This window comes from Gallinula chloropus, assembly GCF_964237585.1.
Source record: "Gallinula chloropus genome assembly, chromosome: 1".
NCBI classification, from domain to species: Eukaryota; Metazoa; Chordata; class Aves; order Gruiformes; family Rallidae; genus Gallinula; species Gallinula chloropus.
Window position 1 is genome coordinate 43882174 of NC_140085.1, and position 72089 is coordinate 43954262.

At 41.3% G+C, this 72089-nt stretch overlaps 2 protein-coding genes across 2 annotated transcripts; both read left to right on the forward strand.

Annotated features, from left to right (window-relative positions):
- Positions 1–3298: 3298 nt before the first annotated feature.
- LOC311192880 (hyaluronidase PH-20-like) lies at positions 3299–8368 on the forward strand (the record flags this gene model as incomplete). Its single annotated transcript, XM_084265545.1, has 3 exons — positions 3299–4267; positions 5793–5882; positions 7709–8368. The coding sequence occupies 3 exons, from the start codon at positions 3299–3301 to the stop codon at positions 8366–8368; spliced, it is 1719 nt and encodes a 572-aa protein (XP_084121671.1).
- An 8789-nt stretch (positions 8369–17157) lies between these two features.
- Positions 17158–44972, forward strand: LOC311194090 (ADP-ribosylation factor-like protein 8B; the record flags this gene model as incomplete). Its single annotated transcript, XM_084267111.1, has 7 exons — positions 17158–17346; positions 22971–23051; positions 37732–37805; positions 38129–38222; positions 40330–40397; positions 42726–42796; positions 44923–44972. 7 exons carry the CDS (start codon positions 17158–17160, stop codon positions 44970–44972), a joined length of 627 nt encoding a protein of 208 aa, XP_084123237.1.
- Between the last annotated feature and the right edge of the window lie 27117 nt (positions 44973–72089).

Genomic DNA, 72089 nt, shown 5'->3' on the forward strand with positions numbered 1-72089 from the left:
AAGAAAGAAATGTATGCACTGGAGCAAGTCCAGCAAATTGCCACGAAGATGACTAAGGGATTTGTCATATGAGGAGAGGTTGAGAGAGTTTTTTTCCTGCTGTCATCTCCAGGCATAAAGCCCTGTTTTCTGCAAGTCTTATCAAGCAGATGCCATGTAAATGAAGCATTGCTCTTGGAGTCACACCTTCTTTCCTGGTGATCAGATCTGTGTCTAGCTTATGAAACTGCTTCTTGGTAGGGTTTCTTTAGTTATCACATCAGAAGCTGTGGAACGGTCAAGTATTTAGACGAATGTTTAGACCTCAGGCCACCTGCTGCTTTTTACAAGAGCTTGGGAAAGCTAAACCAAAGTGCAGAATTACAATTGACCAAAACTCACCTATTTGTAAAAGGCCACAGAAAACTCTTTGCAGATATGTGCATGACACTGGAGATACTCCAGTGTACTGCAAAAGCAGTGTGTATTAAAATGTTTGGGGAATGAGGATGACAGGGCCAAAATCCTAGCTGAAGGTTTGATCTGGTCTGGGGAATAGAAGTGCTCTCTCCTGGCAGAGAACAGTACCTCTCCTTTGGCAGAGCATGTTCCTTGACGTATGGTCAGAAATTGGGCCCTAAAGGCCTAGAGGCAGTGTAGCTGAGGAGACAGAGATGCTGCCATGGCAGTTGTGATGAAGCTGTTGCAGTTCTAGCTCTGCTGTACATTGCACCTCACCACCTACGCTACATTACACCTCCTTACCTGTCCTTCATATACCTGCAGATGAGTTCTGAAGGAATGCCTGATAATGCATGGTTATATTTTTTGCTCCTTGTACTTGCACTTCCTGCTCCAGGACTATAAGCTGCTGTTTCAGAAATAATAAATAAATAAATAAATACATTCCTCCTCAGCTGCCAAATCCTTTTCCAAGAATCCTTGCTATTGGTGCTTGCCTGACAGTCTTTCAGCTGTGCATGCTTGTGTCTTTGAGTAGCTGCTTTCATTCTCACAGGCTGGCACCTCTAAGCCAAGAAAATTGAATTGGCTGTTGTTCCCTCCTCAGTTAGGTTGAGGACCCAGCACAAGGAATGGCTAACAGCTCTGTGCTTCTCCACTGACATTATGACCAAGAGCTGGCAGCATGCCCAGAAAGGAAAAGAATAAAAGGCAAAACAACCCTACTGCCTGTTGGCATGTAAAGTGATGGATGAGGAAGAAGGAAAGTGGGGTCTGCTAAATAGACTTGCTAATGTGGGAAGCTAAGTGTCTGGGTTCTGGCATTTCTTGAAGAGCCCTGTAATGCAAAACCCCTCCTTGGGAAACCTGGTTCCTAGACCTCTCCTTCAGTACAACTTTTCCATTTGGCCTTGATTAACTCTTATCCTGCAGAAGAGGCAAACTCCTTTTGAATGAAGAATCCCAGAATCATCTCTAGACAGTGTTCTGCCCAGAGGCAGGAACTAGCCTTTTTGTTGACAAAGGTTCTTTCATTGTTTTGCTCCCCAAAAGGACTAGATTTTCCCATTCTGGCAGACACTATACTGCTATGCTATCAGCCATACTGCTCTGCCCTCTTTTATAATTTTGTTTTTTTCCCCATGATAGCTCCTTTCACTCATGCTTCTCCCCCACAATCAAAGCAAAGAGGGACTTTTCAGTAGGTAAAGATGCAATTAAACGCAGTGAACACACAGGGATTCTCACTGTACTGCTACTACTACAACAATCTCTGCTGTGAACCTGGCTTGAGGCTGGATTTAGCAAGGTTCCATTCTCCATCAAACTCTCATTATAGTGTTGAGAATTTTTGGGTATGCAGCAATTTGATGGGTGGAGGCATTCTGCCATTTTATTGAAACAAATTAAGGAAAAATCATGCAGCCAGATGGGTGATGAAAAAACTGCAAATGGATAATAACTGCAACCTGTTGTCTGTATGCACGGGGTGGGGGGGGGGGAAGACAGATCTATGATTCTGTGCCCATACTGGTCATAAATGTTACACAGTAGTGACAGAAAAGACAGAAACAATTCAAGGTGTAGGGACCAGACATTTGTGGTTTCCACTCCTAACTGAATCCAGTAGCTCTAAACCAAAGTCTTACTTGCTTTCTTTATTCTGTCCTCCAAGATTTTACATTTCCAGTCACCCTGTGGCCCACTTCATGGTGACTCTTGTATTTTTGTACACAGCCTTATATACTCCTAAGGTACTTACTCTATGGCCACATCATGAGGTCTCTATGGAAAGTGGCAGACCCAGATTTGAACCATTTCTAAATCAGGAAGAAAGTGGATTCGGGTGAGTTACTACACAGATGAATGCTTTGGCTACCAGGCTACTATGTAAAAGTTGCTGACTGCACCATGACTAACCCCATTACTGCTATGTTCCTGAATAAAATTGTAACAGCTTGCTGTGGGTGTATGGACAACTTCAGCTTTCCTAATGAATTACACTCCTGGCACACTTGGACTTGGGGTCACCTAATCTCTACAGATGGCCTCAAACAACATATAAATGGCTATATACCAAGATGACACACAAGGCTTTTGAGCCTTTTTAAAAGACCTTTGGACAGAAGATGTCTGTCTGTAATATTTCATACTTCACTGAGCTAAATGAATATACAAGGACTGTTTATTTGCATGTGTACAACAGTCCAGGTTCCAGCTTTCTGTTATCTTGTATCTTCCCTTAAGCACTCACTATAAACAGTGACTCAAGACCTAGAACTCTGAGATAGGTGACAAATAGTTCACGTAGATTACTGCTGATTAAGACGTTACGAGACTGCTAAAGTTTACAGACATCAGTCACTGGCACAGTCAGGACTACTACTGAGCAGACTCATTCTGATCCATGACTCACCAGATGCCATCCCACTGACAGTTTTACATCTACCTTATATATATACACACACAATTTTATATAGAGAGTTTATTTCCTCTATGATTGTATGCTGCGCTTTTCCTTTCAGGGGGAACTATATTCAAATATTACAATTATTCCAAATCACAAATGGTATTTGTTTTATGGTTGGAAATGAAATATTTATAATCACTTTATTATTTTTGTTCTATTTTTCTGCATTAGGTCTCAGAAGTTGCTGAAATGTTTCTTGAAGTCTGAAACAACAAAGAGCCGTGTATAAATGACACCCCTATTTTACACCTAAGGAATGTTGCTTAATAGATATTAATTGAAAGAAATATATTGTATGGAACATTTTTTGACAGACTACCAACCTACTGAACACACAGTTCAATTTTTGTCTGCGCAGAAGGACCTAATGCCACTGCCCATGCTACAATGGATACTTTAAGACAAATACAAAGTTTCGGTGTCTGTGTTACCTGTACATATCCTATAGCATCTGGCATGGTGTTTGCCACTCTTCTAGTCTCTTGCTGCTCATCTGTGAACATAAGAGCTCGTCCGCTTGTTTCTAATTCACCTTTCCTTTCTATCTGGAATGCTCCTACAGAACTCTGTACTGAAAGGACTGGAGTGCAGCTGGACATGACATTTTTTTCTCTCATTGGAAGCACACTGAAGACATCCATTGGGCAAAACATCACTCTCTTTTATCCAGACAGGCTTGGCTACTATCCTTACAAAAATGAAGTCACAGGAGAGGCATTCAATGGAGGACTCCCCCAACTCTTGCTGCTGGAGAATCATTTAAAAAAAGCCAAAGAGGACATCCAGTTCTATATTCCTTCAGATGAACAGTTTGGATTGGCTGTCATCGACTGGGAAAACTGGAGGCCCGTGTGGATACGGAACTGGGGATCGAAAGACATTTATAGGCAAGAATCCATTGAACTGGTTCAGCAGAGAGACCTCAGTCTGTCAGAAGCCGAAGCCAGGAGTAGAGCTAAAATGGAATTTGAAGCCGCGGCAAAGTCAATTATGTTGGAATCTTTAAAGCTGGGCATAGAAATGAAGCCAAATCGTTTGTGGGGATATTACCTTTATCCAGACTGTTATAACTATGATTACAAACAAAACCCACATAATTATACGGGAACCTGTTTAGATATTGAAATAGAAAGAAATAATGAGCTTAACTGGTTGTGGGAGGAAAGCACAGCACTTTACCCATCTGTATATCTAGAGACAGCCTTAAGATCTTCCAGAAATGCCCAGCTCTTTGTTCGCAACAGAGTTCAAGAAGCCATTAGAATTTCCCATGTCTCTAATTCTACTCACCCCCTTCCAGTTTTTGTATACACGCGTCCAGTATTCACAGATGTCTATGATGAGTATCTCTCTCAGGTGAGTGGAGACCTTAAACATTTCAAGTTTAAATGGAAAGAAATTAACAGGTGATATTTAATTAGCAAATATGCTAACTTGTATCAGGAAAAAATGTGTGCAAATTTTGTATTAAAAAAAAATAAATTAATCCATCACAGAAATTCAATCAAACGGATCGCTAGGAGGTCTGTTTTCAAAACTTCCTCATGGTATTTATCAAATAGTGTGAGTAGTTCTCACATGTAGCAAAATATTACAAAACTTGAAAATGTATTTAGTATAGTAAGTCAGAGGAAAGAAATTTGAGTAACCTCTTCCAAAGAAAACAAGTAAAACTGGGCTAGCCAAATGTCTGGTTTTTAGGATATAATAAAAACCCTAAAAACAATGTAAAGGAGTCTTTTTGCTTAAAAAAGAGCTTAAAACCTGGTGAAAAAAATTCTGTTCTTAGTTGTACTTGAGTAGCTTTCCAAATGGTATTTCAGCACCTCATGGGTTAATCAAGGTTAGGCTCTGATGAAGGTCTAATCATCTTATTGCAGTTCTGGCTGCACTCGTGCCTTCATATTTTTATATACACCCACCCTATTGGACATACTACCAGTCTGGGGAATCTCTTACAGACCATGAGAAAGGAGAATTTTGAAGTTTTGCTCCTGATGACTGCATTGTGTCTGGTGTCCTCTAACATCCTGGGACAAAGCATCACCATGCATTGCCCCCAGCTCTGTGGATACCTTCAGGGAGCAAGGGATGCTGTTAGCGTCCCTGCTGGGCTCCTCGTGAATAATTTAAATCCTGTCATCCTTACATTATTCCTTTACGTGTGTTGTGCCCCACAGTAAGGTGCTTTTTCCCTAGCTCTTTTTCTACCCATAGTTCTCTCCCATCCCACATGGGCTTTAAGATTTTTGTTAGGGCTGGGCTAATAATAGCTGACCCTAAAATGAGAACAGAACAGAAACAAATTTCCTCAATCAAGCTCAGGAAAAGCTCAGAGTGATTTTCTGAAGAGATTTCTAATCGTGAAAGCTCTTTCACTACTTTTCTGGTTTAGTACTCTCTATTAACTGAAAATAAGTTCCACCCCCCCCCCCCCCAAAAAAAAAAAAAGCCAACAAACAAAACCACCCCAAAAAAGGATGCTGTGCTTTCCTGTCTCTACTTCAGGCATCATTATTGAAAACAGTTACTACCATCTCTGAGCAGCCAGGAGGCAGTGCAGCAAAACATAAACCAAAATGGCTGGAGAAGTGTCTGTCAGTCATATGCCTAACCACTGGCTCGGTTTTACAGCCTTGTTTTTCTAACCAGATGACATACATAAATCCGATACAGTTGGCAACATTTTCTGGCATCACCTGTGCAACCCAATCCCAGAATAAAATAGGGTAATTGAGAGCAGAATATTTGCATCATGTATAATTGCCTGCTGTCTTCAAAGTGCTTATTTTGGATATGTAATTTACTATATGCTTTATACCTTTGGCCTTATGTTATAGCTTACTTACATTACTATGACTCCTTCCACATTTACCCTCAGGATGACCTGGTAAATACCATCGGAGAATCTGCTGCACTGGGTGCTTCTGGAATTGTGATCTGGGGTGATATGAATTTAACACAAAATAAGGTATGCCAGATTAATTACTATATGACATTTTAAAAGAGCAATAAAATGAAAAGGATATAAAGTATTATGATCACTTACACCACATCTTCTACTTTTAAAACGATGACTCCATGTTGCCAGCAGTCTTCCCTAGTGAAAAAAAAAAGCACATTTGAGGCTTATGAAGACTGTCATTGACCACTCAGAGTAAGGGTTCAGTCTTCAAAGTAGCAGTCTTGGCTCTGAGGACAAGCTACCATGGTAACTGTAGGCAAGTTAGCACCTGTTTGTTTAATTTAAGGGAAGAATTCCTGTATCTCCATTACAATCCAGTTATGAGGTACAGAAAAAATTACTTGTACTTGTCCAAGACAATTTTAAAAGGATCCTTCTGCTTTTTAAAGTGGTGTACTTAATAATATTTAAAACATTAGCAGGAGTCAGTGTATGAAATTTCGGCTCTAGCCTGTTCTGTGTGTTGTAAGTAGTACAATGATTAATTTAATTGTAAGAAAAATCTGTGTCAGAAGAGGGAAAAAGAATGCAATTTGTTTTAGGAAAGTCAAATACATAGTTCAAGAAACATTGTTACAGGGATGTTCAAATAAATCTTTTGAACTAGCTCATTCATACCCAGGCAAGCTAGATGGGATTCCCAACTACTACATGGGAAGCCTCTACTGAAGTCTTCTAAGAGCAAAGAACTGAAACTCTACAGCAGTGCTTGACCTCCTGTCATTGAAAGCATGGTGAAACAAACATCCACAGTTCTGGAAGGGTCAAATTCCCAACTGCATCCCACTTTGACTCCTTTATGTATGTGCCTGTCTTTGAGAAAGGGTATTGCTTGCACCTGCTTTTTTTCCCATTACCCCAATATGAGACCATACAGATGAGCAAAACCTATTATTGCTTAAATTTGGGGATTTGAGTGAACAAATAGAACTTCCCACAGCTGAGTCAGAATTTGTGCACTAATTGCAGGGTTTTTTGCTCACAGCTATCAGCCAGTAGCCTTTTGGCAATGAAATATTACTGTGAGCCTCATTTCTGCAATAATTGCATCAATTAAAATTTCTAGGCAGGGTTTTTTTTTTATATCTACCTAAAAGAAAAACAAAAAAATCCCATGTATACCTCAGTTTTACTGAAGTGGTCTCCATGGGTGTATCTATATGTGGTATGAGGCCAATGCCTGAAGGAGAAATAGTGCCAGAAACAAAGAAAGAGTTCCCAAAGCCATTAAATTGTGCCAAGCATACAGAGAGTATATGCCAACTTCATGATCAACTAGAAGGATCAATTCTCTTAGCATACTTTCAATTTGACCATCCTCCCAAAATACTTTCCATTCAAAAATACCATGAAAGCTCCTTACTCCTGCAGCCTAGCTATTCAAGTTGGGCAAAAATTGAAGAGTCTCACAGAAATTGTTTGACAAAAGAAGCATTTTTTCAGGCTGAAGAAGTGAGGCTTTTCTCCCAAGATCCCTTCAAACCACTCATGACATAAAAAAGAACTTTGATTCAAGAAACGTCTTTAAATGCATCTGATTCAAAATGCTACATGAAATATACAGATAAAATGAAAGGTTAAAGTTGTCTGCTTTTTGATACAAGTGCTTTTTGTAACATCTCCAGCAATCACCCAACAGAGATTTGCTGTGATCCCTGAACTATATAGCAGCTTCTCAGATAAACTCGCTTCCATGCTTCCAACAACCAGCTATAGCTATTATCAAAACCTCAGGAGAAACATTCATAGATATCCACTATGGTAGTTATTAGAATGACAGTGTTTTAATGGTTTCTGTCCTAAACTATACAGATACGATGCTCTTTTCACAGAACACATGTAGAACTCTGGACAACTACCTTAGGAGGACTTTGACCCCATACCTCATCAATGTCACGATGGCAGCCAGAATCTGCAGCCAAGTCTTATGCCAAGACTCCGGTGCTTGCGCAAGGAAAAAATGGAATTCCAGTGACTATCTTCACCTGAACCCTGAGAATATTGTCATTCAAATGACAAAGGATGGAAAATACACCCTAGAAGGGCAACCAGCCTTTCAGGATCTGCAAACATTCATAGAAAAATTTGATTGCCACTGCTATGCAGGGCAGAGGTGTGAACCTAGAGCTGATATAAATGACATCCATTACCTCCACGCTTGCATTTCAGAAGATCTTTGCATTCAGCTGTCCTCAAATTCACTTGCTAATATAGAAGCTTCTGAGGAAAAGATCCCATCTAACAGAACTGTGCTTTCATATACCTCTCAGAATAAGGTGACATTATCTACCCACCCTGAAATAGAAGATTTCCAATCTACCTTTGGAAATAATATACTCAATGTAACAGCTGCGGAACATAACGTTGTCACAACTGCCACTAGATACGATTCAGAAGCAAATGACACTCGTACTTTCAGTAGTTCTTCATCCTGTAAAATAAGGATGTTTCATCTGTTTTGTTTAATACAAATTTTGAGACATTTAATATAAATAACACATGTAAGTGAGGATATTCTTTTCCCTGGCTGTGTTTTAGAAATATCATTTGTGAAAGGCATATGGTCTTATCTGTTTCAGGTAACTTTTTCTATTCCATAGGCGACACTTCAGCTTGAAAGCATTTCTTCAGTTTAGTTGTATAAACTACTATTTGTGCCAAAGAGATAACAGTTTGTATATACGGATTATACTATATAAAAGGACAATCCAGAACAAGGAACATTTTTTGGTTTTACTGTTTTGATTTTTAACAGTTATATTTGGGGGGGGAAGTTTATAATACCTTTTTGAATACTTAAGCCAGTTAAATACATCCCAACCTGGATTTCACAGAGTCTTTGCAGTCAACAGGTTTGATGTTATGCAGGAACTAATTTCATTCCATATGAAAATTAGGTCTTTAAAAATATTTGGTTTAACTTTAGATCTGTGGGACTTTGCAGCATAAAATGTACCTGATTAATGTAAAATTCCTCCACTTTGTACAATATCTAGGGGCACTGTATTTTTTTTGATTAATTATATTCATAACTCTTCAAAAGGTTTAAACTTTAATGTAAATATTGCTTTCAAATATTACAACTTCATTATTTAAAATTGAGGATGTACTGGTCTGGTTTACCCTTCTTTCTTTCTTCTCCTCTTCTTCTCCCAAACCCTCACACTTACTTCAGATGTCCCCTCCTTGACTGTCAGTTGTTTTGTCTGACCAGTACTCACAAGTCATCTGATTTGTGGCACCACTTCCCACTGGCACTGGTCATCAGCCCTAGTTTCTCCATCCAGCTGAACCTAGTGACTGGACAGGGCTGTCCGCACCATTTGGAGGGAAGCTGGTGAGCATGGGACTCTCTCTATGCCTGATTGTGTCCTCAGCAGCCTCTTTGGTGGAAAGCAGTCTGTTCCTATGGAAAACCCAGCAGTGGAGGCCACAAGATGCAGTGATGCTGGGGGATGGGAACTCCCTGTTTTCATTTCCAGTGCCCATGATCCCCAATCTCAGGACCACCTTTGTGATCCAGTCTACTGACAGAACTAAGAATATTTGCTTAACGTTATTTCATTGCCAAAATCAGCATTGAAGTAGCAGAAATACCTCAGAAGAAAACAAGTCCAGTATCATATCAAGAGTCTAGTTATGATTTACACATAGACGTTTTAAGCATTTAGAAGCAATTAACTGCAGTTTATTTGATAAAATAAGCTTTTCAAATTATTATGTCAGATGCTTAATAGATGGATGGACTTCTGGTGGGTGAAGAGTGGCTGCTGGCATAGATAGATTAAAAAAGTCTCTCTAGGGCTAGGCATGATCTGCATAAATAAATCAGCACCTCCCACAGATACCGTCTGCTTCACTAATGGAAATACCGAGGATTTCAATATAGCAGCCCCTTATTTATGAAAAGTTCATGCCTTAATCTAGCAGAAAACACATATTACATCCATTGCCTTCAAATTTTCAGGTTGTCAGTCAGAACAGACGTGCAGAAAAAAAATAGATTAGGCCTTTAGATTTACCACGGAGAAGTAATGTTTTATGGCTTTTGGACAGCAAGTTATCAAGAGGAAGTGACAATCTTCTCATCGCTGTTACAGTGTTGAGTCCAAAAGTCAGAGCTATTTCTGCCATTAATGTTCCAAGTAGAACCATGAATAAAAAATATATATGTAGCAAAGTCTCTGGGACAAGAAAAGCCAGCTGGTTTTGATCAGCTCTTGTTTTGATCACCACCTTGTTTTTTCACTACAGCTTTGATATTGGTTATTTGACCTTGGGTAAAGAAAAGCCATGGTACCATAACTTCTGTACCCTGCGGTCCCTCCCTTTCATCCTGCAGTTGTGGTAACTATCAAAGGGTTTATAAAATATGGAAACATCACTAGCAATGCCTTAGTATATGTTGTATAATTTATATGAAGTTTTATTTTTTCAGCATAATGCTACAACATGGATCAAATTTTATGTTGGGACACAGAGTTCTAGTTTAAAGGTTGCACTGCTCTGTTAAATGTTGGTGAAGTTTCTTGAGTTTAGGCTTGTTTGTATCTAGCACTCCAAAAGACACCTGCATCTGTGGCACTTTGTGATAAGAGAGCTTACAGGTTCATAAAATATTCAAGTTTTGCCATAAATAATTTTGACTATCAGCCAAGTAAGAGCAAGCAGAACATCTGTGATACAGAAAGCATGAAATCACCAGAAAAAAAGATGATGAGAAGTTAAAACCACATAAGAGTTGAGACAGAGCACCCAGGACCTCCCCAGAAACGTAGAGGAATTGAACTGCCTATATGAAAGAGCAAAGCAGTGGGGAATGTGGACAAACTAGTCTCTTCCCATTCAACAGATTTTATCTGCCTGGCATTTGATACCAACAACCTTTCCCTGAGGCCACTGTATAGATATGTTAGTATAGATACGTTAGATTACGCCTCTCCATCTGATCCCATTTTTTTTTTTCGTGAGAGCAGCCGGGCCCAGGAAAGTAAAAGGAAGGTGAGAGGAAAGAGGACTGTTGCAATAAACTATCCAGAGAAATATCTTGTACTCTGATGGACAGTGCTTTACCAGCCACCTTTCAAATGTTCACTTGGGGTATTTGTGTTACCTACAGGTACCTGCAATTCAAGCTTTAAACCCTACAAACTTCTTGCTGTAGTGAGATTCAGGTCAGCTACCAGCTGTGTAAAATTACAGTATTTTCCAGATATATTATTTTGCTCTCTATTATATTTGCCTTACCTATATTCTGTTAGTCACCATTGAGTCAGCAAGTCTCCACGGACTTGCTATGACTCTAGGTAGGCAAGGAGGAGGACAAGGGATGTTATGCCTCCTGCTACTGGTGACTATCTTACATTCATAGCCAAACTTGTATTCTCCTAAAAGAGGACCACCCCCCCACTGCTGAATTCACCTTCCATTCACTTGATTTCCTGTAACTATTTGTTTTCTCTGTAGCCTTATAGTTTCAGGGGTTTATGTTCTTGTATTTTTCTAAAGACTGAATACTGGAGGAACGTTCATTTCAATTGTCATTCATTATTTTGCACTTCTCCCATCTGGGCAGAATTCAGATTGGGGACTGGGAGGTGCTAAAATGGGCTTGGTGAAAGTGGAAGTCATTAAACTACCTCCAATGTTCTCCTTCAACGTCTAGAAATTCTGCTAAAATTTTAACTGAAATTCTGCATCTTGACCTGAAGAATCTCGATCTGGGTTATTGTGTTGCTTAAGCTGGGACACCCAAAGATACTGGCACTTAAAAGAGATGCCTATTGGCACTTACAGAACCTGAATAGAAATGAAATCATACTTTAATCCCTGCTTTACGGTTTCTTGCTTCTGTATTAAAAGTAAGAACATAGAGAGAGATTGTGACAGAGGCCAGTAAGACCACCTTGTAGACAGCCTAGGACGTGACCAGTGGCCCAAGGAGTCCAGCAAAATTTGCTTTAATCCCAGCATCACACCAGGACAGCCTGTTGTATATATACTAGCACAGAATCACGTGGAAGACTTCACACTTGTGCAATGTGCACCAGACAGCTCCCAGGCACAGATTAGATTTGCACATGTATCGTGCATTGTTATCCATCACTTTTCAATGCAAACAAGGCAGCGATGACAATTACATAATTTTAAAACATAGTTACAGAGCACTGACGACTTTTTTAAGGACTAATTTCCATCCTTCAAGCATACACACTTATAACTTACTTGAAAAGGTTTCCGGTGTGCTCGTGCAAGCCCCTTGCACTAGCAGATACCAGTTCTTCCACAGCAAAGCAGCCTGCAAAACCAGGGTCTGAGATTCCAACACAGAGACATTCCAAACAATAACATCAACACAAAACAATGTTTATTGCATGGCTTAAAAACCAAAAATAAATAAATTGCTGCTTTATTTAACAATGGCTTCATCTTTCTTAATGAAATTTCTTTTTTCTTGTGCTTTTTTAAAATATTTTTTCCTGTACAACTGAAAAACATTGTGTAGGTGGGTGAAAACAGACTCAAAAAGCTTGTGGGTCTAACTCGATGACTTAATACTTCTAAATATTTCCTAATGCAAGGGTATCCCAGACCTTCTCTCTGTTTTTCTGGAAAGACCCCAGTGAAATTTAACCCAGCATTATGCTATTTTTATAATTTTTGCCTTTTATTTTAAATGTAAATGTGTGGTATTCAAGATAATTCCTAATTTTCAGTATATTCCAGTCAGGGATCAGAGCCTTTGGAGAACAGTTCCTTCCTGTATAGTTCTGAGCCTCCTGTAGTGTTCTGAGCCTTCTGCAGCTACTTTTCACTGTCTCAGCAGTACTCAGGACTGCAAAATCTTCCTGCATATGTAGTTCCCTTGTTACATATGAGAGAGTAAAGGGCAAGGAGGTAAAGGGCACCTATCAATATTAGCATCCTTAAGGGAGTAACTTTGGATTTCATTATGTGCATTAATGTGTTACCACCATCATGGTGTATTGATTACAATTCTCCTTGGCTAGTAGTAATTAGATGACATTTTTCAGTGTATGCTTGTATAACCCCTAGTTTATAGCTGATAAGGTATTTATTGATTAGTAATTAGACACAAACAGACAGTATGAAAATTAATGGGAATCGCCACTTTATCTATTCAGCCAGCATTTTGTTTCTGTGCACACAATTCCAGAGCACTGTGTTCAGCAGCGTAGATATGTGGACAAAAGAGAGTAGGCAGTCACCCTTCTCTGCCTCTGTTTTCATCTCAGAAAACGTATTTACTCAACAGAACTTCAAGATCCTGCAGAAGAAATATACCATATGTTGGCTGTCTCCTGCTGGAGACTCCGCCTCTGCTCCCTCTGCCTCTTACCGGGTTGAGACATGATAGCTTGCCAGCGATGATTTCCTGAGGCAGGGACCTAACCACCAGGCATTTAAAGGGAGGCTAAGGGCACCCTGCCGTCCTATAACGGTAACATTGTGAATGTCTTAACAAAGCACAAAGCACCTTACTGCTGGGGCAGCTGGTGATTAAGGGCACTGGACTAACAATAGATTTAGGCTGCCTGTACATCGTATGCACTGCTTCAGTATGGGCTGCGCTTGCCAAATTTAGGTACCCGCAGCAGTTCACGAGTTAAAAGCGTTACACACCTGCCGGCGTAACACTCCTTAGAGAAATCCTTCCTCTCCAGCCAGCAGAGGGCACGGATGACGCGCACAGACACAGCCGGGTGCGTTACACTGAGAAGTCCAGCACAGCCTTCCCGTTCTCTTGAGCGAAGCAGCTGCTTGAGTCTGGCCTGCCGACCGAAAGGACTGGTCTCACACTGAAGCAGTGCCTCATCAGCAGAAAAATTGTACGGCTTATTATACAGGGTTCTGTTATTGTTATTCCCCTGCCCCTGCAACACCTGGCATATCAGGACAAACCTGGAAACACTGGAGTCATCACACAGCTTCTCACATTCTCCTCTCTGGAGAGTCCACTCAGCTGAACGATTCTTCTCATTAAGATCTTCAGCTGTCACTAAAGTCCATGCTTAAAGCACAGATGATGTGATCTGATCTTTTTGGTGGGACCCTGAACTAGAGAGGTGGGACCCAAACATCTTGTTTCTCCCCAGGTGTGGGAATACCTGGATATGCAGTGTGGGTTCAGATCCCGTTTTGCTGAACCTGTATTTACAGCCTCACCACCATCATCATCGGAAATACAGGATCCACTGTTATAAATTTTTATGGGACAGGTGAGTCTCTGCAATGGAGTAAGCTGCTTTACTGTCACTTTCAAGACAGACCACTGGGAAGGCACACTATGCTAGGTGCTGCATGTCCCCATAACTGAACTGGTCCTGAAGTGTGTAGGTTGCAATAGACAAGACAGAAGAGAGAAACTACTTTATCAATGGTTAAATGTTTCCCAGGAAGATTAAGTGGCTTATCTACAGTCACACAGGATAATGAATTGTGTCCCCCTTGCCCCAGCTCAGGCTTTTAGCTACGAGAACAAATGTTCTCTGAGCTGCCAGTTGTAAGAAGGTAGCAATATTCTCTCATACAATATTCTATTACCAAGTTGACTGCAAAATAATTAATTGCCTTTCATAATAATATCATTTTGCAAAAGATATAACACATTTTAGAACAATATAATGGATCTTTGAACTCAGAGAACCCCCCAAGACATTTCAATATATTATATTTTGAGATCCTAAACACTGTAAAAGACTTTCTTTAGTGTACAGCTTAATGTTTTAGAATTTATCTGCCCATCCTCTGCTGGCCTTTTATGAGGATATGACTGAAATGTAATTTTTAGAACATGTTACTGTATCTGCAATATATTGGTTCTTTAAGCTTCCTTCACTATAAGCCTTAAGTGCTATTTAAAAACTCTTCCAAAAATAGAGACTACTCAGTTCAGTGAGTTTCCCCCCTCCCCCCAGTAAGCAGAACCATGTTATTCCCAGGAACCACTCTCACAAATGGACTGTGTTCTGGGCATTGCAAGGTGGGTGATACATGGAGGTGGGAGAAATTCTTATTATATTTTTCAGGTTTAAGGCAGCCAGAAACATTTCACCCATTCACTTAAAACTCAGTAATTGCTTTGGCTGAAACAAGTTTTTAAAAAATAACAAGATACATAGCAGAAAAATAAAAGACAGAAAAGAATAGTGTTTTGCCTGTGAATTATTTCTTGGTCCTTTTACTCATTCAACTAGAATTAACCATTTCCTCAATGTCAACTTTTCCACCCATGTCTCCAGTCATCCTCCCAGTTACACTCAGCATGAATAGTAACTGGCTGAGGTGGGATGTTGGTATGTATCAAGAGGCCCTTCCAGTGCTACTAGGAGGCAAGCAAAATAGCAGAGTTCTGCTATGCTCTTCCTCTGCAGGATCTGATCAGGTTCCTCCCTTTCACTGTGCTGCAAATCAAGAAGCTTCAAGAGCTATGCCATGCTCTGAAACTGATGAAGATGTCATCATTACCTCAGTTTTAAGAGTGGCGTCCAAAATTCTGACTCCTAACACAAAACACCAATGCTAGGGAACAGCATTAGGACAAAGGGACTACCTGCATCAAGGGCAGCACCTTATACTACTGGGAAAAAAAAAAAAACACAACAAAAATCCTCTTTTTATTTATTTGGGACTTGCCACTTAAATCTGCCTGCTTTCCTCCAGATTTTATATTAAGAGAAGCAATGAAAAATAATTCCCTAATACTACCATTGGGTGGCAGGGCCAGCTCCAGTGTCCAATTTCCTTCTGGAAATGTTCAATTAAATTTACAAGGGTAAATAAATGAATTTCTGTAAAAAAACCTTCAGAATTAAACTATAAGTCATTTTGACTGTATATAACCAGGGCATGAAAAAGCATAAAGTTTTTCACCTTTACAGCTAGCCCAGAACAAATTGCTCTTGATAGAAGTCACAAGAACTTCCAGTTTTTTGTGGTCTGACTGACGTAACCAGTGAGGTTTGTCAGAAACTGCATTATCATCTAAAATGCTGAATTACGTCTCTGAAAAGAGCACAAAAAAAAAATCAAAACGTTTCATTGAACTTACTATATTTCAGTAGTAGAAGTATCTATACCACACTTGTGAAGTGCCTTGATTATACTTGTATGAAAGTCCTTCATCAACCAATATCACCACTGTAACCTTCTAGAGCATCATGTATAAAACCTTCTAGAGCATCATGTATAATTTCACTGACAATGTCAGAGACTGGCAGATGAATCCAGGTTAATTGCTAGCTCTGTATTTATGGGGAAAACAAGCCTCTTTTTTTTAATGCTGTATGGCAAGACCGTGAGCTGTCACTTATCCAGTGCAGGCAGAAGCAGATTCCTGATGAAGTGGCATGTCCTGTCACTGCCCGTTAGACAAAACCACCATCACAAGCGTCTCTTGTTGAAACAAGGCAGCTTGCTAAGGAAGACTCCCCCAAAACTGTCAGGGAAGAACCCAAATAAACCCATGGTAAGCCCTGGATCTGGAAACCTGTCCCTATTCAGTAAGAGTTTCAGGGGAAGGGTGGAGGTCCTACGGGCATGAGAACCGCCATCACTAGAAGTGAAGGACCCACAAATTCTATCCTAAGGAGACCTAAGGGCACCAACGCTCCTAAACCAGTGCTGTATATGGAACCCTTCACTATCCCTTGTTGGGTGCGGAGCGCTGGCCAGTCAGCCAGCCCATGGAAGCAGACCTATGCCGGGCCGCCCCTTCGGGCCACGCTCCCTCCAGGGACCAGCCATTCACCTCACACAGTCCCCGCGGGTGCCACACCTGAGTGTCGCGGTGCCCGCAGCCCCCCGGCTGCTCCCCGAGGCTTGCGCTGCCTCCACGACACCGCCTCAGGCCCTTAAGGCTCGCGGGACGCCCCTCAGTCTTCCGCCCTGGGCTGGGCCTCGCCCGTCATTTCAAGAGGGAGCCGCCCCACCCTCCCGGCCCCCGCTGCAGACGCGGCTCGTTCACCTCACCCGAGGGACACCTCCCTGCCCACCCGGGCCAGCGCCTGGCCCTGACTCAAGCTCGCCCGCCCCGGCCCCCCGCAGGGCACCCCGACACTCCCCCGCCCCCGGCCGGACCAACCCAACCCTACCAAACCCCTCCCCTGTCTGCAGCAAGTGGCAGCGGGAGAAGGGCGGTGGCGCCATCACGTGAGGGCCCTGTCAGGCGCTCGGCTCCCCGCGCAGCCTTGCCGCCGCCGACCCCCGGCCCCGTCCCGACCCCCCGCCGCCGCTTCGCCTCGCCTCGCCCCGCGCTCCCATGCCCAGCAGCGAGGCGGTGCCGCTGGGGCTGGGCGCCTGCCGCAGGTCGGGGGCGCTGGCCGGGATGCTGGCGCTGGTGGCGCGGCTGCTGGAGTGGCTGCGCTCGCTGTTCTGGAAGGAAGAGATGGAGCTCACCCTGGTGGGGCTGCAGTACTCGGGCAAGACCACGCTGCTCACCGTGCTGGCGGTACGCTGCCGTGGCCCGGCCGCCCGCCGGCCAGGTGCAGGGGCAGGGCGGCGAGGGGGGGGAGAGCGGGGAGCTCAGGGCGGCGGCCGGCGGGGAGGGGGTGTGCGGGTGTCGTTGCGGGCGGTGAGGCGGGAGGCGACGGCCCGGCATTCTGGCGTGGCTGGAGGGGACTGCCCGCCCCTGGCCGGCCGCTTCGCGCCGCTTCCCCCGGCAACAAGTGCGGGCTTTGCCCCCAGGGCCTCCGGCGAGGCCGCCTCCAGTCATGGGGTCCCGCGGCGCGGGGATGCGCTGTGAAGGGTGGGTGGGAGGGAGGAAGGGAGGGATGGAGGGGTTCGGCGGGAGGGGACATGAGCCAGTTCTTGAAGCTTTTGGAACCCCGAGAACTGCAGAGCAGGCTCGGATGGGTGTGAAATTGTTTTAAGAGGGAGAAAGAAAATGTCTCCTGTGTGTGGACTGCAAAGTGTGCCCCTCGCAAAGCAGATTCCTGGGCACGGTCTCATGCCCCTGATTCAGCGTTGGCTTTTCACAGCCACTGTATCCCAAAATAACTCAGAATATATTGTGCATCCTCCAAGGCCTCACCTCCCCTGCCACTGAACTCTCCCCTCCCATCAGCTGCGTCAGTATTAATGCCTCCCACAATTCCTTGGAAGCTGTCTGCCATCATTCAAGTCTGATTTTTGGCATTCCCTTCCCACTATGACGATGGCCTTGCAGCCTTGTTCCTCTCTAACACCTGCCGTGATGCTTTCCATTTTGTCACCGTGCTGAAGCTCATTCCTCATCTCCCATTGCCTTCCTACATTTGGGTCCATCCTGAAAATTTGCTTCCCACTCGAAGATAGAAAAAAATATGTTAAATATGATTAGTACTAATCATGAGAGTTACCAGTGCATACCCTTTTTCTGCGAGGTGGTCACTGCAGTTAGATGTACTGCAGCTTCACCTGCCATGAGCTTTCACATATCTTTAGTTTTTATCCTGAAAGGTTACTGGATCAAGAATCAAAATCATCCTGGGAGGTGTATGGCCCAAAGATTGAGAAAATAATGAACACGAGTATATAATACGTATTGTTTCCTTTCATATACAATTATGAGTTAAGGGGAAAATAGAAGATTAGTGTGAGTGAGTTAAGAAGAGGAGATAAAGAAGGAGAAAAAGGAACATAGTAGGGAAAGTACAAAAAGCAATGAAATTATGCATTGGGGGACATTAGCAATCAGTAATCAGAAAATGTTTATGGAACTGGTATTTTAGTTAGCTTGTGAGGCACTCAGGCAATCTTGGTAACATGGGCCTCAGCACTGCTCATGCCTATTGGAAGTGTTCATCTCCCAAGGGCAGGCTTTGAGGAAGGGGAGAAAGGCATGGCAAATTGTATTGCTTGTTGCATTGATTTCATAAATGGTGGAAAGAATGCAGCAGTTCAGAGACCTCGTAACAGTAGCATGTGGCATTAGATTGTGTATAACTGCTCACTTAAACTACACCACCAGTAGAAGAGCATCTTAGGTATTTTTCTCTCTCATGCTAATATCTTGAATACCAGAGCACTGCTGTTACTGCAGGTCTGATTTTGCCAGCAAATAGAATGTTCTACAAGGTATCCATGTTTTCGTATTTGGGGACTGTCACAGGTTTCAGGTTTTGTAGCTTTTGGATCCGTAAGTCTGGAAATGGTATGCCATTGTAATCATCAAAGAGGAGTGGTTAAGGAATTTGGGATTAAACGATTTTAGATAAGGCAATAGATAGTCATAGAATCATTTCAGTTGGAAAAGAACTTAAAGATCAAGTCCAACCGTTAACCCAGCACTGCCAAGTCCACCAGTAAACCATGTCCCTAAGCACCACATCTACATGTCGTTTAAATACCTCCAGAGATGGTGACTCAACCACTTCCCTGGGCAGCCTGTTCCAGTGATTGACAACCCTTCAGTGAAGAAATTTTTCCTAATATCTAATCTAAACCTCCCCAAGAGCAACTTGAGGCCATTTTCTCTTGTCCTATCATTTGGTACTTGGAAGAAGAAATCAACACCCACCTGGCTACAACCTCCTTTCAGGTGGTTAAAGAGAGCTATAAGGTCTCCCCTCAGCCTCCTTTTCTCCAGGCTAAACAGCTTCAGTTCCCTCAGTTGCTCCTCATAAGATTTGTGCTCCAGGCCCTTCACCAGCTTCATGGCTTTTCTTTGAACACACTCTAGCACATCAATGTCCTTCTAGTGAGGGGCACAAAACTGACCACAGCACTCAAGTTGCAGCCTCACCAGTGCTGAGTACAGGGGCACAATCACTTCCCTACTCCAGCTGGGCACACTGTTTCTGATACAAGCCAGGATGCTGTTGGCCTTGTTGGCTACCTGGGCACACTGCTGGCTCATATTCAGTTGGTTATTTACCAACACCCACAGTTTTTTTTTTTCAACTGGGAACTTTGCAGTTGCTCTTCCCCAAGCCTGTGGTGTTGCGTGGCATTGTTGTGACCCAGGTGCAGGACCCGGCAGTTACCCTTGTTGAACCTCACGCAGTTGGCCTCAGTCCATTGATACAGCCTGTCCAGATCCATCTGTAGAGTCTTCCTACTCTCAACCAGATCAAAATTCCTACACAACTTGGTGTTTTCTGCCAAATTACCGAGGGTGCACTTGATCCCCTCATCTGGGTCTTTGATAAAGATAGGAAAGAGAAATGCCCCCAGTACTGATTCCTGGGGTCCACTTGTGACTGGCCACCAACTGGATTTAATTCTGCTCACTGCAACCCTTTTGGCCTGGCCATCCAGCCAGTTCTTTACCCAGTGAGGAATACATCCATGAGCAGCTAGTTTCTCCAGGAGAATGCTATAAGAAACAATGCCAGAGGCTTTCCTGAAGTCCAGGTGGACAACAGCCACAGCCTTTCCTTCATCCACTAAACGAGTCACCTTTTCAAAGGAGGAGATGAGGTAGGTCAAGCAGGGTCTGCCTTTCATGAGCCCATGCTGACTGGAGCTGATCACCTGGTTGTTGGTAGTAGCTTATTCTTGAACACAGTTGGTACAGGGGATGGCAATAGGTTGGGAACTCTATGTGCATTTACGTGTACGTGGATAGAGTGTGAGAAGATGAAAATAACTGCTACAAAATAGCGGCTAGTTGAAATACAAACTTCAATGGATCATAAGAACAAACAGTGGGAAATTGCTATTATTCCTACATTACAATAGTATTAAGAGATCATATCACGCTGACACTGAATAAACACCCTCTGAGGCAGCCTCTTCCCTAAGGAGTTTGAGCTGTATTTAGTCTTCTGGAAACCTTGGATGACATCACTGCTTTTTACTATGGCTGCGCCCTGGTGTAATGGAGTAGAATCTGGCTCATGGTTGTTGATATGGTTGGGGGTAAGCTCAGTATTCAGCAACGTTTAAAGAGGGCATTGCAAATTTCTTAGCATCAGCTATTTTAATCTGTGTCAGGGTGTAATCTCTTTTTTACTGAGGTGTAAGACAATAAATTTGTTTGTACATCTTGAATATTCACAAAAATTGGTAATTTGTAATGTAAAAGTTTCCTTAGAAAGCAAAACAGAACAGTTTCTTACTTCATGTTGCAGGCAAAAGGTTTAACATACTACCTTTTTTCCTTCAGTGCACGGGAAAGTAAAGAACTGTAAATGTAGTATTTTCTTTGTATCTGGTTCTATTCTGCCATAATGGAAAAAATTTTAGAGGAAGGACTAAAGACTAATAAAGGGGACACTAATTCTTCGCATTCTGTCCCCAATATCAGAGCAGTTGTGTTTTGTTGTTTGGTTTTGGTTTTTTTTTTTTTAATTTTTGTCTTCTAGTGTAGTATATTGCATACAGTATTTAATTTGCTGACAAAAGAGGAATCCAGACTTTGTGTGAGTTAGTGTAAACAATAGCCTCCAGAGGCTGTTTGTGCTTGAGTTATTATGCTACATTCTGAAGTTTATGTGTTCATATGTGTCTGTATGCCTGTGCTCCACAAATAAATATGCTATATATTTTAGCATATTAAGCTGGTATCTGCTACAGGTGATGGTTACCAACTGATTTTGTCTTACTCCATCTGATTATAAACTTCTCTGACTGATGGGTATGTATATCTGTATGAAACTGCAGGTGCATTTATCTTCACTGCTGTTGACAAGTCACGGGAGCAAGGAAATGGGAAGAAAAAAGAGATGGGGAATATCTATAGTATAGAATTTAATAAGAAGGTTCCCATAGGTAAGGTTGAGCAAGTAATTGATGGAAGTGGTTTCTTGCCTGAAGGATCTAATTCCAAACCCCAAAATCTTGTGAGAGGATCAAGTAACTGTTAAAGGTCATACAGCTTTTAAAGTCCCAGATTAAAAATAATTACTCTTAGTGTGTGAATGTAAACTAGAGGCATAGTTTATTCTCACTCTGCCATGAACAGTAAAAATTGCAGAAAGCTTACGGAGACCAGCAGTAGCACTGGGCGTAGCTGGTGGCAGTGTGTGTTTTGTGAGGCATGCCGCTCCTCCAGGGCATCTTGAAGCTCTCATCATCCACTTTGCAGATTGGAGGAACCTGTTGGAACATGTTGGCTTCCTTCCTAGTCCACATACCCAAGTTTTCTTCAGAAAAAAACAGCAGGTCATATAGGATGATTAGGTGGGTGAAGGGAATGTGGGCAGGTAGACATGGAAGGGCAATGGCAAGTCCAGAAGGTCCTTCTCTCCTTTCTGGATGACTAGAAAACTGGGACTACTCTGCGTGTTGCAGATAGTACCTGGGCCTCTTTGTAGACATGACTGCTAAGTAGCCATCTGTCTGTCTTATGTACCATGCCTAGGGGACACAATACCTTATTAATGATACATTTGGCAAATTAATAATGAATAATGAGGTATGTGCTTAGGTCTGAGTTTCAGCTTTCTCCTCAAAAGCTGTCTTCTGAAGTCAGTAGATGTGTGTAAGGTTCCCACTGGCATGATGACAGGCATCTGTCGTAAAAGTATTGCTCTGAGCTGGGGGAGGAGGCAGCGTTTTTGAGTTTCTTCTGTGCTGAGTTAGTACATTATATTTTTCTGTCTTAATGGCAATCTCTTAGCTTCCATAGTGAGACTCTTCTGCTGCCATCTGCTCAGAAGGAAAGGGTCTACATGTAGTACTGTCTGCATGAATACTCCTTTGCTATTTATTGTATTTGGGGTTAAATCATTGGTAGGCACAGTGAGAAACTACAGAGGAAAATCCTGGTGTAGTCAGTTTTATCATACTTTATCATATTAGGGGTTGGACTAGATGGCCTTTAAAGGTCTCTTCCAACACAAAACATTCTGCAATTCTGTGATGCTGTATTTTCACTGCACTGCTTCCTGGTTTGTTGAAGGATCAGATGAAGAATTATCTGAAGTCTCGTGGTTTCTGGGGTGATCTTTATGGCTGAGGGGAATAAAAGATCATTTAAAGGGACTGAAATGAACAGTCTTCCTTGGTGTGACAATGCATTAATTGAAGTGCTGGCCAGTGGCTTTACAGAAGATGAATATATTTAACAATGTTGTAAAATAAAAATTTGAGATTGCACATGAGAAACATATCTGCTGTATGTCAACTTTTTTTCTTTCTTTATTCTAGTCAGGGCAGTTCACAGAAGATATGATTCCTACAGTAGGATTCAACATGAGAAAAATAACAAAAGGAAATGTAACCATAAAGGTAGGTGTGCATGTTTGAATTAATATAGAGTGACTAACAAAGTGATTTCAACTTGGAATGTGAAAATGTAAGAAACTTCTTTTAAGGTCGTGGGATCATTTACCTATTTTTCTAGCTCAAAAATACCTGTTTTGAAGCATATAGCATAACATATATATATTTCTGTTACATTAATCTGTTTGATTTCATTATATCCATGCTGGGCAGAAGCTTTATTGTGCTTTTTTTGGGTTAGAAAGGTCATAAAATTCATAGATACAAAGGGAGCTGAGTTAATTTCTGGAGGTGCCTCTCCTCTTTCCCCCTCACAACTGTAAGTGAAATCTGAAGCAACTTCACTCCTAACTTAGCATCTCAGCAGAGTGTAGTTTAGCTCACATAATATTAGCTATATGGAAATAAAACATCTGATGTAAGTCATCATGGAACCATCTCTTAGGCCTATAGAGAAATATGGATGATGCCTGTTTGGTTGATTCATGTCATAGGCATCAAAATGGAGATAAATCACTCCAGTAGTATTCAGGCACCCTCTGATTATTAAGGGAGCCTGGTTGATCAGTCTAGATCAAATTCATAACTTATATCTAAAATTAGTTGAAGAGAATATAGATTTTTTTGCCTTTGCCTTGACTTTTCCCTTCTTTTCCTTATTTTTCTCTCCTTTCTCCCTCAGTTCTAAAGATACTTTTTCCTTTGGTTTTGTGTAACTCCTAAACCTAGGAAGAAGAATTTTCTGAAACTACCTGCAATGTGGATATAAGCAGTTGTTAACTGTCTACCCACTTGTTCTAAATAGTGTGCAGATAAAGTGTGGTACAAAGAATAATGGACTAGTTGGGAGATGTTGAAGCTGAACTAAAAAAAACCCTAAAATGACCATAGTGTTATAAAACCTGTGACTGCCTGTCTGTTTCTGGTCATAATATCTTGCTACACTCTTTCAAGATTTCACATGACTGTAGGGCCTTCTTTACTCGTGTATCTACTTCTGTGGTACAAGTTTGCAGAATAATGAATAGGTTCCTCCAAACTGCTCCTGTGTTACTATGCCTAATAAGTGAGTCTTTGAAAAATCTATTGAGATGGGAAGTGTAATGTCACCCAACTATTTCCCCTCATCACCTCAGCCCTCTTTCCCATATACCTGCTTGAAAGTCATGCCAGGTTTGGCTGAAATAAAAACTCTTTAACATTACTCACGATTTGGTCTGATTTTAATTTCCCAGGAAACTTTGTCAGATTGCCAAAAATAAATAATGGTGAGTATCTTAAAACTAGGTCCACAGTAAAGACTGTAATAGACTTAAAAGGAAAATGGAGTAAAAAGTGGAGGAGAGTCATTATTGCCTTGGTAACCTCAACTTTGTGGGTTTGTGCATGATCATTATGATGAGTACATGATTAGAGCCTACTTTGGGAGAGAATCTGACCTCACTCTTGTCACAGAGTGGGTGAGCAAGAAATCAAAGTAGCATTTTTAATTCACTCATTTCCTGAAAGGTAAATGTTTGGTAGAAGTCTAAATTTTCCTTTTTTTTTTTTTCTTTTAAAAGAACCCCAACTCACAGGACAGACACTGTGATACTCAATACAACATATCCAAACTCTTATTTGAAAGAAAAGGACTAGCATTACTTTACACAGTGGGCAGCTCTATGAAAACACATAAGAATCTATAGGGCACTATGAGTAAACTTGCATCAGTTGGACTTTATGTGTGGAAAATGTAGGTGACCAGATTAAAAAGCCTCTCAGCACTAATTCTTGCAGTCAATCCTGTATGCTCAATTTATTTTGGAGACCCAGGAATCTGAAAGAGTCAAAGATAACTGATCTGGCCTTTCAGGACACAGAAGTAGCACACAAGGTGCACATTCTGCTGTGTAACAGATGTGTAGCTTTTTCTTGTACATGGGGGCTGTTACTTCACCATGCTTTCTGTCAGTTCTTATGATTATGTTGGAAACTGGCGAAAAACAACCACAGAATTTCACTGATACTGAGATTTCACTTCTGGTCTTGGCCTTTCTTCACCTCTATTCTCAGTATATACAAGATCATCCCAAGATCTCCCTCATCTCAGCTGGTTCATTTGCCTGTGGCCAGCTCTGCTTGTGGTAGTGCATACACCACGTGTAAGGTAAGGCCGGTGAGGGGACATTTCAAGTTATGGGAACATCTGCTCTGATTGCAGTAGGGCAGTATACAGGCTACGCAACAAGAAGGTATATTGATAAGTGGAGAGCTTTTTCCTCTCTTTCCTAGCTCTGGAGTTTCCCTCTAACTGTCCTCATGCCTCTTAGCTTGTCCTCATCAAACATGTTCCCCTCTTCCACTGCCTGGTTTCTTTGTGCCTCATCAATTTGTGTATACACAAAAAGGCCAAACCCTAAGCACCTCATTCCTCAAAATACCAGCTCCTATCCTTTAAAAAGGAAGTGGCAAATGTCCTTTCCTAGTTCAGGAGTGAGTTTGTCAGACCCTCTGTTGAATGTATCTCAAAAGCCATCCGTGTGTTGCAGAGGAAAGAGCTGAATTCTGCTAGAGAAAGAACATAATTCAGCCAACTTCAGCTTGGTACATTTTTGTTTATCTTCTCCTGAAGGGTGCCTTTTTAATCAAAATCAGAAATTCGGAATATTTATTCAAATTCTGCTTTCCAAATAGAATCTTTCTGGTAAAGGGAAATAAATCCAATCCCTTTAAAAAAACCCCAAAAAATCACAAAATAAACTTTTTAATACATCCATTTTCCTGCCTATGGTAGCACATCTAAACATCAGTATGATATTTCTCATGCTAGGGACTAATTAGACTTACCTTCTGGGAAACCTACGAGGGAGTCAGGCCAGCTCAGTGAGGGTGGCAGAGATGAAAGTTCATCTTTTACAGTCAACTTAAGTAGATCATGGTGTGAGGTTTTACATTCTACCTTAAGCCTGGCCCTGCACACTGGCACCAGTGATCACATGGCAGAGCCGTAGTCAGATCAGCCAACTGGTTGACCTCATGAAAGCAACCTCTAAAACAAACCCAACAGCCAACCAGCCAAACCAAACCTGCCCCCACGCTAGTTTCTCCCCAGCCAGATTACCTGAGTAGTGTGCTCCCCAAACAGCTGTGTGATTGCTGGGACCACTGCATTGTGGTAATGTAGGATACAGGTATGGGCAAAGTGATGCATTTTGGGGGCAACCTGGGTAGATTGGGTTGGGTAGCTGCAAAACATCATATTTAAAGCGCAGAATCTGGACAGGAAGAAAGTACTCTCTCCATTTGGTGAGAAAAAGTTTTCCATCACCTTTCCAGTGGTGGCTGCAACTTTTAAATACAACTAACACCAGCTGCTGCTAGAAGGCTGCTAGAATTTTGTGTTCAGCATGCGAACATGGACTGCTTGTGGATGCAGATGGATCAGTGACCATATTAAAAAAAATAAATGTTTAATGCTATGGATGGAACTTTGGGTGGTGTTACGTTTTCTAGTCCTTATGATTAATTCGTGAGTCATATTCACTATGAAAGAGAATTTATGGAGAAGTCAATTGGCATTGATGTCAGAAGAACAGTCTGACTGATGTGCTAATTGTATAGATTTTCCTCTCCAAGATTCTGTGTATTATACACAAATTAACATGCTCACTAGCTGTGACAGCAAATCAAATAGTGTACTTACAACAACATCAGAGGTATTGCCTTGCCACGTGCAAATGCATCTGAGGCCATCCCATGCTTTCTTGACCCTTACACATCAGTGGCAGATGTGTAGAATGGGACCAGTGATACAATTGCGATTAGCAGTGTGGTATGAGGCAGGAAATGCAGACAAGCAAAAGCTGTTTTGTTGCAGTCTAAGTAGTCAAACTGCCTTAAGTTTTTGTTTTTTCAAGGAGGATTTTTGTTCACATCGTTGTTTCAGGGAGGCAGGTGTTCTTTGTCCTCCTGCCTGAGCCTGCCCTTCTCTTTCACAAGAGTACTTTTGTACTGAAGCAGTACCTTCCACTTCAGCTTTACCAATGCTTCCTAACCCCTCCAGGAGAGCATTCCATTTTGTTTATTCCTAAACATCAGTTTCATAAACTTCATCACATCTGCCTTGGTTTACCACTGATCAAAGAAGTCTATAGATGCCACAGTTCATAAAAAAGATAACAGATTCTAGCATAGATAATAAATAATCCACAGGAATAGGAATTTCCATTCAGTTCCCTTGTTTTCTGTCTTTTGTGTAGAAACAATTAAGGCCATGGTTTAGAGTTTATATAGAGAAAGCGTAAAGATAGTTGAGAAGGCATAAAGATAATTGAGTGCTGTACTGAAGCTTCTACAGAATTCTACAGCATTGTCAGACATGGAAGAATATGAGAAAACTGTTGAAAAGGAGAAAACCAGACAAACAAAGTAATTTACAAGTAGACAGAGTCCTCAAAATAAAGTGTTTTTTGAGCCAGGGTAGTTCAAGTAGGTAAAGGAAATGACTGGTAAGTTTGTACTGGAGTTTTCTGCACGAACAACATTCCAAGATAGAGTTCACACTGGGAGGAGGCATGTGAATTTCTGTGGAACTGTGCCTTGTTTTACACTTTGATCTCAAAAGTCATGTTATATATAGTTGTATAATAGAGTTGTTAAGAATAAGGGGATAATGTTAACAGTAATAATATGTGTATTAGTTTTAAATCACACAGAATTACACAAAGTGTTAGGAGTTGGAAGGGACCTTGAAGGATCATCTAGTACCACCTCCAGAGCAGGATCACCTAGAGTAGGTCACAATCTGCATAGGAAGATAATTTCCCTTAACCAGCTCTCATGGTCTCTCTGCTACATTAGCATACAGTGAAAATAAGAACTATAGGGGAATATGGCTCTTGGGTACAGATGCTTATTTCCATAAAAGCCTGGCAAGATGAAGTACTTGTGCATTCATGTATCTAGGTAAGCATTTAAAATCTTACAGTCTAATTGCTGGGCAAAGTTTCCAAAATTATTTTACTGTGAGAAGAATGACATCATTTGTTGACAAGTTGATGAGTGAAGAATGGGGAGGGGAATGCCTCTTGCTGGAATCCTTTGATGAGCTATTTGCAGCCTAGTCAACAAGGATTCAGAGTTAAATTTTCTTTAACCTTTTTATCCCAAAAAAGCAGGTTACCTTTCTCATAGAAATACTGTGATATTCAATTTCACCTATTATTAAAATTCCTGGATAACATATTATTTTATTAAACCTATGAAGTCCTACAGACATGGCAGGAATCATCTTCACGGTGAGGAGATAGGTCTTGCATATAACCTTTTTCAAAGGTCTTTGGGGGCACTGCAAAGCAAAATCAGTTAAACTTTCTGTAAGAGTGAGGCTGAGTCAAAAGATTGTCAAGTGAAAAAATGGGTTTGGGGCCTTGAGCGGCCTGGTCTAGTGAGAGGTGTCCCTGCTCATGGCAGAGGGGTTTGGACTTGGTGACCTTTAAAGATCCCTTCCAACTCAAACTATTCTATGATTCTATGAAGTGTAAGGCTGATCATCTCAGGCAAAGTAAGTTGCAACACCAACAAGTAGGTGATACTAATCCTTCATGTAGTTTTGGCCACATTCTGGGGTAAGCGCTGAGAAGGAAGTAGTATGCTAGTGCCTCTGTCTGGCTTGTATATCTAGATTCCATACAATTCCAGAAGGCAGTAAGAACTAAGGAGCGCAGAGCCTTCTATACTTTCTTCCAATTTTGGCAGTCATTTCCAGAAGCCAGTAGATTTATTCTCAGATTTACCTCTTACCCTAATGTGAAAAGTATGGTCACTGGCATACCTGCATGTGTGAGTATTTACCTGAACCACACTGAAAGAAGAACACTGATTTGTGCATGCTCAGTCTGTAGGAAGATGCCAGTTTCATGTGCTTTTTAATCAAAGTTGTGCTGCCAGCTTTAACCATGAATTGTCAACATTTGGCTTCTCAATGTATTTAATAAAACCTGTCACCTGTTATGTAAAAAAATAAATTAAAAAAAAAAAAGAGGCAAAGAGGAAAGATTTCACCACACAGTCTTTGAAATCAAAACAGGAAGCTTTATGGATTTTGAGGTTGTGGTTGAGGTATTAAATTGCAGGATGATTTCCAGCATCAAAATACCTGATGTACTATAACTTAGGGGTCAGTTAATGTTATTTTGATGAAGCTCATAACCAAACTGATGACCATCATTTTTGTTTGTTTGTTTGACAGAAAAATCTATGACTGAATTAATACAGAGTTTTAATTCCAAACAACTTCTGTTGTTTGCTGAGATGCTTGATTTTGATGGAATGTCTCTGGTTTTAGGTCAGAGGTACTTTTGGTGAGATTTACTGCTCAGTAAGCTCAACAACAGCCGAAAAATTCCGTGTATCAGCAGACACGCGACGTGAACTGCTGCTGTAACTGATTGGGAAGCTCCAACTAATCAACCTTTGACTCTCCCAGTGGTGGTTTCAGCTATCAAAAAGAAATAGAGCAACGCGCGACGTGCGTACGGCCAGGGAATGCAGCAGCTGCACTGTCCCTGCCCTCGCTTCGTTCTCGTAGAGCGGCACCGCCCGCCGGTGTGCGCCCCGGGCGTGGGTGCTGCGGTCCGGAGGGAGCCGCCGCTCAGGGCACCGGAGCGGCTGAGATCGCACCGCGTCACCCCAGCGTCACCGCTAGAGGCCAGCGTCCTTCCACCAGCCAGCCCCGGCTAGGCTGCTTGGAGGGCGAAGGGAAGCTTCTTCCTACTTGCTCTGATGTGGCAGAGGGAGGAGGGGGAGGAGCAGAAAGGAGCATCCCGGCTCCTCTTCCAGCTTCATTGGTTGCAGCACTCGTCAGTCTTGTTTCCAATCCTCCAGACATCCTCATAGAGGTCTCGTGCTTTGTAATACTTTACCGTGCTGTTCAGCAGCAATTGAAAAACATCTTAACCTGTCATGTCATCCATCTCGTGTGTCATGCAGTAACACAAGCCTCAGTGTGTGCTGCCTGTATAGCTCCAGCAGTGTTTCAGCAAGCACTGGCTGTTCTGTGTGGCTTGGGTCACTGTAAGAAGGCTGTGTCATTTCTGGGCTGTTTTCAAGTCAAAGTGGTTATTTCTATAAATAAGTGGTTTTGTGGGATGTCCCAGTGATTTGTGATGGTTGTGTGTAAGGAGACGTTGTGCTGCTGGATTCAAAAGGGCTGTGATCTGCAGCAGGAAGCCCTGTTATTAGTGATAGACCCCAGGGATTGTTTTGTGTCTTTTAGTGACCTGGATGATGGGGTAAGGTTAGGGGACTCCCAACAGTTTTGCTGACAATACCAAACTAAGAGGAGGGCTGATGCACGAGAGGGTCATGCTGTCATCTAGAGGGACCTCCACAGGCTGGAGAAATGGGCTGACAGGGCCTTTACGAAGCTAAAGAAAGCCCTGTACCTTGGAAGGGTGAACCCCAGGCGTCACCACAGGCTGACTGGCTGGAAAGCAGCTTTGTAGAAAGGAACCTGGGGGTCCTGGTGGACACCAAGTTGAGCACTGCTGTGCAGCGTATCTTTGCAGCAGCATCCTGGGCTGCATTTAGAAGAGCTTTGACAGGAGGGCAAGGGAGGTGATCCCTCCCTTTTGCTTGGCACTGCAAGATCATACCTCAATTACTGTCCTATTCTGGGCCTCTCAGTACAAGAGTATTATGGGGCTACCAGTGAAGGTCCTTGAAGCTGATAAAGGGACGGGAGCATCTCTCATATGAGGAGATGCTGAGATACCTGAGACTGTTTAGCTTAGAGAAGAGAAGGCTGAGGAAGATCTCATCAGTGTAGCTGGAAGTTGTAGCCAGACTTTTCTCAGTGGTACCCAGTGACAGGACAAGTGGCAATGGGAACAAACTAAAATGTGGGAATTTTGTTTAAGCAATAAAAAAAAAAAGTGGTTTTACTGTGAAGGTGATAGAACATTGGAGCAGGTTGACCAGGCAAATTCTGGAGTCTCCCTCCTTGGATTAGCCTGCTCTAGGTGACCATACTTTGACCAGGCTGAGTTGGACTATACAAGCTCCAAAGGGCCCTGCAACCCTCAGTGGTTCTGTGATTCTGTGAAAAGTAGTTAAATGAAAGTTAGACGGTAGTTCAGAGAATGAGTATGGTGCATACTCAGAATTACTCAATGATCAATTAAGAAGGAAAAGCATGAAACCACTCTTCCATCTGATAGTTTGGGGAGAACAGAATGGGAGACAGCAACTGTGCTGTGACTTGTGTGCTGCAGAGTGTGAGACAGGACCATGCATTAGATAGGAACCTCTACAATGGTCAGGACAAATAGGTGGGGCCAGAAACCAGTGTCCTAAGTCAGAATAGGCAGCATGGAATGTCTCACCTGTCATTCAGAGTACCTGTTATGACTCCTAAAAATAAGGACTGAGAGTTTATCTCAAGTAATCATCTAAACCAAACTCATGCTCTAAGGTGAATCAGATATTTACCTAAGTATCTTAGGTAATTGTTTCTTAAAATCTTTTCTTCCATTAAGAAGGTTCTACAATACTTCTTGTTTCATACAATGTTCTTTCGCTGTAAGTGGTTGAAAGCTCTTTTCCTGATACCTGACGTGAGTTGCTGTCATCACAAATTGGGCTGCTCTTTTCTTCTATGTCTGGCAGCCATTTCCTGGTAAACATGATTTTGCTCACCCCTCCCCTCTTTATGGGTCATATTTTCAAAATCTCATCTCACCCTTTTGTTTCCCATCTGGACTTTTTCAGATTTGTCTGTTCTGTAGACTGATGCTGAAAACCAGAGTCTCCCTGATGCTGAGCACAGGGCAGTATGCATTTCCAAAATCATATGTAAGATGCTTCTGCTAGTGCATGCTGATTTAAGATCAGCAACACTGTTGAAGCACATGTTTAGTTTGTGAACTGCTCAAGCTTTTTGTCCTACACTTCTACCTGGTTATTATCCATTTTGTCATAGTGCATGTGGTTCCCTCTGTCCAAATGTAGCCTTTTGAACTTGACTGTGTTAAATTTCAGCTGCTTTATACCAGACCATCCCTCTAGTTGGTCCAGATGCTTTAGGATTCTGATCTTTTTATCCACTCCCAGCTTGAAGTTATCTGTAGTTTATATAAGCAAATGTTCTATTTCAGTGTCCTGTTGGGACACTTGGTTAGTTCTGTCCTCAGCAGCTTTGCCTCATTGATAAATGCTGGGAATCTGTCAGGATTGCTCAGGCTTCGGGGGACACACACACAAGGAGAGTGCCAGGGAGCTGCTTAGTGTGGTTAAATCTGTAGTGGAAGAATGTCCTTTTCTTGTCTAATCTACTAATATTAGATTATTTTTACCCAGCATACACACTGTTTTTCTCTGCTACTGAGCAAATACTCATTTTTGCTTTCATGCTTACATATTCTTCAAGGACAAGCAGAATTAATAATCATTACAGTAGTTATTGATTGGCTGTTTTGAGCTAGCACTGTCCTTGCCTCTGGTCTCCTTGCCCTCAGTCTTCCAAATGCAAGCTCTGCATACAATGTATAACTTCTATACAGCTGCTTTCAACTGAATCTCTTGGATTTGGATGTGTAGAGACTGATTCATCACCATGTGAAAAGAGAGTGTAACAGATTGCATGTGGTCACACAGAATCAGGGCTTTCGGCTTCAGGGAAGACTCTATATTGAGGATAGGCTGGATTGGCCCCTTCTATTTAGAGGTTTGTTACATCTTGATTAAGGGGATTACGTTCTTATCTCCAAAGCTGGGTTCCCTGGTGCTCTCCTGCCTCAGGTAAGCAGGTAAGCAGCACGAGGTTCAGAAAAAATGTTTTCTGAGAGCAGACTTTGTTTTTGTGTCCTGTTTAAAATTCACATGTTGATCCTTCCAGCATTGCACCCCGTGTCTCTGAAAAAATGGCAAATACACCCTGGTCCTTGAGAAATACCCTCTCCCATCAAAATGCCCCTGTGCTTGTTTTCAGGAGTTTAAGCTGTTCAGCCGTTTTGTGTTGTGAGTCTAAGTTAATTTCCAGTTCTCTGGGAATTAAATAATTATATTAAATAATTAAATAACCATAAACTTTGAAGCGTGCAGATAATGTTTTTCAGTCTGGCGTGACTGAAATAAAATACCTAGTTACAAAAAAATGTTTAAAAGTTGGACTTTATCACTGTTGAGGAGTGACAGCAGGGTTCTTCATGGACCAAGGCTGATTCAAAGAACCCGGTGTTCTGGGAAGTATGGCCAGTGTTCTGGGAATTATTCTCTGATGAAAATTTAGCCACATGGCTAAATTTTTTTCGGCTGTAAGAACAACTGTAAAAGCATTTCCAAAATATAGGATAGTAGGTAGGAAATATTCTAAGGTAGAATATTCCCTAGAAGGTGTTCTAGCTTCCATAATAGGTTACACAGCTGGTCCTACAAGTAAGGCAGTACAGTTTTTGTATCCATTGGGCAATTGATTACAAGATTTAAGGTTATTTGATTTAGCTCTTTATTCTTCCCGTTTATTAGACAGGGAAGATGAACATTACTGGTTGAAATCTCCAGTCTAGAGTAAATGACTGTTTAGGATTTGTCTCCCCTGAGCTTAGCAAGGTGACAAGGAGGAAGGTAGCCTGTGCCAGCTGTCTAAACAATAATGGTTCACCTGGTAGGCAAGGTGGGTGAGACAGATGCAGACTGTTCCTTCTGTGGTTGTTCTCTGAGCTCTTCAGTAGCCTCAGAGAAATTTTAGTCATTTGGATTAGATGCCTGTATTTTAGGTGGGTCAAATAGAGGGAAATGAATCCCATGCTTTCCATTTACTCCCTGTCGTTACACATTGAGCTGGGTATGAATGCTGTGGCTGCTTGCTGTGTACATGTGAGCTTATTAGTCCCATCCCAGTATACATGGACTTGTCTGTGTACAATGTGGTTTTGGATGATGCCAGTGCTGCCTTATTCTGCCCAAATAGTCTTCTGTGTTTAGAATTTCCTGACCTGTTTGTTCAGGTTAGGTTTTATGGGTAATATTTTCTGAGTACTTCCAAACAGAAAGACGTATTTCTGAGTGCAAGTGTTTGTAGTGTTGGATTCAGCTTGCAAATGAAGATGCCTGAATGTAAACAGCTATGTGTCTGCAATGAGGTTTAAGCTCAAGTAGTAATAGTCAGAGGAGGTCTAGTCACCACTGTCGAGCCCAGAGTGTGGCTCTGTCGTCCTAAAGAAGATATTTCATCTGAATAACAGTCTAGGCTTCACTGACTACCATGAGATCATGGATGCTGAGCCCTTGCATTGACATCAAGATGCAAATGTGTCACTACACACATCTATGTCCACAAGAAGTATCCTACTCAGCATGGCTGAAAAAATGCTTTATAAAACTGACATCTAGGTAATACTTTTCCTAAAACTCTTTCATTAACTGTCAAGCATTCCCACAATATAGGCTAATTAAACACAACTAGAGTGATAATGAACCTTACTGTAACAGAAAGCTTTCGAAAACCTTTGAACCTGTTTTTGCTCAATTGTCATGGTGCTCCTCCATGCAAAAGAAAAGGATTTGCTCCTTAAACACAGCTGTTAGCTGCAGTCTCAAGGAGGAGTCTTAGCTCCACAGGAAGAAGCTAAACAAGAGAAATATCCAGAGAGATTCCTATTTTAGAATAATTAGATTTAACAGGTAAGTATAAGCACTATGGTAAAGGATGGATCCAAAGTCTGGCGATTAATCTGGTTTACGAATTAAAACATTGTGGCAGGGGGATTGTTGTATGATACTTGGGGTCCCTTCCAACCTAGACCATTCTATGATTCTATGATTATTTTAGGAGAGTGGAGACCTGCAAGCATGGTCAAAATTGCTACTTTATAGCAGTACACAGGAACAAATAAAATAGTGATTTGTAAAATGCAGTAGTAATAAAATATATGACACTGAGATTGAGCCTAAATAGCAACTTCTTGATATTTTAATCTCCTGTGAGGCAACGGTACTGGGTACTGTGTTTCCACTTTTTCTTTATTTGGTTTGGTTATTCTCTAGGCATTTTCTGATTCTCAAAATCAGCCACTCTTCTAGGGATAAAATTATCTCATAATATTATGAAAATATTATTCTTGAGGGACCAATGAAAGCCATTGAAATCCACCCAAACAAAAAACCCCAACCCTTTTTATAGCTAGCTGTATATTCCTGCCTCTCCCAGTTCACACCCAGAACATACTTTTTACCTGTGTATGACATATTGGGATACAAAAACAGGTGATGTGAAAAACTTGTAAGGCTCATGCAAGAAAACTTTAAAGCCAAGACTTCTCCCTGTTCCTTCCTTGTATGCTTGCAGCTCTCTCTGATGGGTCAAGTACAGTGGAAATGGTGCGAGGCAGAGATTTGTGATTTAAATAGTAGTTAACTCTGTTATTGGCTATTCAGTGTAATAAAAGAGTATTAGAAAGTAACTGCTAGCACCGTTTTCATTTCATAGGCAAAGAGGTGAGGATTTTTTTCTTTATTGCATGCCTTTGTTTTCTTCCCCCATTTCAGATCATTATAACTTAATGTATGGACATAAACTGGGTTCCCGAGCATTATTAAAAATACCTAGTCTATCTTGTGTCATTCGCCGTGTACTTTAATGAATAGCTGTAAGCCTTACAGGGAAACTGACTGGAAATGACTTATCTTTCCATTGTTTCAAGGTGACTTTTTCTCCTAATGAGAACAACACTCCTTCTGCAGTGCAATTTAACGTAGTAGATGTAGATGTATCATTAAACAAGGACAAATGCAGTATTTCTTTATCTTGTATTACTTATTTTGTGATCAGTCCAGGCTACATTATCTTGTAGATTTTTGTGGCTACCAGGAATAATCACTGTCAGTCTTTAAAAATCTAATCTTACTACTGGCCTTCCCTGTCCTCTTTCCCCTTCTTTCTTCTCTGATCTACCAAGAAAATAATTTAGTTTCTTTTTCCAGACACACAGATGTACACCAGATGGTTACTGATAGTTTCAAGGTCCTGATGAGTTGCTGGAATAATTAGTGTTGGTGTGAGGTTTGTCATCTAACTATAATACACATCTCCTTCAAGCTTTTAAAATAAAAGAGACTTTTTATTAAGACTTTTGAAACAGCGCTTCAAATGTTAGTATAGATAGCAATTGATACATAGTTCATGGTCAGAGGTTCTCTTAGCTCTCTTTTATATGTAAAATTCTTGATCTTCTAAAGGGGATCAAAGGCAATCTATATTAGGTGATAAACTAATTTAATGCCAGAAGGAATGGTAATATATCAATCACGGAATTATTTTAATGGTGAATTGGGAAATACTTCTTTCTAAAATATGAACATAAAGTGTTGAAAATTATAGATAAATTGATACAGAAATATGATTTATGGATTGTGGCATTAAAAATATAGTCCATGTTAGTTGCAAAAGGCCTTATCCCAACGATCTATTAAATCTTGCTCTTTCGTGCAAGTCTCTGCTCCCACAAAAGGTTTAATATGTTTGTATTTATAAAGTATAAATATAAAAACAACTCTTAAGAAAATTTTCCTTCTGTTTATGTTATTGCAAATTTAGTTTGTGCTGTAATGGATATGCCTCCTAGATCTGGTATACAGTACATATTGTTTTGTTAGCTAAATCAGATTAAAATAAGAAATAACTACTTCTTTTTGTCCTTGACATAGGACCAAATCCATTCCTTTTATATTTTAGTGTTCATCACTATTTTAGTAGGTGTGCCACTTCTAACACAACTGTCTTTAGATGTAGCTGCAACAGCTACATCTTGCAGCCCTTGCCTGCAAGATTGAGATCTGATCCTTTCCCTGGTAATTTGATCTTGGAAACAGTTTTGAAACAAGATTATTGTCATCCACCAAAAATACTGAATTTTTGCTAGCAAGGCAGAATGAGTAACTCCTGCACAGAAAAATAACATGCTAGCCTTTTGGCAGTAAGAAATTGAGTGGGATTGCTGGACATTAATAGCATGCATAAGTATTCGCAGGATTGGAGCTTTATAAAATCCCAAGCAGAATTTGAGCTTCCTTTCCTTAAGATTCACTGATTAATCACTTCAAGAATACCCTACACTACTGATTCTTTTCTGGTTCTCATCAGTTAATCCATGTGTCTGTGAAAGCACATTTGATGAACAAATGGGAGAGCTGTGGAGGTACTGGAGCTCCCTAGAGTGCGTCATCCTTTACATGGACTCAATCTGTTCACTGACCAACTTGTTATTTACTTAATATCCATCTTTATCTTGCTGAAGGCCTGATGCATTCCTAACTCAGGTCTCCCTATCTCTGTAAGAAATGCAACTTCATAACTGTTTACAGACAATGATGCTGTTCTTTCTGGGTGTTAGACTGTATTTGCAAGAATTCATTTCAGTATCTGGGAAAGACTGTTACTGCAGTGAGTGGGAAAGGGGCAGCATTCTCCAAATGGACACTTGGAGCTGTTAATGTCACAGGACTGACTTGGCCTCTGAATGTGCCTGTCTCCCTCCATTGACTGGAAGGGGTGGAGAAGACCAGCCTCTTGAGAAAGGTTACTTTAAAAACTGCCTTTTAGGCATTGCTGATGCAAGCTGCATGCTGCATTTAAGAGTTCTTTTGTTCCGTTCATACTGTGCAGTTCAAAAATGTTTTGGGGTTGGGGTGTTCTTAACTTTTCCAGGTATGGGACATTGGAGGGCAGCCAAGGTTCCGAAGCATGTGGGAGCGTTATTGCAGAGGAGTCAATGCAGTTGTGTAAGTTTTCTTGTGTATGCTCATACAAAATATATCTTAATATACATGCTATTATTATAGATGTGCTTTTCTTCCTGTCCACCTTCATCACGTAAGAAGACCAACACCATAAAAGTAGTGTTTACACGTTCAGCAACCCAAATGTACAAGTAATTGCATGCTCCAGGCCATTTTTTCCCCAAAGCCCATATTTAATTCTGTGTCTTACTCAGGACTGTTCTGATGCTGTTGTCAGTGCAAACATATTTGTCACATTTCGTATGTTTTAGTGCAACTTTCTGCAACTAATGACAGTACCATAAATAACTGTATTCCCATTGCAGTTACATGGTGGATGCAGCAGACTTGGAAAAAGTAGAAGCTTCAAAGAATGAGCTACACAGTTTGATAGATAAGCCACAATTGCATGGAATTCCAGTAAGTATTTTGATGATCATTCTTACCTGAATATAGACCGTATAGACTAAATCCTCTTGAATTGGTTCTTCTGGGCTCTTGAAAATGCCAGCTTAAGTATGATTCCAGTCACATTGCATGCTCTTACAAAAATTATTGTGATTTTTTGTCAGAGGACTCAGCATCTTATCAGTGGTGCAGCTTGTTCGTACATTTTCTTATCTAAAGGTCAGAATAGATTTGGAAAAAAATCATTTTCACATGTGACGTTATCAGACAGTAATTACTTCCAGTCAGTCCCCCTGTTGGCTTGGTTTGAACCAGTGACCCAGATATGTTTCTGGTAGTATCTTAAGTCACTTGAGATTTGTCTTCCTGAAGTATTTCTTCAAATAGTGCCCCCTGCTTCCAGCAATTTTTGAGGAGCTTGACTTTTCACGTCTTGGCTTTTCCTTTTTCTTTTTAGTTTTTCAAATTAAACTGTGTGGAAACAATGCAAATACGCGTCTGTTCTCTAGTAGAAAATACCAAACAAAAGTGTATTTTCTTGAAAATCTAGTGAGAAATTATGAACGTGGAGACTTAATGTTGTTTAATTAAATGTAATCTGTGAATTTAGACCTATTAGGAATCCATCAGGTTAGCATTGATATTTGATGCTGACATCACCAAGCAAGGGATTATACCTGTGATGGTAAGAAAACGGTGGTACATACAAATCAGGACGGCGTTACTCACAACTTGATGGCTCTTGCTTGACCCCTTTTTTGTAAGCAAATACTTGAACACACAGCCAGTGCAAGTGATGATAGTCACCTGAGGATGTAGACAGCCAGCCAACATGAAATCTTGGTGAGAGTAAAGTTATCACACACCCATTCTCAAAGGAGAAGTTTTCAATTCACTCTCCACCTTTTTAATAAGGTTTGTTACTGTATTTGTGTTTTTATAAGTCAAGTACATACTGAATAAATCCTACAGAAATGTGTACTCATGCTGTTTGGGCAAGTGACATTGTCTGTCCTTTGTACTGTATTCACATTCTGGTTTGCTTCCTACTTTTCCATTCTGAAATGATAGGTCTCTGGTATCTTCAGAAATATAGAATTAAGTTCCTTTCCTTTTATATGCTATAAAGTCACATTCCAATTGCCCAGCCTGACCAGCATGGTGATTTCCAAGGTGCAGTAATGTATTTTTTACTTACTGTTATTTTCTAAGTAGTAACTAGTATTGAACTTAGTTCAATTTATTGTACCCAGGCTTTGGCATTATAGATTTTAAGGTAGCTTTATTAATCTGAAACTGCAAGTTATGAGTTTTAATGTGTTCCAGATTCACAGGAAATAATGGGACAGTCTTGACTTAGAATTGTAATGCACCTGGAAAACAGTAATGCCATCATAATTAGAAAAACTCCATTGCTTACTTTGTCTTAGAATGTGCTCAGTCCATGTATCTGACCTCAATTTATACTTGACTCCTAAAGTATCTCATAGGAACTCTTAAGTTCAGTAATTTTTCTGCATTTCTCAGACTTAATTCCTAATGGCCACCATTGTGATTGCTACCATGGATGCTCAAATTGGAAGGAGAGGAATCATTAATTTTGTCTGGTGCTTGGGTGATACATGTTTTGGATGCCTGGTTGTTTAGTATGTCAGCGTTAAGAAGCAGGGGAAGAAAACTGTAGAGGGGATCACGTCTGGATCTCAAGAACCCAGCCAGTACTGTTACTTCTGATTAACAGTAGCCTGGTCCTCTGAATTGAATGTCAGTTGGTGGCTTGAGTACACCAGGTGCATGCTTTCCTCCAGGTGTAGTTGCATGCAGTCTGACATCATTCCATAATGCCATTCGGAACGGAGATTCACTTCCAGAGGAGACTTGTGATACTGATATACCCAGAAATAGTTTGATCCAGTTTTCAGAGGTGGGCACCCAGCATCTGACCCTGGCCAGGACCAGGATTTCCAGGGTGCTCCCACAGTCATTGGTCATTTTGAGTATGTCCACTTTTGTGTACTAAACACTTAAGAGCCAAAACAATGCCAACAAATGGTTAAAGACAAAATGTAAACATTGTATTGCTCCTGGATTTAACATGGATATGAATTATTTCTTTCAGGTGTTAGTCCTTGGAAATAAAAGAGACCTCCCAGGTGCACTGGATGAAAAGCAGTTAATTGAGAAATTGTAAGTAGCTGGCCCATATAAATACTGAGAAACTGTGAAATTTGATATGTAAGAGAAAATTGTTGGTAGTCTATGGCAATAGCCAGCTATAACAGATTCCATTTTACATTCCCAGATACTCTGCTTCAAGCTCTGCTGGCAGTTGAAATAGCAATCTAGACTGATAACTGACTGCAGTGGTTTTGAACCTGGACTGATTATTATTTTGGTTGTATAAAGTTGTTTCAGATAATCCTGTTTTCCCATCACTGATGGTGTGACTGCTATAGCTAGTAATAGGCTCACTTACACCTTTCAGAGTACATTGTAGTGTCAGTTTAATGCTCGAGTGGCATTAGAACAGAACCATTTCAAGCTACTCTCTGTAAATTTAAGCAATTCAGATATTTTTGGCACGTATCCAAAGCATATACTTACAGATTACTAAAATTAACTTAAATCGATGCACTGTAAGGGTAATTGGAATGAAAATACATGATTTTGTAAAAATGGCCAGTATAGCACTAATTTTGCAGAATAGGACTCTGTGTCTCAAATCACATAATTTTAATCAGTGGGAAGTGAAGTTTCAGTACAGAAGGATGGTCCAAAGGCTAAGCAACTAAACTGGGACTTAGGAAATACACAATGGCTGAAGTTGGAAGGAATCCCTGCACGTTATTTTTTCCACCCACCTGCTCAAGCAGAGCCACCTAGAGCTGCTTGCCTTGGGCTGTGTCCTGAAGGCTTTTGAATATCTCCAAGGATGGAGATGCTGCAACCTCTGTGGGCCACCTGTTCTACTACTTGGTTAGCTGCAGAGGTGAAAAGTGTTTTGTTACGTTCAGATATTTGTGCATAGTAATAACATGTCCCCTGAGCATTTTCTCATATAGGCTGAACAGTCTCAGTTCTATCAGCCTGCATTAATATGTGAGATGTTTCAGTTCTTTAATGTTTTTAGTGGCCCTTCACTGAACTCTTTCCAGTAGCTTCATATCCCTCTTGTACTGGGGAGCCCAGAATTGAACATGGCACCCCAGGTGTGGCCTTAGCAGTGCTGAGTAGAGAGGAAGGATCACCTCCCTTGACAACACTCCTCCTAATGCAGCTGAGGATACCATTGACCTTTCTGCCACATTACCAGATTGTGTTTAACTTGGTTTCCACCAGGATCCCCAGATGCTTTTCTGCAAAGCTGCTTCCCCATACAGTTGGTCCCTGGCATGTACTCCTACCTGGGGTTGTTCCTACCCATGGGCAGGACATTGCACTTACTCATGTTGAACTGTTTGAGGTTCCTGACAGCCCTTTTCTTCAGCCTGTGGAGGTCCCTCTGGATGGCAGCATGACCTTCTGATGTATCAGCCACTCCTCACAGTTTTGTATCATCACAGATGTGCTGAGGATGTGCTCTGCCCCGTCATCCTGATCATTAATGAAGGTGTTGAACAGGATTGAACCCAGTATTGATCCTTGGAGTACACTGATAGTTATTGGTCCCCAGCTAGCCTTCACACCACTGACAGCCATCTTCTGGGTCTGACTGTTCAGTTTGCAGTCTACCTCACCCTCTGCTCATCCTCAGCCTATTTATGAAGGTATTATGGGAGACAGTATCAAAAGCGTATGGAAGTCAAGGCACACAATGTCCACTGCTCTTCCCTGATCTACCAAGATGTAGATTTCATTGTAGAAGGTTATCAAGTTGGTCAAGCATGATTTCTTATTCATGAATCCATGCTGACTATTCCCACTCACTTTCCTGTCCATCACGTGCCTGCCTTCATCACCTCCCCAAGGATCAAGGGGACATTATCCTGTAGTTCTCTGGGTCCTCCTTCCTGCTCTTTCTGAAAAGTACAGTGACATTTGCTTTACTCTCCAGTCACCTCTCCCAGTGAAAACTCACTGGAAATGACTTGTCTTTATGTCGTTTCAAGGTGTGGTCATTTGAGTATGCTGATTCTGAAAGCCATTACAGATAAAACCTCTGCATTCTAAGTGAGCAGCGTAAAAAGTGAATGCTAAGCCATGGTAATGTTATTTGGTTGCCACTACAAAATGTTATTTTCAGCTCATGGATTTCTGTGTTTTTATTATTCACTATTACACTGACTTGAACAGAAACCTGAATTTTTGTGAAATTACTTTAAAACATTTAATCTTTATAGTTTAAGAAATGGGGGTTTGTATTGTGTGCAGTAGCATATTTTAAAAATATAATATCTGAGGATAGAATTAAACCCACTGAGTAAAAAGCAGAACACATGTAATTTAATGGAAATCTCTCTTGTTGGTTTTTGTGGAGTTATAACACTACTTATTTTATTACTTTTGTTTCTGTAGAAACCTTTCAGCTATCCAAGACAGAGAAATCTGTTGCTATTCTATTTCCTGTAAAGAGAAGGATAACATTGGTAAGCTGCTGGTTTTTATGGCATCATAAGTGCATACTTTGGATCAGATGTTAAAAATGCTAATGAGATTGGAATATCTAACTCCACTAGATGACTGAAAGTCTCCATTTACTTTGAAAGATTTTTTGCAAATAATGCATGCAACTCTATTTAAGTCCCGTGGAATTACTTAGTTCCATGAAAAGTTCAGATTAGTTTGATGGGGCCTTGGAAAAAGACACTTAAAACCCAAAGTAGTTGAATACCTAACAAAACCAATGTGACTTTTGAAAAAGTAATAACTGTGTATGAAGGTCTTCCAGTTGCTAGGTGATACTCAAATAACATTGGTGCTTTGCTGCATAGGAGTTTCTACTTTGTAAGCAGGATGTTACATGCGTGTGGCTGGCTGGTGATGTTCCACAGTGAGGGATTAGTGCTTTTGTCGTACTGGAGACACAAAGACCGTGTCCCAGAGACAGTGAGGACGTGCAAAATCCCATGAAGTTGTCTTCCATCTGCCTTTGCTTTTTGTCCTTTCCTCCCTCACCCTCTTTCCTTCCACTTTCCCATTTGTTTTGTCTGTCACGTTCTCCCCTTCACTTCCCTTCTCCACAAGGCAGGAGAAAGGGGTGGAGCCCAGGCTGGGCCAGCAGCAGCAGCAGTTCCCTGGTGGTACACTGCCTCTGCCACCCTTCTCCCCTGCACGCTGCTAAGACGAGTGGTGCTGGATGGGAGGAATATTTATAGACATTGATAGATATCTATATATAAATATCTGGGTAGATATTTATAGTCGCTTCTTGAGGAAGCTGGACTCGTTAGAAGAGCTGGGCAGCTCCGTAGGGCTTAGTTGAATGAGAGACAGTGGGAGTGGGAATGGGAGGAAAGCCAGTTTCTCTCAGCAGCAGGGGGGGTTTCCATCCTAGACAGAGGACTGGGTAGTGGAGGTGGTTGAGACTCTGCCATGACACCTGGTTCCTGAATACTTGCCCAAAGAAATACATGGGAGCAGACTGTGTATATCACATGTGTTAGGAACCGTGTGGGCATGAGTGGAGGACCGTGTGCTGCATTTTGAGGAAGCCCTTGAGAAACTGAAAAGAGATTGGACAAGAACCTAGGGAGATCAAAGGAATGGGAAATACAGTTTAGAATGAAAAACTATACTGAAAATATATTTAGCTTATTAAAGTGATGAGAGTGTGAGGCTGTTACGAAAACCGGAAGCTGTCTTCCTCCTCTGCACTTCTGATTGATGTTGATGCAGTTGAATGAGATGATGGGTGTTTTTTCAGTGCTTAGCTAATGGGACTCATCAGGAGGTGTGGGTGTAAGGCTGCCAGTTTCTGTGTCCAGATAGACTGTGGAAGATTAGTATGTAGTGAGAAGCTTTGTTTTAGATGCCGTGGAAAGCTTTTGTCTGCAGTCTCAGTGCCTGAGCTGGTCTGTCAGGATATTCATGGAGTGCTGTCTTGAACTTAGGACAAATTTGAATTTGAGGGCTACATGTCTTGCTACCCCCTGACATCCTTCCTGCGTCCCTGACAGATGTTACTGCCTTGAGGCAAAAACGTCTAATCTGTTCATGAATCAGTTTGTGAACTGCTGCAGTTTTCATCCCAGTGCATTAGATTGCATCAGGAGAGGTACCAATTTCAGCTATTAAATTTTAGTCCAGTGTTCCATGTCTTTCAGAGACCTTGGACTCCTACAACCTGCTGAAATGGCTTCTTAATGCTTTGTCAGATGTTTGCCCTTCTCTTTCCTTCTGGTTGTGTATTTCTGCCTTTGTTCTCACACTATGTGTCATTCTGGTCTGGATTTTACAGTTCATTTTGTGGTCATCTTAAATCTTTGCTTTTCCAACAGCTCTTCATCTCTGGTTTAGAAAACTCAGTGTCAGTTGTCATATTTCAAGAATACAGAATACCCATAATTAAAAACCAAACAAACAGCAGAAAAATAACCTTACCTGGAGTTTTAAGTACTGAATTTTTAATTAGGTGTGAATGAGAACCTGTGGTTTCTGGGTTTTGTTTATTTGAGGGTTTTTTATTTGCATTAACCTGCTGGTGGTCTGTTGTCCCTTTGCACCCAGCAACCAGCCTGCTGAGTTCTTAATTTTGTTTTATCTATCCTGGCAGACATAACATTACAATGGCTTATTCAGCACTCCAAATCAAGACACTGTTGAAGAAGACTTCTGCTGAAGATAACTCTTTCCCAATCACTTTGACTTCTATCATCTATACACGAGTGACAGAAGATAAAGAATGCAACTGCATACTACCAGGACTCACTTTGATTGTATTTGTTAACAGAAGTAAAACTGAGTTAGCTTGTCTCTTTATCTTGTTGGGTTTGTTTTGTTTTTTTTAAAAAACTTACTTGTCTGCCTAGGTAAAATTCCTGAACGCCTTAATACAAGACTGAAAGAAATCAATACCTTTTGGGGCTGAAATGTTTGTGTTTATGCATGTGAATTGTCAAAATACTTAGTAATTTTTTTCTAATTTGAAACTTGAATAAACTGCACACTGGAAACAGGTATGACTGGGGTATGTTTTGTTTTATTTAAAGTATCATATAATTTTTCACACAGAATGTTTTCCTTCTGAATACCTGTAGTTAAATATCAATCAATTAAAGAATTATAATTAAAAGCATCTTATTTGAACAAAATGCTGTTAATCACAGCACTTTCAAATACTCTGTTGAGAAGTTATTTCATACATAGTCATGTATCTGTAGTTACCTAGTTTTTCCAGTCAATAATGTAAATTATTCATACAAAAATTCTTCGGGAATTCAAAAATAAAACAAACTCTAGACAATTGTCTTCTCCTCTGTTAGGAGAGAAAAGAGTCTGGAATTGCAGCAGATTTTTTTCTCCCTTAAACAGAGGGAGACCAGACCATCCTTTCTGACATTTATGACACACCCCCCCCGTCAAATTCATGGATTTCCTAAGCAATTTTTTTGTGGATAAAATAGATTTCATGGTGCTTCTGGACTACTCCTTCCATTCCTGAACCTTCAGAATGCTTGAGTATGCAGCCTGATATAGCTGAGCTCTAAAGTAGGATTAGATCTTTTAAAACAGATTAAAGGAGCAATGCACTTCTTAAATTTTGATGCATTGCTAACGTCTTACAGATATCTGCTTCCGAGTGCTTCTTTTAGGAGTGCTCTGATGGGAATTCTTCAGTGAGTTTGGAAATTCTATTAAATATGCAAAGTTCATGTCAAGAAGTAGTAGATGGACTTAAAACTTATGCAAGATAGATGCTTGGTGGCCGAGTGCTTCAAGGACACTTGCAGACCCAGGAGGGAGAGGTTCTGTGATGCTGATCTAAAGCTGTGGGAAATGAACCAATTGCTATAGCATTAAAAAGGTTGTAAGTAGTTTATGCACTTCCTGCAATTAAGCATGTTAACTGTAAAAATAGCAACATTATTTTGTCAAGGCTGAGGATGCTTTTTGGCTAGTGGCTCTTAGCGTGCCTAAAACATGCTGAGCAGACAGTAAAATGGTCTTCAGATGTCACAGGAATGCTCCTATAAGCATGATGGTCAGGTTATAGCACTTGTTCACACACGTTGGCAGTGTTGCCTCCAGAAATCTGGCCAGAAAGGGTAATTTTTTTATGGCTACATGAAAATAATTTGACTGCGTTAAGTGCTGAGTGCTCAGTAAGCAAACAGTGGGTGTCCATGAAATGGGATGTTGGACTTTACTTTCCAAAATCTGACACGTAATCCAACTAGTGACATTTTGAATGCTGAAAAAATCATTAGGTGGATGAGGTAGTAGCTCTTCTCCTGCAGAAGAGCTACTTCTGTACCAGTGGGCTCGATACCCTTCCTGTAGTTGTGCTTTTTGAGAGTAGTGCCTCATCCTTCCAACCTACTATCCTGGCATGCAAGGTCACACTTCTGGCGTAGGAGCTACATACCGAATCTTAACTACATCACTCTTAATCTGGACCTGTCCTGACCCTTTGCTGCAGCCAGTTTGTGGGGGTGGATGCAATCTCTCTGCAGGCTGATTGGAACCAGCCAGTGTTCGAAGATACTGGTGAGAAAAGCCATGCTGGCTTCTATCCTTCCCTTGCTTTGCTCAGTGTACCATTTCCCTTGGGAGATGACCAAAGAAGTTAAGTTCCCACGTGTGGTATATATGTCACCAAGTACTTGTGCACGACAAAGTCTGTGGAGGGAGGAGGTAAGGTTCCAGGTTGGCTGAATGAATCGCTGTGAATAAAAGAGGAGAATGAGCAATATTCTTATTAAGGTAATCCCATTATACAGCATATGCTGATTTTTTTTTTTCTTCTCCTTCTACGTGACCTTGTATCCAAACCTGAGGCAAGTCAGCGCAGGCACTGGCCTTGCTGTTCCTGTTTGAAGCAGCCTGTCTGTTTTTCAACAGCTTGCCTTCAAGTAATTTTTCAAAATGGGCTTAGCTGAAGATGAGTGTTTACTGTCACACTCAATAGCTTTGTGGGAAAGATGAATTGTAGCTGACTGACAGCTCTGACATCCTGTTTCTGAGACTGCATATGGCCCTTAAGTGTTACAGGGGTCTAGACTGCTGGATAGAGTATTGCAGCAACATTATTTGGAGAGGTCACAAACTTTCTCTGAACAGGAGTCTCTGCAGGGAATGTCCCCATGCTCAGACAGCAATACATCATGCAGTGCCTTGCATGGATCAGCATTAGATGTGTTTTCAGAAGCAAGGAGGGCATGGAGATCCATGGAGTGACCACACAATGTTTGCTCTCTGCTTCTCGGTGCTCCTGCAGAGCTGCCTGCAAAGGCAAAGCAGCAAAGGCTGCTGTTGTGCTCCGGCTTTGCTGGGAGGTGGCAAGTGCCATGATAAGCTCAGTGGTCCCAATCCCTCAGCACATGTGAGAGTGGTAATCTGGCCCACGTGCACAGCATCCCCTGGGCTGTGGGAGGAGAGCAGTGTTGCAGATGGGGACAGCTTTGGGACTAAACTTTAGTTTAGGCACAGCTTGTGACCCCACACCCCACAACATTAAAAGCCCTTAAACCAGTGTGAGTGCAACAGTGATAAGAACACGTTTCCCTTTTTTTCCTTCTCCCAAGCATAGGAATGGCTTAACTCTCACCCAGGGCTATACAGAACCAGCAGGTGCCAACCGTCTAGTTTACTTCCAGCACTTTCTACTTATTTATTTATTTTTCCTTGCTAGTGATGTAATTTCCCCCGTATTTCTTTTCTATTTGCTTTGCATATGGTAGAAAGCAATCATGAGCATAAAATTTTTAGTTAAATGATACAAAAAAAAACCCAAATCAAGGTCGAGGTTTTTCTCAAATGCACTATAAAACTTCCTGCATTTACTGCAGGGAGCAGGGACACATACAGAATTTGTTCCTGAATAAGCTCTTCTGCAAAATGCTGGAACTCTGGTCACCTGAGCAGCATACTAAGCTGAACGCTTCCCTTCTGTGATTTAGGACAGGCTGTACGTACCGGCTGTCACGAGACTTTCGAGCAGGCTGATGGAACATATACAAGAACCGTGCACAGTGACGCCAAAGTTTTAAAGCCTGTGGAATAGAACGGACTGTACCCTTGGCTGACATCTCCAGCCACGCTCTTCTGCCCCTTGCTGTGACTCAGTCTGGCCTGTAGCACGCCTGCTGTGATCCTCCAAGGGCCTGCATAAACCTCAGGCCATGACATCATGGCTTAAAATCATCAAAGAGAAGAGGGGTGCGAGTGAAGGCTTTCAGTTTTGTGCACCATGATTTCCAGGCTAGTCCATGCCTTGCAGTTGACATGTGACAGTCATTACTTGTGACCTACTGGCAAAGGTATTACCCTCAAAAATACTGAGTTCTGCCTTTCTTGGGTGGCCCTCTGCCAAAATAGCCATCTTCTCTTGTGACTCAGGCAAATGACCTCATATTTGTCTGTCCTGGCTTTAACCCTTGTTTAGGAGCTGTTTGCAGCACTAGCAGGATCTAGCTTGTTTCATATAGCTTGACTTGTATGAGAGCCAGACTCAAACTTAGTCATTCCAAGGTAGGTCTGGGAAGGTCTGGGACTCATTTTTTGTGTGGTTTTTTTTTTCACAAAATGAATAGTCCCATGTGGTTCACATGTTCTCTGCACTGAACTGTTTCCTGGAAAAGTGGACATAGTCAGCAGAGTCTTCTCAATGATAAAGTCACCTTGAAAGACAACATCATGTCCCAGTTCTTGAGGGCACTCTGTCCTCATTGTGACACAACATACAGGATCTCCAGAAGATAAGGGAAGATAAGGGAAGATAAGGGAATTGAGCTAACAAGGAATGCTGAAGAGGACATGCAGTCCAAGCAGTATTGGCATGGGAGAAATTATGAGTTTGTGGTGTACCATCAGAGAGAGTCCCTTCACCAGCCCCAGTTCTACTGACTATTGATGTGCCTCTTGGCATGGGCTACAGAATTTTTACTGTCTCCCAGAACACGAGCATTATGCTGGAAAGGCATTTTGCAGATACATGTGCCATGGAAGAGCATGAAGGTTGGGCAGGCAGCAGATCCTGTTTTAGTAGCATTATTCTGTCACAACAATCTCAAAAAGAATAAATGAGAGCAGCACAACTGACCCATGGCATGAACTGATGATTATGGGTATTCTCAGCCTAATATAGAGCACTTCATCTCTTTTGCCACTGTCAGCAAGGTCAGTTGAGCAAGAAGATATGTTCAAAGAGCTATCTCTGCAATGTGAGCATTTGCAAAACCGAGTTGCTAAATGTTTCTTGGAAAGTGGACTTTCAATTGAGGAAGAGTCTCATAAATAAGCCTGGGGATGGGGATAAGCCAGGTGGGAAGTAGGTGCAATGCAGCAGACAATGTTTGAGGTGATGAGCTGACTCCCATCCCATGATTTCTCTAAAAATTCCTCTCAGACAAAGCCATTCCCTGGTGACCCAAGCTGCCTCTCTTGCCTTTCCAGGTGTGGGTGCTGAGCAGGTCTCTGCTGGGCAGGGGGAAAGGGAAGAAAGCTGATGTCACCACAGCCATATGGCAGCTAAGAGGATTTGGGCCAGCTGGCCCTTTGAGGCTCAACTCTTGCCAAGCCTTGCATTCCTGTGGCTTAAAGGACAGGAGATATGCAGCTTGAGGTGGCATCTGTGGGTCTCTGCTCTGCACTTGAGAGGAAGGCTGTTGCCCAGCTGTATAGTTTCTGCCCCTCATGGATTAGATGGGTGCCAAGCTCTTGCTGGCATGATATGGTAATTCTTCTTGCAGGCACCTGTTGCTGGCATGGGAACTGACTTGGGCTGGAGAAACAAGGTGCCGGGATCACAGCTTGTGTCAGAGAGATTCTGAAGCAGCACAGTTTTGAAGATAGTAGACAGGCGGTCCTGTCACACCCACTTGTGATGCTGGGTGCATGCTGGTGGCCTTGGCCCCTCTGGAGGGGACTGTCAGCATAAGCATTTGAATTTGCTTTAAAAAAAAACCCAACAGAAGCATCGACCACCTCTGCAAAGATTTTCCCAATGGGTCTCCAAGGCCACGACAGTGTGGACAAGTCATGGGGCCTCATAGCAACTCAGGTATTTCTTCAGGCACTTTAGCCCTCATTTGAGATTTGCAGCTCTGGATGATTCTGCTTTTCATGGGCTTTTTATGTGGTGTCCAACACCTCCTGTGATGGAGTCAAAGCTCTGCACTTGTGAGTTGAAGAAAGAGGGAGGCAATTGCTCTGTTATCCCTGAACACCTAACCCTTGCTGCCAGAAACAAGTCATCCTTGGGGCTCACAGAAAGCATTTAGAAAATGGTTTTGTTTTTTCACTGGGTGGACTAAGTTTCACCTAGTGCACATAATTTTGCAAAATGGTCCCCAAGGAGGGTAGCTCATCTGCCTCCCAGTCTCAAAAATTGAAGCACTGTGATACATCCATGTAGGCAGTATGCTTTTTCAGGAATAAGGTATTTACAGATAAGTGCACTTAAAGTAAGTGGGTTTGTTAAGCAGCATTGGCTGACTCTTTGCTCATTGTTATCTATAGATCTCATGGAAAGTGTTTTCACTGAAGTGGAAAACAAGTCAATACGTTTCCCTAATGCACTCTTTAATATAAAAGCATGCACATGCACTGCTGATATTTAAAGTTATTTACCAATTAAAGGACAAAGAATGCAAGTTTGCAGCGTGTCGCTTGATTTGGAGACTCCATGGTACAAGAAACTTGTTAGAGAGGTTCAAGAATAAAAGAGCTTCCATGTTTTAAACCAGTTTTTCCCTCCTAATACTGAGAGCATTACAAGTAATCCGTAAGCAAGGTTCGCCCCATTATATGCAATGGAGAGAGGTTGTCCTCCAGAGAGACTGGAGCGGATCCTAAGGCCAGCAAGATCATTTATGCAGTATACTGAACTACTGATGTTGTCTTCTCTCCCAAGTTTATGGAGATTTTAAAACACTGGAATGGAGTGTTTTAAAATACCTGAATAGCTCTATCTTGGTTGTGGCAGGTGTGGTGAAGCCTAGTCAAGAGACCCTGTGAGACAGCTTTTCTTCTACTTTCTACTCGCACATGGACAGGGGAATCCTAGGGATGAGTAGATTTGTCTAACGACCTGCTTTTGCACCCAGAAATCATAGAATCATAGAATCATAGAATGGTCTGGGTTGGAAGGGACCCCAAGGATCATAGAGCTCCAACCCCCCTGCCACAGGCAGGGCCACCAACCTCCAGGCCTGGATCTACACAAGGTTGCCCAGGGCCCCATCCAACCTGGCCTTGAACACTTCCAGGGACGGGGAATCCACTACTTCTCTGGGCAGCCTGTTCCAGCACCTCACCACTCTTTCTGTAAAAAACTTCCCCCTAATATCTAATCTAAACCTTCCCTCCTTTAGCTTTAGGAATACAACTTTCTAGCTAATGAAGAGGTGATCTGATGCCACTACAGTTCAGAAGACAGCATAGAAAGACACACATACATTAGAGCATGAAATGGCAGGGTGTGTATCAGTTGTAGACAAAAAAAGGATTTCTTGACATCAGTTGGACAATATTTAATTGTATTCCTAAAAAATAGTGAAAATTAGACCTTTAGGAAAACAGTAATTAATTTTCAGTCCTTAGAAAGAAGTAAATTTGACTTTCTTTGCTGTACTCGTGTTGTGTGGTGGTCTGTAGGTGCTCTGCAAAGAACCTATCAAGATTGTCTGGATAAACTGCAAAATTAATTATGTGCTGCCACAAAGTGCAGCTTCCAGATCAGATTAATTAAGAGCCTGTGATACTTCATCTAATAGCCTTCAGTATGTGCCATCTTGCATCAAAGTACCATTCCTTGGCACTCCAAAGCTCAGCTCCCAAACTATCACTCTGCCCATTTCCTTGGTGCTTGGTATGCAGCAGATGGAAGAAGCCCTGAGCATCCTGGGGCTGAGGGTTGATCTGGGGACTGCCACATTAAGATGCCATTCATATTTCTACAACTTCAGCTTCTATATTGAGTGAAGGAAAACAGTTTTATCATACACCTATTTATTAGAGAGCTTTTTCTCCTTTGCTGTACAGAAAACTGCACTGGTTTTCTGGAGGACCTCCTGAGGAGTGAAGAAATGGCTTGGTCAAAAGTTAAGCTTTATTTGCCATACAAAACTGCATCATATTTGAGAAAGTGGAATTACTGGCACTGTAAAGCAAGTCTGCCATGAACTGAAATGGAAGAATATATGTTTTTATTATCAGCTACTCAGGAGGGCTGTTTCTATTTCCAGGACGTGAGAGCCTGAGCTCTGCATGTGAGGAAGTCAGATATTTCAGGCAGCAAGCCTAACCTTTTCATTACCTCAAGTCCTACCTCTTCAACTCTACAGTTTTCCCTGCACTCTCAGATTTTCTCAGTATTTATGGCCCAACCTGTATTGAGCTTCTGAAACTTTCTGAATTGTGTGTTTCAACCTTAGGATTTAGAAGCTGCCTCCTTTGTGAATGCGCTAAATGAAAAAATAAATGGAAGGAATATGAAATCTCAGTGTTTGGGGGTACTTTTTAGTTAATACAGTGATCACTTAACATGTGCCTAACACCCCGAAGTGCTTGTGTTTTGCCCACAGCCATCAGGAAGCCCACATGACCTATTCTAGACATCATCCATATAGCAGCTAATAGACTTGGTCTGTTTGTTGGGTGACCTAGGAAGTCAATGCATTTTATCTGAAAAAAAAAGTTAAAGTTGGCATATCAGGCTTGGAGGTAGACAAGGCTTAAGTGGTTTTGTGCACTGGAAGAATGAAGTCACCTAACATGTTCTTAACCTTCTTTAACTTCTCAAATTCTCAACATTCTCATTTCTTCTATAACTAGAATGTGGTAAAGTCATTGTCAAAACACTATTACGTGCTTCGTTTGCATCAATTACATGAAAATCAGAGCTGAACAGCCTGTAAGTGGAGGTAGGATGGTATCTTTAATGCTTCAAGAAAACAATATTTAATAAAGACTGCTCAGAAAGATCTATAGTGCCAGGACCAACCATTCTTTCTGAAAACATTTTGGTTTGGAAATGTAGGAATGGAGAGAGAGCATGGAATACATTTCTGATATACATTTTGAAGATCCTGCTATAGAGATTACCAATTAATCCTATACAAGTTTGCAATTTCAGTGCTTAAAAAACTTCATTAAGAGTATTTGTTTGAAGTCGAATTATAGTAAGGTTGCTGAACCCCTTCCTGCTTTTGTGTTTATATGATCCTGGTGAAATATTTTGTAAGTGGGTTTATAGGTCTCTGTGAAAAAAAGCAAATTAAAGGAATTGGGTAACAAGGAAGGCTTTATTGTACGGAGGGATTCTCATTTAAAAGGACTTTGTTTTTCTAAGATTTTTTTCTTACTGGTGTGTATTAATTGGCTTTCATTGAGAATAAAGTCCGAGCTGTCACACTGCCTTACATGTATGAAAACAAAATTCAAAGTTGTAGTTCAGTCTGTGTTGAACTAAGCATAAAAGAGGGAAACACTAACAAAATACTGCTGCTGCAGCAGTTGAACTGTTGGAAAAAACGATTCCTAATTAAATCTAGCATAACTGTCAAAATAACCGTGTAGTGCATTTGAGAAATGAGGCTCAGAAGTCACACGTAAGAAGTCTGAGCATCAGGCTTTCTCAATTTACTGAAGCTGTAAACTAATAGATCAATGTCTTTAAAACAAGAGATGAAAGATGAGGGAACAGCAAGTGATATTTTCACACTGCACAGAACAAAACGTATTGATACTTGTAGTAGATAGCTTTAATTACATTTAATTTTGTAATTTAAGCCTTTAACAGAGGATTTTTAATGGGCGCAGTAAAATCCTTGTTCTTAGTTTTTAATGCAATAAAATTCAATGCCTGATGCCGAGATCGAGTGGAACACCACTGAAGGCAGTGCAGTCACAGTTACACTGAGGCTCAGGTCCCTTATTTTGTATCAAGTGCAGCCAATCTGCTCTTTTATACAGTGTGGAAGGCGAAACATGCTATGGAAACCCTGAAGCGCGGGAATGGCCACTTTTGGGGAGGAGAATTGGAGGTCATCACTGCTGGCTGAGGTTTGCTGGTCCAGGGGCTGATGAAAACTGGCAGATTACTCCTCAGGAAAAAAAAAAATCTCCTCACAAAAATAACAACCATGCAAATGAATATGATATACAAAGGGGGTGAAGATTTATGTGACTGCTTCCCTCATCACCTTTCATCTGGCTTCCATTTTTTTGTGCCGTTCCCTAATGATGCTCATTTGTCTGCTTCACTTACTGCAGCCTGCCCTTCCTCGGGTGCCACTCCTGTATGCAGGGCTCCACCAGCACCAGGGCATGCAGGGCTGCACCTCCCTCATCTTTCATTCTCCATCCCCACTGATTTTTTTTCCTTTTTTTTTTTTTTTGATGGTGGTCAAGCTGTTGCAGCTGGGAAGATGATTTTCCCAGCTCTTTACACCAACTTTCTCTATCTCCTCGCAGCAAAGGTAATGGGGACAGCCAGCAGTGGCATCAGCGAGAAGGTTCCTACTACTTTTAATGAAAAGAAGACATTGGCTTTCAGGTTATCTGCAAGGCTCAGTTCTGCTGTGACATTTACAAAGCATAAGGAGATCCACTTGAGCAAGACAGGAGTCAAGGTCTCATTTCTGTCCCACCATATTGCACACAAAACCCACTGAGAAACGATGCAATTCCATTTTTCTACTTCTACTTTCCTTCTTACAGTCTTTCCCTATCATCTCTGCTCTGCCTCATCTGAAATGAGATTCAGGCTTCTTAGAATAGAGTCCTTGGCTTTCCATTTAGAGTGCAAGATGTTAGCCTTTTTGAATGTTGTGAGATGATAAATATGTCACGGAAAATGTGTTTTCTGCACTTAACTGGAGAGTAATTAATCCTAGAGCTTTTTCCTTCCTTCTGGGAATGGTACTATCAGCTACTTCCTGAGGATGAGAGGCAATTGGCAACAGGCGGCCTGCTTGATGAAGTGAGATGGATGGTGGATTTCTCTGAAGATATTAATATTGAGCAGGGTCTGTTTGAGAAAAGGATGAAGCAGAAGGGAGGGAAAGGGAGGAAAACCAGGCCATTGTCCCTTTCACCTTCAAAGACAGAGTTTGGGAAAAGCTCACCCCAGGTGTTGTTCCAATGTGGGTGGTTACTCTCATATCCGCTCTCAATCTATAGCAGCAGAACATACATAGAAAATACACGTGTAGGTATGCACACACACATACACGTGTGTATATATAGATATATATATTTGCAGTACAATAGCTGATGCTATGGGTTGTTATCTGACAGTCCCTTGACAACCCACTTGATTCAGTGTCTTTTTCAAGAAGTGATGAACCTTTTAGCATACATATAACATTGAGTTGATAGAGCCAAGAAGAACTCTTTTCTGTCTGTTGGAGAAACTTCTTTTCATTGGCACCTAGAGACATTTGTGTCCTACTGTGTTTATTAAACTGCTGGCCTAGATATTGCTGAAATAGATAGCTTTGGGGTAACAAGGGGATATGTATGTACCAAAGATATTTTTTACCACTCATTTGCTGTATCTGAGGTTACATGTAGAGACAGCAGATCAAAGAAAACTCAGCAGATATTATTTTGCAGTCACAGAGAAATGAAATTTCCTTTGTAAGTCAATGAACTGGTAGTTCTATTGCTTGTTTTTCTTTTCTGCTCTCTATTAGAAGCCAAGTATTTTAAAAATGTAATGCAAAACTTAATTGGAAGAAATTATCCTTATAAATGTACTATACCAAAGCCAGTAAGTAATCCAATGTGCTCCTTGTTCTCCTTCCAGGAAGAGAAAAATAAACTAAGTTGTTTTGATATATCATCTATATCTCTATATATGTCACAATAGAGTAGTTGCACAAAGCAAACTTGATCCTGCTCTTGATAATGAAGACAGCATTGAGGATGGATACTAGAGCTATACATTTGCAAGCTAGGAGGGCTGAGTGGCAGAAAGATGAATTGGTTATCCAGAACCATTCACTTCTTCTGTTTGCCACCAGCTGATGTACCTTCATCCTTCTCCCTGGAGACTAATAGTGAGCTATGCTGATGCCTTTGTGCTTGTGAAAGAGCCTGGGGTGAATTTTAGGTATTGCAACAAGATAAATCTATTTAAACCAACATAAACCCCTGGTAACGCTTGTGGCTACTATCTATCTATCTATCTATCTATCTATCTATCTATCTATCTATCTATCTATCTATCTATCTATCTATCTATCTATTTTCTCTAGGCTTTCCTGGACTGGGCTTGGCAGTTTCTTAGAGTGTGCACTATATCCAGTACTGAACAGACCAGTAAGGCTGCTGAAATGCTGCCTTTTCAGTGATAAGTGCAGGACCTGTCAGTCTGTAGTTCTGTATTTAAAATTTGGGAGATAGAGAGAATATGCTGCACTCTTCGTACTCTATGGACAGTCTATTCCAATCTTAACTGAATTGAATAGAAGCAAAGACAGGGACTTTGTAAAATCTTCACAGTTCCTTGAAAATATTAGATTATTATTAAAATGGTGGGTTATAGCAAATACTTTATAAAACAGAAGTCGTCACTTCTTGCAACACAAGCTAAGATCATGCAATCCTCTAAGAAGGGGAAAAAGTAGGTTTCAATAGAGCTTTGTCAGTGGTGTGACAGTGTCGCACAAGTTCGGTGAAGGATGTAATTGATTGTGAGGCAGACTTTATACAGCAGGTACCAGGCAGATCCTTCTGGCACTTCAGGCAAGATGGGATGAAAGAGCCCCAGGTTTGGGATGGATCAATAGTGTCTCTGCTCATGATATTTCAGTCAAAGCAGTTAATTATTTAATTAGAATACCTCTAGCACATTTTTGGATAAATTTGGATAAACACAAAAAGAAAATGTTGGATATCTTCTGTATTACCATTTTGCAGACTATATTCACTGCTGTATGGAAGCTAACAGCCTTTCCTCTGCCTGTTGCATCATGATAAAATTACATCCTGCAGTGGGGAACAAGTTGGACAAAGATTCTTCTTCTGCTAAATTCCATTGCTTTTTTAAATTTCAGTTTCCTACCCTTCAGTTGTTTTGTTTTATGTTATTTGGTTTGGGTTTTGGTTGATTTTTTTTTTTTTTTACTACCTATAGAGAGCTGTAAATTCTCTGAATAGCTGCCAGGGATTTTGGAGGCCATGGGCACAATACTTCTGGAGGGGTCTCCATCATCCCAGGCAGGTATCCTGTATGTGCACAGGATGGTTATATGACATGTGCAGTAAATTCCAGTCAGAGCCTTTGAACATGGAACATATGGCATGGGAACAACTGCACAGATGGAGTGAATAGGGTGATTTATCTGTTCACGTGCAGTAGCCGCTTCTGAGACGCACCACTGTCAGCATGGCCATGGATTTGCATGTGAGATGCTAGCTGGGATAAACAGCCGTTCTGGTACTGATTAATGTGTCCTGGTGATCATTCCGAGCAGGCATTCAGCCTTACACCAAAAGAGAACCTTTGCACTCTGTGTCTGCATATACATGTACATATACCAGAGCCGGGTTCATGGGTGTTAACGTCATAGATGCAAATGCAAACTTCTATTCAGACAGCCTTGAAAGTTACCTGATCGTGGGAGCCTGGCCTCAGTGTCTCTTTGTAGAAGTTTTCTCCAAGGATTTTGGGTTTTAAATTATTGTTATATGTTTACATTTTATTTATTTTTATTAAGTTTTATTATTGTATTTATTTTGTTACTTTAGTGAACCATTTTCCAACTGCCTCTACTTGATGATATCCTCTACAGGCCAAGAGCTTTTGCATCTCCTTGTATTTTATTAGAATAGAAGTAAAAATATATATAATTAGGAATAATAATGGCAACAATGTCATTATCATGTTTCAGGACACTGGTATATATTTCAAATCTATGTATTTCCAATGTGTTATCTCACAGGACATTAAACTTCAAAGAGGAAAGTAAGTACAGTGGGGATATAGATGTATAATTGTTGCATACTTGAATTCTACTATATGCTTTCCAGTTGCTTACAATCTTCCCACTTCCACGCACTCTTGAGAAGATGCAGAGAAACCCAGTATTATACTATGATCCAGTAACCCTTGCCAATATTCCTTGTAATCCATAGCTTGAAAACTTAAACTTTTCCAAACTTTTCTTATTTAACTAAAATTATTATGGATTTTCATATCAACTTTATAACTATGCAGTAATTTCCATAAGTTCAGCAAAGCCTTGTAAATTCCACGAAGTAATGCTCTGTTGTGAGACAGCCCTTAAAAACCTGTTCATACCTCTCCTGAATGGGAGATACCTCAAAAGCTAGTGCATGGTTCAAAGACCTGGCCTGTTGAGTAGGAAATCAGATTTGTCTCTGATGGGAGAAATGAACAACTTTAGCTTTACTATAAAGCTCCAGGCATTATAGACAGCCAGGTAATATCCTGACTGCTTAAATCACTGGCAAAATGCCTTCTGACTTCAGTAAGGCCACAACATCTTTAATAATCTGTGTCAAAATGAGATCAATTCTTTGCTGTGGGTGGGAAGACATGAAATTCTTCTAAAATGGAAAATGGACTAGTTGCCAATAAGTAAGAGACATCAGAGAATTTGAGAAGCTTCCATCTGGGAAACATCTTCAGTTAGTCTTTCATATATATTAAAAATATGTTTCCTGTTTTCTACAGCTAATTAACTGCGAAATAAAAAAAAATTCTCCTGGTGGGTATATCCAGTCATCAGCCTATGAGATATAATCAGATAGTCTATCACTGCCAGAAATACTGCTGAAATTTTGACTTGCATTAACATATCATCATGTCCCCTTTTTCATTAATCTGTACATCAGGCTGTGTGCGATGAAGTGAAACCCAAACCGCTATTTAGAATTAATTCATATAATCTAATGTTATGGCAAAATATTTTACAGAATAATTAAGGTTAACAGATAGCACTAGAGTATTCCTATAAATTTCCAATAATTTGAGCTCCAATCCATAAACTACAGCATATACTACTGCTATTTTGGTCCCAGTTGAACTTGCAGTGAAGTACTAACAGACAGAATACAGTATTTTAAAGTTCTGTGAGTAAGGAAATAACTTTTCTGCTTTCTTTAAGAATTCAGTGACACTAAGATAATGTTGCAAGTGGCAGTGAATCTCATTTCAAAAAATGTGTGCCAAAATTCACAGTTTTGCCATTGATTACACACCATGGAATCATATAATCACAGCATGGTTTGGGTTGGAAGGCACCTCAAAGATTATCTACCTATCTAATACCCTCCCTACCATGGGCAGGGACCCTCCACTACTCCAGGTTGCCCAAAGCCCCATTCAATCTGGCCTTGAACAGTGCCAGGGATGGGGTAGCCACAGCTTCTCTGGGCATCCTGTGCCAGTGTCTCACCACCCTCACAGTAAAGAATTTATTCCTAATATCTAATCTAAATTTCTCCTCTTTTACTCTAAACATTACCCCTTGTTCTAACACTACATTCCCTGATAAACAGTCCCTCACCATCTTTTCTGTAGGCCCCTTCAGGCACTGGAAAGCTGCAATAAAGTCTGCTGGAGCTTCACTTCTCCAGGTTGAGTAAGCCCAACTCTTTCATCCTTTCTTCACAGATGAGGTGCTCTAGCCCTCTGATCATCTTTATGGCCCTCCTCTGGATTCCCTCCAACAGGGTCATGTCCTTCTTATTTTGGGGGCCCCAGAGCTGCACACAGTATCCCAGGTGGGGTATCACCAGAGCAGAGGGGCAGAATCACCTCCCTTGACCTGCTGGTCATGCTGGTTTTGATGCGGGTCAGGCTTTCTGGGCTGCAAGGACATATTGCTTGGTCAAGTTGAGATTTTCATTCACCAACATCACCAAGTACTTCTCAAAGCTGCTCTCAATCCATTCTCCACCCAGCCTTTAGCTGTGCTTGGTCTTGTGCCAATACAAGCACAGGATCTTGCACCTGACTTTGTTGAACTGCATCCAGTTTGCACAGGTCCACCTCTCAAGCCTGTCATGACATCCCTTCCCTCTGGCATGTTGATTGTACCCCACAGCTTAGTTTTTTCAGCAAAGTTACCATGAGTGGACTGTAATCCTGCTGTCCATGTCACCAATGAAGATGTTAAAAATTGTCAGTCTGAAAAGTGACCCAAGGATCACCACTAGTTTCCACTTGGACATCAAGCCATTGATCACAACTCTTTGAGCCATTTTCTTATCTACTAAGTGGTCCATCCATCAAATCCATGTCTCTCCAATTTAGAGGCAAGGTTATCATGCATGACAATGTCAAATCTTTTGCACAACTCCAGGTATATGTGTCACTCACCCTTATCCACCAATGCTGTAAACCCGCCAAATTTGTTAGCCAGGATTTGCTCTTTGTGAAGCTATGTTGGCTGTCACCAACCATCTCCTTATTTTCCACATGCCTGAGTAGTTTCCAGGAGGATCCGCTCCATGATCTTGCTGGGTACAGAAGTAAGACTGGCCAGCCTGTAGTCCCCTGAGTCTTCTCTTTTTTTTCCTTTTTAAAAATGGGGTTTTTTTCTTCCCCTTTTCCAGTCAGTGGGAACACTGGACTTCCATGACTTCTCAGATAGGGTGGAGAGTAGCTTAGCAACTTCATCTGACAGTTCCTTCAGACCCACAGATGCATCTCATCAGGTCTCAGGGACTTGCACACCTTCAGGCTTCTTAAAGATTCTTGAACCTGATCTTCTCCTACAGTGGGCATTTCTTCATTCTCCCAGTCCCTGCCTCTGCCTTCTTCTGATCTGGGCAGTGTGACTACAGACCTTGCTGGTGAAGACTGGGGCAAAAAATCTGTTGAGTACCTCAGCCTTCCCCATATCCCGGGTAATCAGGTCTCCCATTACATTCCAAAGGGGCCACACATTTTCCCTCATCTTCCTTTTATCACTGAATCACCAACATACCTATACAAACTTTTCTTGTTGCCCTTGATGTCCCTGCCCAAATTTAATTCTCTCAGGGCTTTAGCTTGCCTCACCTGATCCCTGGCTGCTCAGACAGTTTCTCTGCATTCCTCCCAAGCTACCTGTCCTTGTTTCCACCCTCTGTAGGCTTCCTTTTTGGATTTTTGTTTGCCCAGGAGCTCCTTGTTCATCCATGCAGGCATCCAGGAGTTTTTACCTGTCTTTTTCTTTGTTGGGATGCATTGCTCTTGAGCTTGGAGAAGGTGATCCATGAATACTAAGCAGTTTGCTTTCACCCTTCTTCCCTTGAGGGCTTTGTCACATGGTACTTTGTCACCAGGCAGGCCCCTGAATAGGCCAAAGTCTGCTCTCCTGAAGGGAGATGAGATGATATCATGTAAACTAATATAATCAAAGATCTACAAGGATAAATTATGTTCAGTTTTATTATATTAATGAAGTAGTTATTAAGTTATCAATATAAATTTACATCTATAAAGAAATCAAGCAGGAGCTCTGGTAGATTTTTGCCATTTTGTCGTCTTCTAAATATAAATATATTAACCACAAAGTTAAAATACACTGAATTTGCAGTGAAAACCAACCAAATTAATTTTCAGCTCCCATTCAAGATTTGCCCAGGAATTTTTACCTTGCATCTTTACATTTTAAGCAGTGACTGGTTATTCTCCTGTCCTCTGCAATAATCACGACTGGGGTTTTCCCTCTGTATAATGGCAGTGATCATAAGAAAGTAACAGCTTGCTTTATCAGAATGCCTTTCTTTTAAATTCCTTCTTCAGTGGAACTTCTAAAAAGCCAAGTCAGATATTCTATTGTGTGAAGGAAATATTTCCAAAGAGAAATTATAGCTACAGGTTAAACAGAGAACATCCTCTCTAAAAGCCGGAGTTCTGTGGCAATACAATGTGTAAAAAAGAAAACAAAACAAATATACCCCCTGAAAGATACTAACTGCTTTCTGCTGTGTGGTAAAGAGAAGAAAACAATGCTGCAGTAGTTTGGTTTCCTTTATACACCCATTTATTGGGGTAATCCCTTCAGCAGGGGAACCACAATATTCAGAAGAGGAAAAAGTGTCTCCACCTACTACTTTTATAATAGCTACTAATATAGTAAAATTTAAAGTCATGAGAGAGAGATGGCCTTTACCTCATCCACTGTTGCTTGCAAAGTCAAGATTTCTATAGTGCCATCATATCTCTATGCCCTTACCGGTCTTACCATTCTACAGAAGAGGCAAATATCTTGTTTAGATACACAGACCCAAATACTACAAATATGCAACCAATGAAGTCATGTTATATGTCAAGGAAGGTCATGTTATCTGCTGATCAGGCAGAAGCAGTTGGATGCATAAGGTTGTTTCACGCATACACTTGCAGCTCAGTCATACCTACACATTAGAGTGTTTATTCACCTGCAATCTGTAAGGCAAAAGCAGAAATAACCCAGAGTGAGCAAGATATGACATGACTTTGCCATCTTCTATTAAGAGCACAATCCTATAGTAAAATTCAGTCTCTTAAGCTGACATTCCTCAAACCCAAGTTTTATGTTCCCCACTAGACTGAGCAGGGAGGCAGAGGAGTGTTTCCACTACAAATGCCTCATCTTCCAATGTGTGGGTATCCTCCCCAGACAAGGGAGGTTGGGCAGAAGCATTTCCAGGCTGTGAACAGCTCAGATTTAGGGCTTGCCTTTGCTTGGCAAGGTTCCCCAGACAGTAGGCTGCTGTGTAGGAAGGCTGGGGACTGGCACTGCTGCATTTCATATGGTGAAAGAAGGGGTGAGAGGCTGTGCTTAGTGTTTGCTATTGATCAGCTCTAGCTGGCTGCCAGCTCAGCCGTGTGTGGACAAGTGGCATTCTGAGTCTGTATGTACACTGAGAAGTTGAGAGATGTGAACTCCTGATTTAGGCTCTCTAAATTGCTCTCTGGAGGTGTTCAGAGCTGTCTTGCTCTGTCTGTTGTACATTTAAAGCAGTTGGGCATGTATTCTGTCCTTAAAAGGGCAGTTGTCTGATTTTAAGATGAATTTAGCTTGGATGTAAGCCTGGGATGGGGAGCAATCCAATTAAGGTTCACTGTGCCTGTGTTATTCACCTGTGAAATGGAAATGACAGCACTGCATGGAATTTGTGTAGTTTTGTAAACACTAAGAGACTAATGTGCCTCTGATTATGCTGATGTCAACAATGGAGAGACTGAACCCCTTCACTGCCCACCCCCCCACACTCATCTGGGCTGTATCTTTCTGCTAATTCTAACCCTCAAAGCAGTTTTCTCCAACTCCATCTTTTCTGTGCCTTTAATGAAATACAACAGGAATATGATCACAAATCTGTGGCTCCTGTTGAAATGTAAAATTTGTGGAAAGGAACCCATCTATTCATGCTGTATTTGCTGCAATCTTTTCTGTGAGAGACATCACATACGCCACTTAGCAATTGTTAATAGGAACCAGAAGCCTAATTGGCAGCTCACCAGATGAACAAAGAGTATAAAAGGCTACCAGTTCCCCAAGGATAAGGCTAGATATCTAGGAATAAGTATGTACATTCTGTGGCTCAGTTTTCATAAGTACTGAGTTTGTAGCTGAATTCAGCAGTTTCACGTGGTCGGTAGCTCTGCAATGCAGGGGCCAAGCAGTAATGCATATCAAAGTTACAGTACATACTCTTGCATTTTACTCCAGCACTAACTTGCTCTGTGCCACTCTGCACCAATGGGCACAACATAACCATACATAACTGCACTCATGAAATAATGGGTTCATGGTTGTGGGGTTTTTTTCTGCTCCTTTTTGTTTAAGAATCTGCTCTGAGACAGAGACAAATTGCCTGGAAGTATGTAAGACTCAAGATAATGTTACAGGTAATTAGCACTCCAGATGGATAATAAAAGACTAATAAAGGGATAAGGGTCAACTGTTATAACTTTTAAGAAATGGTCTTCATTAAAATACATCACAGGCTCTGGGATTATGCTTTATCTCTCTCTTCCAACACTGATGACATAATGGAATCTCCCATCCCTTCCCTATGTGTTTGGCTTTGGCTTTTATTAGCTTGTGAATGCTTTCAAATTCATGTGGCAATTGTTTCAATGTCTGGATCTTTGGGGTATTTGAGGTGACAAAAAAGTATTTTCTGTTGTTTTGTTTTGTTAGGCAAGACATGCAAATAAGCTAAGCAGTTGAGTGAAGTCCAAAAAGGTTTAGGAGAAAGTGACTATTTTTAAGAAGAGGTAGAATCAGAGTAAACGCACTGTCATGGGAAGAAAGGAACTGCTGAGAAGTAGTCAGACTTCAGGAAGGTGCTTGTTTTGTCTTAATGAATGGAAGAATACAATGCAGGGGCTAGACAATTCTCCCTAAGATTTAGTATAACATGAAACAGTTGGTGTGCCTAGTAAATAACTCTCTCCTGGAAAATGTGCACCTACTGCCTGTGTCATTTCATGCTAATTAAATACACCAACCAAAGCCTGCAGTTGTTTTATTACCAAAGTAATCTTCAAAACCCTTGTCCACTATTCATTACTTAGTATCTTACACAAAACACTGCCAGATCCCTGCTGAGCCCAGGTTTATGTTCTTCTTCCCTTCTTCCATGCCTGTGCAGATGTGGTGAGTACAATTATTACAGGCCAGTAGAGTTCAGAGGCCTCAGTCCGCAGCATCTGTTGTGATAATGTGCACTGTAGACCACACCAGGTACCAAGGGGAACACCTCCGGCTTGCTCACATGTAAACTGGCTTGGTCTCAGATATGTAAACCAAAGGGGAAAATCTCAGTGGAGTGTTTTGCTTGGGTGAATGACCTGCAGTGGTTGGTATTAGTTTTTTAAGATGATTTAATGTAGGCAGTCGAGGATGTATTATTTCATAAAAGAATGTTACCACCCCAATGTTGAAAATATCTGTACTTTTGGCATAGCTTAAAACACTCCCCTCATATATGGCAGGTGGCTGTGTGTGCACTGTGCGGCAACCAGTGATGGTGCTGGCACACAGCCCATCCTTCTTGTGTGCCATCCTTCGTTTGTTCAGGTTTATTATTCAAAATGATCCTATTCTTTAACAGGTGTCCATGATGTTATGATGCATATAGGCCCACAACAGATGTCCACATTATACTTTTGCTGGCATATATCTGTATCTTCTTTTATTCGCCATGAAGACATTTCCAGCAAACCATGAAGGGGGGAAAGGCTCCCTACCTCAACTGGTGGGTGCAGAGTCTCTCAGGGTAGTTTTCAAACATGGGGAAACAGAAATTTGTTACTGAAATCCAGTCAGCCTGTCTCTAAGATCAGAGATTCGGTCATTCAGTGTAACTTGGAGAAATAAAGGGCCATGTGGATCATCTTCAGTTAACAGAGGTAGCACTCCTCTCATCTTCACAGGGGAACAGGCTCAGACTTCCTCTATCTGCTCTAGCTGACAGAGCACCATCTCTTCCAGATGCTGTTTGCTGACAGATTGTATTTGCAACAAGATGTGTCATCTCAGTATTCTATTTATGAATACATTTAATTAAAATCCATTCATGCAGATGTAAAAGCATTTACCATTTAAGGAGGCTATGACAAGGACATAGAGAGGACTTCTATTCCTGTAACTTCTTTGCCCTTTACTTTGGGCTTTTCAGCCCGTATCTGAATTTTTCAGGATATTCTTAGATTACCTGTTTGACTAAAGTGGCTTTCAAATATAGATGCTACGCATGGAAATGCTCACAGAGAGGCCATTCAATAAGCAAAGTCTTTCATTTCCCATCGTTCATCTCTGCTGTTTTTGAAATGCATCCTCATGAGCCTGACAAGGGCTCCATGCTTAATTGCCAAGATTGAAATTGATGCACCTGCTGCAAAAAACTAAACCACCACTTCACTAAACATTTAAAGATGTTTAAATAACCACAGCATCTCACAAATAAAACACCCTCAAGGGTCACATCCAAATTAGATCTAATGATACAAGACAAAACAATGCTCTAATAGTGTTAAGCTATGAAACTAAGCGCTCCTAAGTGGCTCGTGTCAAGGATACCTACACACTCCCAGTTGTTCAGGAGTGTCACAATTTGGTCCTTGCTTACGGGAGCACATACTGTTTTTAGAGGACCTTTATGTACAGCACCTGTGATGCCTGGACCTGTCAATCTTTCTCGTGCCAGACAGAGGTACCCTCATGCTGATAGCATTAATGGTGCAGAAGGCCAGGAGGATGGAAAGGGATGTCTGCACGGTATCTGCAGACAGCTGCAGATTATTCTCCTGTGCTACCGAAGCTGTTTGGGCCTCTTGACCTGCCTGCATCCAGATAGGGCCAAACATAAATGAGGTTATTAGATTTGAGTAAAGGAGTGTTGATAGCTTTTGAGAGTGGTTGGTTGGGAGCAGAGAGCATGACACAGAGGAGCTGGTGACTAGCACCAGGGTGGCTAGGGGAATTTCTTGAGTTTCAGATGTAATATCGCTCATCTGAAAGAGAAAGGTAAAGCTTCCCCACTTGAATGGGCTCCAGTCATGGGGGTACCACGTAAGCAGAGCAGTTCAGAACATTTTTGCGAAATAAACTGTCTCTGAAGTATGTTTCATTTAAGCCAAAATGTTTCACAGAAGTGTAGAATTGCATTAAAAAATTTCCTCTGAGACTCCATGCTTGGTGATCTGGGCATTAGGGGAAGAGCTGGGTGGATACTTTTAATTTCCTAGCCTCCCTGGTTGAAAGTGATCAGGACAGTAAAAGAAAGATTACTTTGAGTCAATATAATGGTTATATGACTATGCTTGTCATATTCCTCCTCAGGGGATAGTTCAGCACAATTTCCTTTTTTACAAAAAAAAAATATTTTATTATCATATTAAATAAAACCACATTTTGGAAGCTAAAAACTTCATTAACATCCCCTAGAGACTTCAGCTGAGGGCCCTCTGTCTAACACCAGATGTGAGGTTAATCAGCCTCTGGCTGAGTCCAGTACGTGTTGAAGAGTGTGCGCTGTGAGTCAGTATGCTCCAGACATGCAGATGGGCTACGTGGTACCCTGTAATGGATAGCAGATTTGTGGTGTATAGGAAGGCTTCCCAAATGTGCACCAGATTTTCAGCAAATTAGGAAGAAGTCTAGAACTGCAAAACAATTTGAGGACTCAAAATTAATGGATTGATTTACCATGCCAACTAGCTTCCCTGTTTGGTGTAGGGTGACTTAGTGGGCGGATATGAAAAGAGCATCTTTTTAAATGTATAGTACAGTTTAAGACTGAGTTATGACCTTGTAATAAATAGAGATTTAAAAAAAAAAAAGCAACACAAAACAACCCACCTTATATCAATCTGACTCACTGGAAAATTCCCAAATGTGCAGAGTAATTGTGTAAAAATTAAGCATACCTGTCTGAATGCTTACACAGTGAGCGTGCATGGGCAGGCACAGAGGAAAAAGCTGTAGTTCTTTAAAGAGAAAGGAAGAGGTGACATCTGGCTCTTCTGCTGCCACAGTTGCAAAGACACAGGGAAACAAAAAAAGGCACAGCACAGAAAGTCAAATAAGTCCTTGGAACCAAGATGAAGAACATTTGGGATTCTGGTAGCAAAAGAGATAATGGCATTAAAGAGATGTAAAACTGTACCAAATAATAGCAATTTACTACCACTGCTGTTGAGTAAACACAACAGATTCTTCTGCCTCTGACAGTTCTGCCATTAGCACAAGAGAATCATTCATACAACAGCATCGAAGAAAACAAATAGAGATCTGTACTTAATTTGCAGCGAAACCCTGAGACAGCAGCTTCAAGAAGATGAGGACAAAGGACCTTGACAGTACCCTCCACAAGCTGCACCTATAATATGAGTGAAAACAATGTGTATGTGATCAGAAAATCAATGAAACACCCTGTGGATCTGCAAGAAACAAGCCAAGAAACTAGAAGTAGGAGAGGTAGAGCATGTGTGCATTGGGTAGGCTCACAATACATTCAAGGCAAGGGGGTAAAGCGCTCCTAGGAAAAGTTGCAGGGTAGACTACAGAGGATTTGCGGAGAAAATCAGATTGAAGGGGATCTAGAGAGGTTACTAAATCCACCCACTAGCCCAAGGCACAATCAAACTTCTTCCCACCTCCTTCCAGGACAAGCAAAAAAGTCCTCATTGTAGCGAGTGCGAGGATGCTGAAATCCACGTGAAATCCCAGCTCCTACACTGACCCAAATTTGACCGTTTTGCATTACTGTGGACACTAGTTGGTATTTTAAAATGTCAGACAACTACTGCAGTCCGTCTCTTTATTAAGACCTTTCACTTGTGAATTATCAATTCAGCTCCAGCTCTGAGGTCAGACAAGATAACTACTCATCAGACAGACGTCCATTCCTAATGTGGGCAAGCCCATGTGCGCAGCCCCACTGTGACTGACACGAGCCGATTCCTTCTGTCAGAGGACCTTGCAAGTGGTCAGAGGACAACCTGCCCATCTCAGGTGCGCTCTCCACTGATTCACGAGGCAGAGTGAAAGGTCAGTGCTGGTGTCAAATCTTTTTCTAGTCAAGTTAAACCTTACTTACCAAAGCTGGCAAGTTGGCACTTTTGACAACTACTTGAATTCCTCTGCGAAGGTACAAGTTATCAGCGACATAGCTGATGTCAGTACTGATGGGAGTGTCTTTTCTCGTGGACTAGCTACTCACTAATGAGCAGTGGATGTTTTGCATCTTGTCTGGGATTAATTGCTGCATCTACAGATACCCTGGCAGATCTATCGATAACAAAATCACATCAAAACCAGTGAATATAAGGGCTTTCAAATGTAAATGGCCACAAAGTGCTGAGGGAAGCTGGGCTTTGAGATAGAAGATGATGAAAACTCAATCAGTGACTTTCCCACCTTTCAAAAACTGTCCTTTTACTGCTGGAAGTGAATAATGGTAATGATTTTTACCTGAGTAGTGCTGGGTGGAGTTTCATTTTATTAAAACAAGCCTGTTTCTAATGACTTTACTGCCAACCAAGGAGTGCATAATAAAAGGCAATAAATTAACCATTTGACTCTAAACAAAATCTAAGTTACAATGAAAATTCAATTGCAAGAAAAGTCTTTTGACAGTAAATAAAATTTTATAGCACATGTAAATAACAGTTCAAGTGACTCAATTTAGCAGTGACAAAAGCTGTTTTCAATGCAGAGTAATTGTTCAAATTGCCTTCTTTCACAAAAAAACCCTCCCAGTTAAAATGAGCCAATTTATGTAGCATTGACAAGAATTGTTTTCAACTGTAGGCATTCTGTTAAAGCTGTTTAAAATTAAGTAGATGGTTGCCAAATTGATGCAATTACTTAGACATCATAAAAAGGGTTTTAAAACTATAAATGCATCTGCTAACAGTATTAAATTGAGGCAATTAGCCAACAGGAGTTTTAACCTTCATCTAGCCACCAGGAATCTATTTGAACATGAGAAGTACTTTCATATATGTCTTACTGTACTTTATATTGGTAATTAAGGGCAGGGGGGAGGAATTACCTGGAGATAAATCACCGACATGAGCTTCCAGAGGTGTTTCTGTCTCAGCAACATTAAGCCATGTGTTGAAGATGCTGTGCTCACATTAATTGGTGCTGCATGAACTGTACTAATATCATTCACCATTGCATTTCATGTATGTACAGTTTGCTGTTTAGTCAATAAGTCTTGGAGTGGAAAGCATCTGGAAACAAACCAATCCCATTAGCAGAAAGCAATGGTACGAAATAAGGCCTGTGAAACTCTTCCATCTCTGGAGGAAAACCTGGTGCCCTGCAAACAGGGACCTTGTCTAGCTGTAGGCAGTCCCTTGCATCTATGCTGCTGACTTGAGAGGTGCTGGGTGTGTGACAGCTCTTATAATGTTCTCCAAGAGAGCTATCTGCTGTTAACTGCTGTCAGACAGGATGGGGCACGCTGTTGCTGGTCATACAACACTTACTTCAATCCCTTCTAGTTTCTGCTGTGTGGCTTTGGGCTAGTCACATACACCCAGAAACATCAAATTACATCAATGGCACAGGCACTTTGGACCTTGTTATTAGTTTAAGAGTGTGAGCCACAAAACATTTAGGTAAACCCTCAGAAGTTCAGATTTCTGTTATGAAGTTTCTGAGGCCCTTATGGCCCTGCTTTGGCAGGTGCTCATTGCAAACCTCTGGGGTTCCTTGGTCAGGAAGGGTGCCAAATCCATGTCATCCTGTTCTTACCTGCAGAATGGGATTGTCCCTTGAAAGAGAGTTCTGGATCTTAGATGCTGTTGTGACATAGATACTTTAGTTTGCAGGGACTTTGAGTCCTTGCCCTGAGGCTGGAGTTAGGCATCGATACTTCAGAAAGAGTTGGTATTTAGATAAACCTTTCCCTTCAGCATTTCCTAATGGCTATCTTGGGTAGCTACCTTATTCAGTATAATGGGTCTTGCCAACCCTATTTGGAGGTCCTTGACTTTCCTCAAACACTGTTCAGGTAATTCTGAGAAGCAAATTCATAGTGTGGGAACCAGGCAACTTCCAAGAGCCTTGCAACTTTCAGCACTGCAACACCTAAACTCATTTCCAGATAGTTATTTCAGTTCCCATCTGTCAGTGGGAAAAACAGTACAGTTTTAGCTTAGAGGAGTAGTGTCAGATGGGTAAAAAAGGATATCTGTTTGTCAGATGTTGTAGTGAAGCCATATGAAACCATATCCCTAGGGATATGGTTTAGCATAGGGCAGGAATGGTTGGACTTGATGATCTTAAAGGTCTTTTCCAACCTTGTGATTCTATGAAAAATAGGAACAGCTGAGTTGGACTTGTAATTTTAACAGCCTGAATCCTGATCAAACTTATTTGTCTGTATTATCTTCTGAACAATAGTATAAATGCAGCAAACAAGGTAATTAGGTTGTAATTAGGTTAGCAAAGCTGAGTTTCTTTTGAAAATGGAAGAACGGGGCCAAAACAATCTCACAGAGAGATAATGTGTGCTCCAAAAACTAAATAATCAGTTTTCTGAATTGTATTTTCCTGTTGACCTCTTCTGTGCATCTTGATAAAAGTTTTGAAGTTCAAAGCTCTTCCACTGTGAGTGGGCTGTTAGACTGGGAAGGACAGGGGTACCTAGCAGCACCCTGCTTTGGGACATATGAAAAATACTGCCTTCTGGGGCTGAGCATCCTCTACAGATGCTGAATGGCTTTCAGCCAGGCTTTTTTGATTCCATCGGTTTTTGTATTCATACATTTTGTGTCTTCGTGTTTGTCAAACTATAACAAGGCAGAGAGATTCCCGTATGAGTTAGAGCGCCAGGTAAGGACTACATTGAGATCACACTCTCAAAAAGTGCAGTTCCTAGTGCATAATCTTATTGCCACTTTGTAAGTGAGCTGTGAGAATTGCACGCTGTGGCACAGAGGACAGGTCTGAGAGAGAGAACAGTATCAGGAGAGCTAGTGGCTCTGGTCTCAGCAGAGCTGCGCCCACCCAAGGGTCATTAATAAAAAATGCCTGGCACTTGGTGTACAAATGCATAAAAAATAGAGTGGTTTAATAGCATTTCAGGCATTGTATTTCAGGGTGCTATTTATTAGCTACAACACAAATAAGACACCTTAAGACATAAAATGAGAATTACAACTCGTGTTCTTTTTTAAAACATTCTTCCCATATCTCTAAAATTTTAGGAGGGTATCCTCTTCACAGCATCTGCTCAATAATTCTTTCTACACTGGTCAGGCTGATAATTTGTTTAAAATGAAATTATTTAGGTCATCAG